Consider the following 69,104-nt stretch of genomic DNA (forward strand, 5'->3'; position numbering starts at 1 on the left):
ATACATGACTCCCCCACGAAGGGGTCATGACCCACAGATTGAGAACCACTGGTCTAGACAAGGGCCTTGTGCTTGCTAGGCAAGCACTCTACCACTGAGCTAAATCCCCAACCCCTAGACCAACTTCTTAAATTTACAGATAGGAATATAAAGTTCATAGAGATAATGAGACATGTCCAAAGCACACAGATGCTCCTACTTCAAAAACAAAAAGCATTTAGCAATGCCACAAGGATCTGGGACAGGCAGAATATATACAAGGTGCTATGCCTGCACCCCAAGATCATATCCAGGTTAAGTCCATTGGTGGTCAGATGACTAAGACCCAACAATTCACTAACCACCTTGGTTTCCAGCACAGGGAACATGCAGCTTTCATTCTCCAGCCCATTACCCATGATGCTCCACTGTGATGCTCATCACAAGCACCTACATTCCCAGCATCTGCCTTCATTTCTACACTTGTCCTCTCTCCGTTTCCAAATCCCTCACATCCCTTAGGACCAAACCTCTGCTCCACACAGCTTTGGAATATTGAGCAGATGCTCGTAAAGGACCGAAGGACAGAGGGTGGAGGGTGAGGTCTCAAGGAAGAAGAGAAGAAAAGGGAGTATAGATAAAACGGATGGTAAATAAAAGAGCAAGTGGATGGATGGGTGCATGGGTGCATGGGTGCATGGGTGCATGGGTGCATGGGTGCATGGGTGCATGGGTGCATGGGTGCATGGATGAATGGATAGATGGATAGATGGATGTTCAAATAGAAGGATGGGGGTGGGCAGATGGATGAATAAGTGAAATGAAACAAAATGGAGGGATGAGATGGGGAATCTAGGGGATTAGCTCAGTAGTAGAATGCTTGCCCAGCATGTGTAAGGCTCTGGTTTGATCAGGGGTGTGGAGGAGGCAGGGAGCACTAGAATAAGTAAATGAATGAAACTAGGATGCATGGGTGGATGCATGGTTGGGTGTGTGGGTAGATGCATGGGTGGATGCATGAGTGGATGCATGGGTGGATGCATAATGGGTGCATAGATGGATGTATGGGAGAATGTGTGGCTGAATATGTAGATGCATGAGTGCATGTGTGGGTGAGTGCATGGATGGATGGACAGACAGACGGACAGCAGATAGGTGGCTTGAGGGTGAGCAAAAGGCAGTGCTGAGAAAGGGCAGTCTGCCTAACCCAGGGCAGGGAGAGTAAGTTTCCTTGCTGATGCTTGAGGACCATCAGGATCCCAAACCAACAGAGAATGTGAAGAATGGCATCCCACTGCTCAGGGAAGCTCCTGAGCAGAGCAAAAGAGACAAGGACCCGGTGGAAACTACCAGCAGCTGAGCCTGGCTGCAGTTCTCAGCTTGGGGCTGCCCTGCCTGATAAAACTGAAAGCAGAGACTGGAGATCAAGAAGGTAGTGAGGCTCTCAGTGTCCAACCTCACAGCACTGGGACTCTCCCTTGGGGTTCAAAAAAGTGGTGCTATTGTGTTGTTGACAAAGGCCACCATGGTGTCCCCACAGAACATGCCTGAAGGGAACAAACAGAAAGGAAAACGCAAAGAAGACTTGCCATTATCCAGATAAGGGATAGTGGTGGCTCAGACCTGTCTTCTCCCAATAGGGCTTAACCTGGTTACCTGAACCCCTCTCCACTGCCCTTATTCTTCCCTTCCCCACTCCACCCCACCCACCCCATGACCTGAGCCCTCCTACAGTTCACCTGGATTCCTTAAAGAGCTGCAGAAGTGCTTTGCCCAGTAGGTACTTAACACGGTAATTCACTGTAATCACTCAGGTCTAATGAGGGAACCCCATTCTTTGCCACTGAAGCACACTGATGGTGGGGAATGAACAAGATTTCTCTGTTCTGCGGACTGAAGGGAGGTCAGAGTTGGGAAGCTGCCAAGTTGAGTAGGTGGCACACAGAAGGCTTCTTGAAAAGAGAATCTTGACTCAGGGTCGGAAAGCAGGAAGAACTCTGGAGGGTGGAGCAGGGAGGGCATTCCCAGCCAGGGGTGGGGCTGTGGGAACTCTAGCACCACAAGGTGAGTTGCTAGAGAGTCAGGGTCAAAATGGCTGTGTCAGGAGTCCTGAGTCACCAGGACTGAAGGACAGGAACGAAGTAGCAGAAGCCACCCCAGTAGTTCTACCTGAATGGGGAAAATTAAAAGAGTGTTTTCCAGCAGTCAGAAGTTTGAGAGCAGGTCAATGTCTCAGATGCACAGTCCATCTGCCCCCCAGGATGAGGGAGGCTGCTTGGAACTCTGAACAGAATAGGGTTTCCACAGTCAGGAAGGCTGGGTTCAAGGCTGGGTACTGAAGGTCAGTTTTGGGGAAACTCAAATCAAGATACCCAAATGTTTGAATATCAATAAAGTCAGTTGTACGTCAGAAAATGTTTAACAACCAGTTACCTAGGAAAGAAATGGAATCTATACCTTGATCATACATTTATTGCAAATTAGATTCATGGAAGAGGTGGATGCTGTCACTTTATTCTGCCCAGCTTATCTATCATACCTTCCCAAACTTGCACAACTTATGACTACAGCTACCAAATGCAGCGCTGACCTGAATGCCAGTGGAAATGTATCATTTGTCAAGAACCTGGGTGAGGAGGCTGGAGAGATGGTTCAGAGATTGAGAGCCATGGCTGCTCTTCCAGAGGACACAGGTTTGATTCCCAGCATCTACGTGGCAGATCACAAGTAGATGTAACTCCTGTCCTGGGGGAACTGGTGCCCTCCCTGGCCTCTGCAAGCCCCATGCACATATGTGGTGCAGATATACATGCAGGCAAACACACATACACATATAAAAAATTTTAAAATACTCTTTTATGCATAATCAGAATTATTTTGAATAATGAAAAATAATTGTTCTGAAGTTTTTATTTTTCACAACTTAATGACAACAGATATGACACTCTTCTAAGATCTGTTTTCAATAAGCCAGGCGTGCTGGCATGACTATACCCCTAGCATTTGGGAGGTAGAAGATAAGGAGTTCAAGGTTATCCTCAGCTACATACTGAGTTCCAGGCTAGCCTGGACTACATGAGACCCTGTCTTAAAAAACAGCAAAACAGAGCAAAAAGCAATAATAATTTTCATTATTACACATTCCCAGCCAATTCTTAAGTCCAGAAAATAAAATAATAACTCAAACCCGTTTGTACTGTTTGTTCTTTTAGCTGTGTTAATTTGGTGTACAGGGAAGAGACGTACAGTAACATCCCATTATATAACACGACAACATGATATTTACAGATAAAATAGTCAGAAGCACAAATATTAGTAAAATAAATTAGAAGTGGTACGTTTAAAGTATTTACTCCCTTTGTTTTAGTATATTTTACTTAGCTTTTGCCTACATAATTTAATTGTTAGCACTGACCATGTTTAGCAGCCAGTTCAAAAAATCCCCAGAGACTTAACCCTGACTCTGAACGGTCAGAATAAGCCAGCTACAGCAGGTCAAGGAGCCTTGAATCTCAGACCACAGAGAGGCTAAGAGGGGAGTGCATCACAAGCAAAGCAACTCTGCCACTAAGTAAAATAAAGGGAAGGTACAGGCGACAGGAGGAAGAAGAGTTGGTGGCCTTAGTGATAAGGTAAGATAGGCTAGGTGAGAGGAAGCAGAAATCACCCAGCCTTCACCAGATACACCAAGCACTGTCTGCCCCCAAGGATCCCCATGGGAGCCAGGGGTGTGTGGGGGGTCCTCCTTGATGCTTTGAAATTAGCCTGTCTTGTTCAAAGGCCTTCTATTAGTTTCCTCCTCCGTCATTATGCACTGGTGATCCCCCTGCTGTCACACCCAGGGTACATCCGTCCTTCAGTTATCCTAGTGTGGGTGAGTCTTGGTGCCCTGAGGCTTTCTTTACATCTTTACTTAGCCCATAAAGAAAATGCACGTGAAAGAACTAGTGATAGTGTTACGGGACATATGGTTGGTACCGGTGATGGTGGTGAAGGTAGTGAGCATGGTGGTGGTGATAGTGGGGATAGTGGTGATAGTGATGGTGGTGGATATGGTGATGGTGGCGGTAGTGGTGGTGATAGTGGTGATGGTGATGGTGGTGGTGATAGTGATGGTGGCAGTAGTGGTGGGGATGGTAGGGATGGGATGTTGCGGATGATGGTGATTTTGGTGCAGGTGACGGTGGTGGTGGTGATGGTGTCAGTGGTAGTACTGGTAATGGTGGTGATGAGGTTGGGCTGAAGGGATCGTGATGGTGATGATAACGGTAATAGAGTCAGACAGGTGGGATTGATGGGGGGATACTGGATAGTGGTAGGAGTAATAGGGAAAGGAGATACCATACTGAAGGTTCAAGCCTTCGGATGGGCAAAGCCAACCCAACCGACACAGCTCCTCTTGGGGCTAGCTTAGAGGAGAAACTTCTTGCTCTCGTGGGATCTCTCTCCCAACACTCAAAAGGCTTCACCATGACTATGTCTCAACATCCTCACCCCTTCTCACTCTCGGAGCCATACCAGGAGGTGGGTGGGAGGAACCGGGAAGCCAGCCCAGGAAGATCAGCTTCACAGGCTTTTGTTCCACCACCAAGAACCAACTAAATTTACAATCTTCTTGTGGCCATCCCCGCAGACGAGGCAGACAGTAGCCACAATTTAGGCCTTTGTGAGCTCCAGTGCCCAGCCCCCACCACTATGCCCAGAGGAGGAGTGGGAGAGAGATGATCCACCAAGGCCAGGCTGTTGAGAAAGAGTTCAGCCGCCGTGGGCACTGCCCACCCCCGCACGCCGGAGGCACCTGAAGCAGGAGGACAAAGAGCACCTTATCTGTGCGTCGCTGTGAGGAAGACTTTCCCTACAGCTAGGGCGGTACCTGATTTATCACTGTAACCCCAATCTACACCTAGCCCAGCGCACCACCTGCTGGGAAGCAGCCTGTAGTGGACTCGATCTGGATTCACGCGGCTGCTTCTAGAGCACAGCTACAACCCTAATCAAGTCAAGCGAAACCAGGGACCAGTTTACCTGAGGTCTTTTCTGTCACCCCCACCTACCAGTCTGGAACTCTAGGCTAAGTTGCTCCGCCTCTTGGAGCCTCAGTTTCCCCCACCTGGAACATGGGACGAATCAGGCTCATGTGAGTTGGCATGGAGACTTGACCGTGCCGACAGGGAAGAGGTGCTTGCTCCAGCTCAGCATTAAATGCCAGCACACAGATGCCTATCTGGAGCCTTGCTGCAAGACTCAAATGAGGCAATAATGGGTGGGAGCATCTGAGAAACCGTCAAGACAGAGAGCGAAGGGGTAAGCAAGGGCTTCCTTTGGCCACCATTGCAGCCTTGAATCCCTAGCCCTAACCCTTTAGGTTTTAATACCAGAAATGTACAGGTAAGAAAACAGACTCCAAGAGGTACAGGATCTGCCATGTTCACACTCAGGGTCCAAGCTCACGATGGCCTCGCTCACCCCGACTGTTCCACACCACCTTCTGCAAGGTCTACATTCCAGCCTCAGCCTTATTTTCTTCCCTGGGTTATCGTTTTTAAGTCGTATGATTATCTTATTTGAGCACAACACAAACTAAAAACTGACTCTATTGACAGGGCCAGGACTGGAGAGATGGCTGAGCAGTTAAGAGTCCTTACTGTTGGGCTGGAGAGATGGCTCGGTGGTTAAGAGCACTGACTGCTCTTCCGGAGGTCCTGAGTTCGATTCCCAGCAACCACATGGTGGCTCACAACCATCTGTAAAGGGATCCGATGCCCTCTTCTGGTCTGAAGACAGCTACAGTGTACTTGTATACATAAAATAAATAAATAAATCTTTAAAAAAAAAAAGTCGGGGTTGGGGATTTAGCTCAGTGGTAGAGCGCTTGCCTAGCAAGCGCGCAAGGTCCTGGGTTCGGTCCCCAGCTCCGAAAAAAAGAAAAAAATAAAGAGGACCCAAGTTCAGTTCAGTTCAAGTTCAGTTCCCAGCATCCACTTGTCAGCTTACAACTCCTTGTAACTAGGGTTCTAAGGAGTTCAACACTCTTCTGTCTTCCACTGGTGCACGCTTACGTACTCAGATACAGACACATTCACACACAGAGATTTTATAATGAATATTTTTAAATTGGGAAACCAGAATATTAGCTCAGGCAAACTGCTTTTGGTTTTGGTTTTGGTTTTGGTTTCGGTTGGTTTTTTTGTTTGTTTGTTTGTTTGGTTGGTTGGTTGGTTGGTTGGTTGGTTGGTTGGTTGGTTGGTTGGATAACTGGTTTGGGTTTGGTGTTTTGTTTTATTTCTGTTCTGAGGTACTAAGGACTGAAGCAAGAGCCTTGTATATGCTAAGCAAATACTGCACTCGGTGTTTGATTGGGTTTTGGAACCAGAGTTTCACTGCGTAGCCCAAACAAGCTAATAAGCTTCATTAATGCACACACACATACACACACACCATAAAAAAGAAAACAGAAAAGAGAAAGAAATTAATTAATTTTTTTTGAAAACTAAAGCATTGGCTAGTGAGGCAGGATGATACACATCTCTAATCTCAAAACTTAAGAGGTAGGTGCAGGAGGCCCAGGAGTTCAAGGTCATTCTCAGCTGGACAAAGTCTGAGGCTAGCCTTGACTCCATGGCACCCTGTCCCCAAAAATACTAAAGACAGAAAAGACATCAGTTTCCTAACTTAAACAGGCTGCAAAGGTGGGGATGGTGGTTCGTGTAATTCCAGCATTTGAGAGGCAGAAGTACGAGAATCTTGAGTTTAAGGCCAGTTTGGGCTACACAGTAAAACCCTGACTAAAAACAAACACACAGGGGGAGGGAAGGGGAGGGGAGGAAAAAACACCAAGCAAATACTGGGTATAGTGTCTGCTCAGCATGCATGAACCTCTCAGTTCAATCCTCAACACCCCTAAACCAAAAATAAAGTAAAAACACCAAACCAACCCAATGAACCAAGCAAACAACTTGGAGTTGGAGTGATCCTCCTGCCTCAACCTCGTGGATAGCTGGGGTGCTGGGGGTACCACAGCTCCTGGCTCATACATTCTTTGGCACTGATGTTTTTCTATTAATTTTTTACAATAATTTATTTAATGTATATGAGGATAAGGTAGCTGTCTTCAGACACCCCAGAAAAGGGCATCAGATCCCATTACAGATGGTTGTGAGCCACCCTGTGGTGGCTGGGAATTGAACTCAGGACCTCTGGGAAAGCAGCCAATTCTCTTAACTGCTGAGCCATCTCTCCAGCCCACCCCACCCTTCTTCATTAATTTAACATTAACGGAAGCGCTTGTGCAATTTGAAAAATCATCTTCCATACATATCATGTATAAGGCAGGTAGAAAATAGCCTAAGGGAATCTAAAACTCTGGGCTTCAAGAGGTAGAGAAGTGTTTTTCTTATATTTTCTATTTTACCACAGAGAAACGAAGGAGAGGAAAGCGTCATCCACTTTATGTGTAACAATTTAATAATAGGAGGAAGAATAAGGACCCTTGTGGCCAGATGTGTCAACGAGAGGTAAAATCAGAAAGGAAGTCTCCAGAAGTGCTGGTATATTTGCCTGTCACCACTTTATCTGCATAAGATCCCCATCAGACACATTCAACTATTGGGAGAAGAGATACATAGCAACACAGATAACACAGTAGAGGAAGGGCCAGGTCAGGAACTCCATCCCCTCCCACCCCAGGGCTCAAAAGAGCATTTGTCTTCTACTGTATCAGCTTCTCCCCGTGGAGGCTGCCCTGTGCCCAAGTAATGAACCTCCCCACCAGAAACTCCTCTGAGACAGTTCCATGGCAGCCTGAGAGGGCAGACTTCTAAACCAAAGCCCTGTGGCTTATCCCCTCCCACGGCCCACGGAGCCCGCCCTTACTTGCTAGATAAAGTCTAAGGTCACTGGTTGGCTAGCAAAACACCAAGCTTCATCTGCTTTCGTCTGTGTTTGTCTTTAGAGAGCGTCAGAGGCTTAAGCCGCACTAGTGGGCGGTCTAGCATAAGAAATTGCTTCTCTCAGACACTGGGAAGAAACACTGAACTTTTTATAGCTTTGGAAACAAAAAGCCCAAAGAAAGTAACCCTCACACGCTAACCACTAATTGATTTGCATCAGCAGGGAAGAGGTGCGGGCTATCATTAACTCTTACGATAGCCATTGTCCTAGCAATTACCTAAAACGGTGTTTCACAAACTTTGACACTAACTCAGGCATAAGGAATCTGAGGGTGTGTTCAAACTGGACAAGTGACAAGGTACGCCGTGAGCCTCTTCATCCTGGCCAGGAAGCTCAAGAGGCAGCCAGGGCTGATTTAGAACTTGGATCAGCAGGTGGAAAGGCAGGTCCCTTGTCTAAAAGAAGCTCCTAGAACCAAGGCACCATTTATGTCTTAATATTGCTGGGTATTTTTTTCTGTGTGTGTCTGTGTGTGGTTTGTTTGCTGAGATGGAGTCTCGTGCACTCCAGACTGACCTCAATCACAAAGCCAAGGTGACCTTGGACTTCTAATCCTCTTGCCTCCGCCTCTTCAACCCTGGTTTGTATGGTATCAGAGAACCGAACCCAGAGCTCTTCACATGCTAGGCAAACACACTACCGACTGAGTTACCTCCCCAGACCAAGCTTGTGTTTGTGTTTGCAAAATGTAGCAATGGACAAGGAAAAGACACTCCTGCTCTTCAGGAGTTTTACTAACTGCCAAACCCCAAGAATATTTCTTCTCCCAGCCCCTCTTGATTATCTTGGGCCTTGCTGTGGCTTGAATACAGTTCATGGCACCTCTCTCCCCCAGGGACTTAGGCAGCTCAACTCCAACAGCTATTTCAATGGTATCAGGAGGGTGGAAACTTAAACTCAAGGACGGTGTTTGGAGGCGGGCATCTTTGCAAAGTGACTCTGTTTAAACAAGGTCATTATTGAATCCTGGTGGCTACAGAAGAGAAAAGAGGAGACAAGATACACAGATAAGCACAGGCACTCCTATGTGACCTATCAAGTGACATCCTATGCCGCTTTGGGATTCTACCTGCCACACCGGCTGAGCTAATAGGACTCTGAGCCTCTAAATCCGTGAGCCAAAATACCTTTATGAAGTTGCATAGCCTCCCATGACTTATTATAATAAAACAAAACTAGCTAATACAGACCTCAGCTTCCTTATCTATGTAGGAACAGTCTTTCTCATGAGCTTCCCAAGGGTCCACTGGTCAGAGGCAAACTGTTTGAGGATAGTGGCACCAACCACTCTTTCCAACAGCTCCCACACCCAGGGAACGTGGAATCCACTCCCTGTGTTCTGAACCACTCCTGAGCATGTGCACCAGGCCAGGAGCTATTCAATAGCCTAGATCTGTGTCTCTGTGTAAGGGTCCCTGAATGATATCATCTCTAAAAGGGATGGGTGCATCACTTCTTTTAGGAAGCTCTCAGAAGACAATGCTCAAAGTTGCTGGCATGTCTCGGAATGGACCCTCCCAGTGCCTGGTAGCAAATATTCAGATTGGCACAATGCCTCTTGAAATTAGTTTGGCAACACAAACCAAGAACCATGAAACATTTCTATCTGTTCCTTTAGTAATTACATCTCCGAGAACAAGCCTAAGGGAATAATCCAAAAACATTTACCCATGAAAAGTGTTAGGTAGAAGGGGTGTTCACCGTTTCCATAGTGACAGCAGCCACAAACGGTGAAAAGAAGATTAAAAGTGGACATTTAATAACACAGGAACGTGTTTTGTCTATAATATCAACAAAAATTGAGGCTGATGATATCAGTGTGTCCTAGACGGCTTGCTTAGAATTCTTGAGGCTCTTAGAGTAGGTACACAGGACCATGGGAAAAGCTGAATGCAAAATGGATTCAGTGTACTGTGACTGTAATTATAATATACATAAGTGTTTTCATATACATGTAAAAATAAGAAACCTGTGAGCAGTAGTTGCTTTGGGGTAATGGAATTTAAGATTCAGTATGAATCATAGGTTTGCCCTATAATTTAGAGGACAGGCTTGGTGACCATAAAGATAAAGAGAGATGTTTGCTGAACAATTCACAAAGATTATTTATTGTAAAATAATGAATCAGGATCAGCAACCTTGAAAGACAAATATGGTTTTACTACGTAAGCGAGGATTTCACATTAAAGTGACAAGCTAAATACATCGTTTAGTTTTACCTTCTAAGTGCCACTAGCATGACTGTCATTGGATCAAATCCATTGAAACAAAGAGCAAGAAGAGGCACAGTGTCAGAATCTGAAAGGCACAGGAAAAACAGGGCTCACCCAAGCAGAGAACAAGAATGAAGCAGACCCCGATCACAACCCCAGACACCTGTGAAAACGAGGTAAGAGTAAGCTGGGGACAGAAGACTAGGAGCCAGCTGTAGTGGTGCATGCTCATAACCCTAGAATCCAGGAGGCTAAGGCAGTTGGATCACAAGTTCAAGGCCACCTTAGACTACATGGTGAGACTCTGTATCGGAGAAATAGAAAGTGGGTTATAGGTTTTAGGCAGAAGTAGGGAAGTCTCTATAGTTTCTCTTTCCTTCTGTTTGCCAAATAGCTATCAACCTCTCTCTCTCTCTCTCTCTCTCTCTCTCTCTCTCTCTCTCTCTCTCTCTCTCTCGATAAAAGAATCAGGAATCTAAAAGAAATATTCTCTAGTGGATCTGAACAACCAGGGCCAGGAAATGGAGTAACACATTGGAACAGACTGTTAAAAAAAAAAATCACAAATTAACAGACTGGGCTTTTTCTATACCCCTAATCCCACACATCTCCCAGAAAGCTGATAGTTTATACATCCCACACGGGAAATTAGAGAGATCCTTTCTGAAGAAGAACCATATCAAGGGAAAGTATCTCCAGGTACCACATCTGGGGCACTTCAGGAGAACAGTACACGCATCACCATATCAATTCATGGTAAGACTTTCCAGAAAACAAACCCCTCTGGTGTACATACATGTACAGACACACGCCCAAATCAGCTCCTTTGTACCTTTCTCTAAAATGTGAATGACTATCAAGGACCAGAAGGAATCTGAGAAAAGTTTCTGGTATAAAAGATGGGATAAAAAAAAAAGGCACCAGAGGAAACTGAAAATAAAAGAAATAGAATTGTCTAAGCTACAACTGACAGGCACAGTGGGATGAAACATTTTAAGCCAAAAACAAATGGCTATTGACAAAATATTAAGGGCTATTGGAATATTGAAAACACCACAGATTTTTTTATTCTAAAAAACATTTTATTGACAAAGTTAATTTTTTTTCAGAAAGTGGAGAAAAGACAAGTTAAATGGAAAACAGTACGGGATGTGCATGAAAAAGAAAAAAAAAGAGTTCCAGACAAAAAGGCAGTGGAGAAAGGAAGCTCTAAAACTGAGGAAATTTTCCAGAATCTAAGAACTGAGTCCCCACACTAAAAGTGTGTACTCATGCTCAGACAATGGGAAAAAACACAACTGCATTAAGGCACCACATGGATACTCCATTCCACTAGGGAGAAAAAATGAAATTTCCAGTAAAGAGAATGAGAATAGAACTAGTCAAAGGATCCACAACCAAAGTGGCATGAGACTTTCAAGAGCAACACAAGGAGCCAGTGAAGACCCTCAGACTCTGAGGAAAAACAATGTTTAACCTAGAATTCTATACCCAGCCAAACTATCTGTCAAGAGTGAGTGAAGACAAAAGATCTTTTCAGACGTGAGAAATTCACTAACAACAAGAAAGCTAACCTATATGAATCATTTGATTCCATAAAATGGTGGAGAGAGAGAACAACAAAGAGTGGGTGACTATTTATGGAGTTTCATCTGGGTGACAAGCCCAGAAAGCATCCATACTACAGACGGAGCAGGAGGACAGAAAACTCCTAAAGAGATATATATCAATCATCAAGATGAAACTGATAGAAAATCCAGGATGTTGACACATTAAGAAGATACATACATACAACAGAAAATTAGGGAACAGATGAGTGACATGTACAGAGAAAATCACAACAAATTGAGGGGAGAAATATTTATTCCAAGGTAATTTGCTACACTATAAAAACATGTTTTGACTATGAATAATATATAGTTACCATAAGTGTTTCTGAAATCAAAACTATAGCTCTATTCAGAAAGTGGTCAATGCATATAAGAGAAATAAATCTATCCTTCAGATGGAGCAGAAAACTAAATGATTTTTAAATGAAATTAAATAATGATAAAAAACAGAAGTAGAGGATTAGTGTTTAAAAATAAGGAAGCGAACAAAAAAAAAGAGCTGACGTTGAAAGTGAAAGATAGAGTGGAGCTAGGGGATGGCTCTTATACATGCAAACAAACACACACACATCATACACACACAACACACAAAGATACAAATACACATTCATAACAACACATACACACATACATACTGATGCACATGCACACATACACTTATAGATACACACACATAGCAATACATATGCACACACATACTCATATAGATGATATGCACATGTACAAACACACACACACACACACACACACCAACACATGTACAAATACCCAACACATACACCACACACACTCATATGGACACACACACACACACACAAATACACACACTATGAAATTATATGTATATACAATTTTTTCCTTTTAAATTCTGGAAGGCATCCAGGAAAAAGGAACACAGGCTGAGAGGTGTGGACCGTGCAATTAGGCAAGAAGAGTTGACTCATGGGAGCAGCACAGGGAAGGCCAAGTGGGAAGAGTAAGGGGAACCATCACAGGCCCACAAGTAACGGGTGCTGAGGTCAAGTTTTCTCACTTTTGCCTTGACTTTGACCATGCTCTTGTGAGAAGGGTCATCTCCTGGAGCTGGGAACAGGAGAGACAGATGTAAAGAGACGTGTGTACACAGTTACAGGGAAGGATAAGACAGGCTCCTGAAATGGTGTCAGCCATGGGGAAGGACGGGGATGAGGAAGAGGGCATGGGTAGCAGATGTCTCTCTGGTACTCATCAGCTTCAGGGGAAGGAATGGATGAGGTGAGGAGGAAGGACAGCCTAGGAGAGAGTTTTATCCTGGCCACAGCCATGATTCCAAACTAAGGCTCTACCTTTCTTCCCTTCAAAGCCAAACTCTGTGTGTGTGAGAGAGAGAGAGAGAGAGAGAGAGAGAGAGAGTGTGTGTGTGTGTGTGTGTGTGTGTGTGTGTGTGTGTGTGTGTGTGTTTCTATGTGTGTGAGTGTCTGTGTGTGGGTCTCTGTGTGTACTCAGGAGTCTTCAGGGAAGAAATATCTGAACACATGGAATAAAGTGGAAATAACAGAAAAGCAGACTGTAGCCACACAGTAGACCTAGGAAGGAGCTTCAAATGTCACGTGCTGTGTTATAAATGGAAGCACAGATACCTCATTGATTCCTAAAACTTCCCAACCCCAAAATGGCCCTAATTTCATCTGCCTTGAAGGGTCCCAGGAAGACAATAGTTGAAGATCCTTTGTAGGATCTAACTCAGTGGTCATACACATACATAAATATCTTCCCTCTTTGGGTACCCCCCATTCACCACTCAACCCCCGCTGGCATGGAGAATTTCCAGAAACCTCTTGCAAGCTCTTCTGAAACACAACATATTCTCTGCACCTCTTTAAGTCTGAGATCCCAAGAGGAGTTCCAGGGAGGTTCCTTCTACTCCTCTCCCATCCGATAAACATGGACATCACACAAATTTGCATCAACCAGAAAGCTTTATTAACCTACCACCATGAGAGGGTAAGGGAGACAGATGGGGACCACATTAAGAAAACAGGGTCCTGCCCCAAGCCCACAGGATGAGAGGCTGGTGAGGGTCAGGAGGCGCTGGGCAGACTAGATTAGTTCCCGGAACTCTGACTTTGGCTCTGGCTGAAGCTGGTTGAGCCTTGATCCTTGAGGATGGACCGGGGCTGCCGGGAGGATGAGGAGAAGACTGAAAAAGAGAAACAAAAGTGTGAGGTGGATTGTGGGAACTAAGCAAGTTGCCAAGGAGGGACCTGGATTCCCAGGACTCTGGGAGGAGGGCCTCAGCCCCGACCCTACAGAGCCAAGCTGTTGTCCCAGGAACCTTACCTTCTCCAGAAGAATAGGACTGCCCAGAGGAGTGCTGTGAGGAGGAGCTGCTGGGATGGGGGTGGGTGAGAAGAAACACAATCATTAGATGTGCAGAAAGCAGCAGAGGAAGAGGTACGGTGAGCAGGGACTAAGGGCCAACTCACTGGACATTCTCGCTATCCAGCAGACGGCGGTAGGTGGCGATCTCCTGCTCCAGCCGAGTCTTCACATCCAACAAGATGTTGTACTCCTGGCTCTGCTGCTCCATCTCGCAGCGCAGCTGAGCCAGCTGCTCCTCCAGGCTGCCGATCAAACCCTGGATCTGGGACAGCTGCACGCAGTATCTGCCTTTGGTCTCTTCTAGGCTGTTCTCCAAGGATGCTTTCTGTGAGTGAAGAAAGTACGGGGGTGATGATCAATAGCGATGGTCACCTCTGTCTCTGCTGGACCCTGGGCAATTTGTTAGATAGGTCCGTGGATCTTGACCCCAACTGGAGTAGTAATTAGAAGAGATTTATTGGAATAATCTTTCCCATACTTTCTGACTTTATTTTCTCTATCTGTATAATGGGTACCACGGTGCCGCCAGTCTCCTGCCCTTGTGACCCCTCAAGGAAGGGGACCACTGGACTGCACTAGGACCAGATTCTTCATACCACGCTGAGCTGGGACTGCAGTTCTATCTCCAGGCCCTGGAACACCCTGCGGAGCTCAGACACCTCGCTGCGGCCGCTCTGTATCAGCTCATGGTTAGAAGCCACCTCTTGGTTCAGCTCCTCGGTCTGAGACAGAAGACAGGAAAAGGGGTGAGACTCTGCACAGCCTCCGTGGCCAGAAGTCACAGAGGAAGCGGGTCCCCACCTTGCTCTGGAACCAGGCCTCCACATCTCTGCGGTTCTTCTCTGCCATCTGCTCATACTGGTCCCTCATCTCGTTCAGGATGCGGCTCAGGTCCACACCAGGAGCTGCGTCCATCTCCACGTTGACGTCCCCACCAGTCTGACCCCTCAAGGCAAGCATCTCCTGCAAAGGTCATGAGGGTTGGTCACTTCTCCTAGGGACCTCACCACACTGCCTTGCATCTCCCAAACCCAGCAGCAGCCCCACCTCCTGGTGATTCCTATTCAGGGCGGCCAGCTCCTCTGTGAGGCTTTGAATCTGCATCTCCAGGTCGGCTCCAATTGAGCCCAGGTCATCTAGCACCTTGGTTATGTTTTGGACGTCTATTTCCACGGACTGACTCAAGAACAGCTCAGACTCATACCTGAGAGGAGAGAGGTCAAAGCAACAGAAAGACAACCCTACTCTTTTGTCCCTACCCTCTGCCTTCTGCCCTCTGCCCTCTGCCCTCTGCCCTCTGCCCTCTGCCCTCTGCCTTCTGCCCTCTGACCTCTGCCCTCTGCCCTCTGTCCTCTGCCCACTGCCCTCTGCCCACTGCCCTCTGCCCTCTGCCCTCTGTCCTCTGTCCTCTGTCCTCAGCCCAGCATGCTGGTTGCTTACTTGGTCCTGAAGTCATTAGCTGCCAGCCTGGCATTGTCGATCTGTAAATTGGTCTGTGCATTCTCCTGTGTGGCTGTCATGATCTAGACGGAAAATTAAATAATAGGAAGACTGATCACCCAGAGAATCTACTACTCAAGGCTACTCAAGGGTAAATGACAGAGGGGAGCAAAAGGAGCCAACCCAAAACCAGTGATCATCTGGCTAGCAGGTCAACGCCTGCAAATTCTGTAAAAAAAAAAAAAAAAAAAAAAAAAAAAAAAAAAAACCTGAGTACCTATTTCTCTGCCTAGCTCAGGATAAATAATTGGGGTGCACTTATGACTACCATAACCCCTATCTTGGGTCCAGAGCAAAGGAACTGAGCATTTAGCAAAAAGCAGTCTCAAGAGGATTAAGAGTCAGGGTTCCAGTTGAAGCTGACACATAGACATTTTAAAAGGAAAGTCAGCAACTTCTCTGGATAGCACTGACCTTTAACCTCAAAAGGTCTTTAGTCTACTTGCTTATGTATTAGACTTTCTACAAGTGTCTTCCTAAAGCCCACAGCACTGCTGTCATCTCATTTGCCAGAACCACCCACCTGGCTCTTCAGGTCCTCGATGGTCCTGAAGTGGGAACGATAGTCTTTAAGCTCAGTGGGACGCTGCCTCTGGTACCAGTCCCGGATCTTCACCTCCAGGTCACTGTTGGCCTTTTCCAGGGCACGCACCTGATCCATGTAGTTGGACAAACGATCATTGAGATTCTGCATGGTCACTTTCTCACTGCCTACCAGGAGCCCATTGCCAAGCCCATCACCAATACCACCACCAAGTCCTCCACCAATACCACCACCAAGACCACCACCAAGTCCTCCACCAATACCACCACCAAGACCACCACCAATACCACCACCAAGTCCTCCGCCAATACCACCACCAAGTCCTCCACCAATACCACCACCAAAACTGCTGCTGCTGAAGCGCCCACCATAGCCACCTCCAATCCCACAGGCTCCCCGAGAGGAGAAACGAGAGGAGGTGACGGACATGCCCCCATAGGTGCTGGGAGCCCGGCAGGATCCTCCAGCCAGGACTGAGGACATGCGGCTAAAGCCACCACCGATGCCACAGGAGCCCTTCCAACAGCTGGAGGAGGTGAACTGACGGTTGCAGGTGGCCATGCTGAGGAACGTGAGGGTGTGGGTAAGTGAGCAGGGAGAAGAGAGAACTGTTCAGTGGAGGGTGCAGAAGCTGGTGATACCGCAGACACCACATTCTTTTATATGCACCGCAGGAAGGTGGGGCCCTCCTTCTGCTGACTCCAGGTTCCACTGTGGATTTCATCAATCAATCCGGTCCAATGCCCCACTCTAGATTATTCGGCACAGGGTGGACTCTCTCTTCCGTGTGCTGGCTCAGACTTCCTGCCCAGCACTGAGGGTTGGGAACAACAGAAAAACACACAGATTCAAACCAGTACTCAGGTTGCGTTGGCAGAAATGGGCTTCTGTTCTTGGAGCCTGAGGGGAGAGCTACGGGAAAGCCTACGTGCAGACGGTCTTGTGGCAGGCCAATCCTCAGGCAGGAGGTCACCCAGTCTCTGCCCAACAATGAGAACATTAAGTGACAAGAGTGTCACTAATACCATCGCAGACTGCTTTGCGATGCTCTCCCATGAGGCCTACTTGCCACAAGGTAGGGCTAGGTTGCTCACCATGGATCCCGAAGCCACTCACCTCCCTTCGCTGTGCCTGCTCTTGCTCCACAGGGACAAGTCTGGGCTATGGAGATGGAGGTCTTCCAGGTTCTAAGAAGTCAGTTGATTTGCTTTACCATGGGATGTAATTGGATTTGAAAGCTGCCTTTGAGACACCAAGGTGTCAGGACTGGTGTGCAAAATAACATGCACCCCTAGCCACCACATGGCCTTGCCTCATCTCACTTCTGCACACTACAGGAGGATTTTGTCATCCTTTAGGGCATCGGTCAGTTCTTTCGGGACACATAAATAAGAGTCACAAGAAGCATGCCTGGAAGACCCTATTACCGTGGTCACCCTATTCATTCTCCCTCTGTAGCCTTGCTGCGTTTCTTACCAACCTCCATAGCCTGACCCCTAACATATGACCCCTATACCTAGAGAGCACCCACCCACAGCTCCTCCATGCAACCTCCTGCACTCACCTACACAGGGTACCCCACTGTGGCCTGTAGTGGACTCAATAGGAGGGACTTCAATCCTGCTTCTAATGCTGCTTGTGAACCCCAAGCCACAAACCACTCTGCCACTCCATGGGCCTCAGGGTGCCCAATGTAGAAACCATGCCCAGGAACTACCCAGGCTAGGCTTGGTGCCTCCATTCATTCCGGGTGCACAGGGCTCTGGACTGGTGAGGATACCTTTCATTCTGGCTACACAGTTCAGAGAAGACCCCCAGTTCGACTTGTTCCCACGACCAATCTACAGGGGACAGAGGCTCAGGAGGCTCTCAGAACATCAGACCCTTCACAATCTGGGAACCGGGAAGGGGAGTAACAATCGAAATGTGAATAAGAAATACTCAAGTTAATAAAGATGGGGAAAAAAAAGTAATACCCAAGTTAATAAACGTGGAAAAAAATCTTTAATGGTCAACTTTTATGCCCTGTCTGATTCTTGACCTTCACATTGAGAAGAGCTCATAAGTGTGTGTGTGTGTGTATGTGTGTGTGTGTGTGTGTGTCTGCGTGTCTGCGTGTCTGTGTGTCTGTGTGTCTGTGAGTGTGTAAGTTGAAACTTGACACACAATTCCTTTATCCTTTCAATCCTATATATTACGAGAAATCATTTCCAAATATTAAACATAAAAAAGGTATAGATCAATTATTGAATTTGGATATGCTTAAGTGATAGATGTGTGTGGTTAACTACCCATGTAATCTTATCAACCAGACTAAGGGAGACACTAGGGGAGGAGGATTTCTGTGAGTTTAAGAAGAGTCTAACTATACTCCACAATGATTTTCAGACGATCCTGGGTTACAAACAAATGAGGCCCTGTCTATTCCATAAAGGAAAAACAAAGACAAACCATTGAGGAGCAAATCTTATAGCCTGAGGCTCCTCTTATTATTCTTCAAAGCATTTCATTTCCCTGAATGTATAGCCTTAGGAGCCATCTGCAAGCACTTTCCATCTCCACTCAATGCCTTTGTGAGTTTTTATTAAATGCTTACCAGATAGGTACAGTTAATGTGCTTAAGGAACGGGACTCTCTGATTTCTTACTATCTTGTCCTCTGAGTGGGGATTTTATGTAGAAGATGACACTACTTATCACACTGCAGGGGACCTACAGCCCGCAAGTCTTTGTGTAAAAATCACAAAAAAAAAAAAGGCTGTCTTTTGCCCTGACTAGATCCGGCACCGTAGCGCCCCAAGATATCCTGTACATATCTTCATCTCAGTCAGCAAAGGCTGTCACACTGGCCCACGTTGTTTTCATCAGTAGTTCCCTCTTGGGGAAACCAAGAACAAGTATCGTCAATGAATATAAAGAATTGAGCAAGATCCTTCTTCCTAACCCGAGTTCTTTGTGCCTTGAGGGACTCCTTGAGACCCTTTAAAACTACGCTGTGTTTACTCAATGCCTGTCCCATAACTGCATTTCTTAATCTTACCTTACAAGGATCGCACTCACAGTGGGAGCCCTTGGCAATCACAATGCAGATCTTCTCTCCCGACCCCTGGGAAGTGTTGATCCTGTGTGAGGGGGACATCCATGGGCAAGAAACGTTCATACAGATCCCCCAACCAAGCCCCACATCTGGACACGAGTTGTCCCATCCTGTGGGGTAGTGGGGGTGCAGCAGAGACCTGGAGAGGGGGCAAAGAATGGGGACCAGAAGGCCCAAGGAAGGAGAGCAAGTCAATTGTCTGATCAAGCTCTCAAACTTTATTTCAGGACAGTGGCTTATAAAGACAGGCAAGCGGGAAGGCCATGACAGGCCCCAGATCAAATCATCACTGTCACCACCATCCCATTACCCATAAACTGTCAATTGAGGGTGTACTGATGAGAACAGACAACTGGGTGGCTTTGCCAGAGTGCAGGCTGTAAAAGTGATAAAAAGAGATGAATGGTTTCCGGGAGACAAAAGGCTGTAAACATGAGCCTGAGAAAATAGCTGAGACAGAGTGTGCTTGGCTCCCGGCAAACACATGCAAACACACTCATAACAAACTTACAACACACACACACTGATACTGATACATGCACATACACACACACACAGACACACAGACACACGCATGCACACACACTCATGCACACACACACATACACACACACACACACATTATGCTACTATATGTTCATAAGTTTGTTTTTTCATTTAAATTCTGAAAAGCATCCAGGAAACAGGAACACAGGCTGAGAGGTGTGGTCGTGCAATTAGGCAAGAAGAGTTGACTAATGGGAGCAGCACAGGGAAGGCCAAGTGGGAAGAGTAAGGGGAACCATCACAGGCCCACAAGTAAGAGGTGCTGAGGTCAAGTTTTCTCACTTTTGCCTTGACTTTGACCGTGCTCTTGTGAGAAGGGTCATCTCCTGGAGCTGGGAACAGGAGAGACAGATGTAAAGAGACGAGTGTACACAGTTACAGGGAAGGATAAGACAGGCTCCTGAAATGGTGTCAGCCATGGGGATGGACGGGGATGAGGAAGAAGGCGTGGGTAGCAGATGTCTCTCTGGTACTCATCAGCTTCAGGGGAAGGAATGGATGAGGTGAGGAGGAAGGACAGCCTAGGAGAGACTTTTATCCTGGCCAGAAACATGATTCTATCCTAAGTCTCTACCTTCCCTGCCTTCAATGCCATAACGGGGGTGGGTGGATAGGTGGGTGAGTTTGTGTGCCTGGATGTGTGTCTGTGTCTGAGTGTTTCTGTGTGTCTGTCTGTCTGGTGTGTATGTGTGTGTGTTTCTGTGTGTGTATGTGTATCTGTGTATAAGTGTATTTATGTGTGTGTCCGTGTGTGTATATGTGATATTGACTTCTCTGTGTGTGTATGTGTGTGTCTGTGTGTATTTGTGTGTGGCACTGTGTGCATTTTTGTGTGTGTTTGTGTGTATGAGTTTGTGTTTGTGTCTCTGTGTATAAGCGTGTATGCTTGTGTGTATGTGCCTGCATATGTATGTGCGATGTTCAGTCTTGTGAGTGTTTATGTGTGTGTGTGTCTGTCTGTCTGTCTTCTGTATGTATGTGTGTAATGTTCACTTGTGTGTAGTTGAGCAATTCCCAAGCACAACTCTGAAGTTCAGGGCTCAAACTTGGGCGTCTCTAGAGGAGAAATACCTGAACACATGGAATAGAGGGCTATGAATGGAAAGGAAAAGGCTCCAGCCACACAGTAGACCTGGGAGGAGCGTCAAGTATTCCCTGCTGTGTCCAAACGGAAAGCTCATATACCCCTGGATTTCTCCAAGTTCTCAACCTGAAAATGATCCTAATAACCTCTGCCTTGCAGGGTCTCTGGAAGACGATAGTGAAAGATCCTTTCTATGATCTCACATAGTGGCCACATACACACATGAATGTCTTCCCTCCTTGGAGACCCCCATTCACAACACTGCTGGCATGGGGAACTTCCAGAAATCTCTGCAAGCTCTTCTGAAACACAGTCTATTACCTGCAACTCTTTAAGTTTGGGGACCCAGGAGGAATTCCTGGGAGGTCCCTGCAACTCCTCTCCCGTCTATAAACATGGACATCACACAAATTTGCATCAACCAGAAAGCTTTATTAGACTATCACCATGAGGGGTAAGGGAGACAGTTGGGGACCACATTAAGAAAACAGGGTCCTGCCCCAAGAGGCCAGGATGAGAGGCTGGTGAGGGTCAGGAGGCGCTGGGCAAACCGGATTAGTACCCGGAACTCTGACTTTGGCTCTGGCTGAAGCTGGTTGAGCCTTGCTCCTTGAGGATGGACCGGGGCTGCCGGGAGGATGAGGAGAAGACTGAAAAAGAGAAACAAAAGTGTGAGGTGGATTGTGGGACATAAGCAAGCTGCCAAGGAGGGAACTGGATTGCCAGGACTCTGGGAGGAGGGCCTCAGCCCCGACCCTACAGAGTCAAGCTGTTGTCCCAGGAACCTTACCTTCTCCAGAAGAATAGGACTGCCCAGAGGAGTGCTGTGAGGAGGAGCTGCTGGGATGGGGGTGGGTGAGAAGAAACACAATCATTAGATGTGCAGAAAGCAGCAGAGGAAGAGGTACGGTGAGCAGGGACTAAGGGCCAACTCACTGGACATTCTCGCCATCCAGCAGACGGCGGTAGGTGGCGATCTCCTGCTCCAGCCGAGTCTTCACATCCAACAAGATGTTGTACTCCTGGCTCTGCTGCTCCATCTCGCAGCGCAGCTGAGCCAGCTGCTCCTCCAGGCTGCCGATCAAACCCTGGATCTGGGACAGCTGCACGCAGTATCTGCCTTTGGTCTCTTCTAGGCTGTTCTCCAAGGATGCTTTCTGTGAGTGAAGAAAGTACGGGGGTGATGATCAATAGCGATGGTGTCCTCTGTCTCTGCTGGCCCCTGGGACATATTTTAGATAGGTCCGTGGATCTTGACCCCAACTGGAGCAGTAATTAGAAAAGATTTATTGGAAAAATATTTCCCATACTTTCTGACTTTATTTTCTCTATCTGTATAATGGGTACCACGGTGCCGCCAGTCTCCTGCCCTGGTGACCCCTGAGGGAAGGGGACTACTGGACTGCACTAGGACCAGATTCTTCATACCATGCTGAGCTGGGACTGCAGTTCGATCTCCAGGCCCTGGAACACCCTGCGGAGCTCAGACACCTCGCTGCGGCCGCTCTGTATCAGCTCATGGTTAGAAGCCACCTCTTGGTTCAGCTCCTCGGTCTGAGACAGAAGACAGGAAAGGGGGTGAGACTCTGCACAGCCTCCGTGGCCAGAAGTCACAGAGGAAGCGGGTCCCCACCTTGCTCTGGAACCAGGCCTCCACATCTCTGCGGTTCTTCTCTGCCATCTGCTCATACTGGTCCCTCATCTCGTTCAGGATGCGGCTCAGGTCCACACCAGGAGCTGCGTCCATCTCCACGTTGACGTCCCCACCAGTCTGACCCCTCAAGGCAAGCATCTCCTGCAAAGGTCATGAGGGTTGGTCACTTCTCCTAGGGACCTCACCACACTGCCTTGCATCTCCCAAACCCAGCAGCAGCCCCACCTCCTCGTGATTCTTCTTCAGGTAGGCCAGCTCCTCCCTGAGACTCTCGATCTGCATCTCCAGGTCTGCCCTGGACATAGTCAGTTCATCCAGCACACGGCGAAGGTTGTTGATGTCACTTTCCACTAACTGACGCAAGGACGTCTCATTATCATACCTGGGAAAGAAAGGTTACAGTGACAGATGGACAACCCTACTCTTTTGTCCTTCCCTCTGCCCTCTGCCCTCTGCCCTCTGCCCTCTGCCCTCTGCCCTCTGCCTACTGCCCTCTGCCCTCTGCCCTCTGCCCTCTGCCCTCTGCCCTCTGCCTACTGCCCTCTGCCCTCTGCCCTCTGCCCTCTGCCCTCTGCCCTCTGCCTTCAGCCCAGCATGCTGGTTGCTCACTTGGTCCTGAAGTCATTAGCTGCCAGCCTGGCATTGTCGATCTGCAAAACGGACTGCGCATTCTCCTGCTTGGCTCTAACGATCTAGAGGGAAAATGAAAAGATTCAAGGCCTGATCACCCAGAAACCCTGCTACTCAAGGGCCAAGGAAGAGGGGAGCAAGAGGAGCCAACCCACGCCTAACAGTTCAGCTACTACAGCTTCTGACAACTGATTGCTTACTTCTACTCCCAGCTCAGGTTATGTAGGGGTGCACTGACATCTATCATCACCTCTATCCTAGGTCCAGAGCTGAGGAGGTGAGCATGTAGCATAAAGTGGCCTCAAAAGGATTAAGTGTCAGAGTCCCAGTTCCAGCTGAGGCATGGATGCTCTTAAAGGACCTTCAGCAATGTCTCTGGATAGCACTGACCTTTAACTTGAAAAGGTCTTCAGTCTACTTGCTTATGTATCTGTACAGGTGTCTTCCCAAAGCCCATGGTTCTGCTGTCGTCTCATCCACCAGAGCCACCCACCTTGCTCTGCAGGTCCTCGATGGTCCTGAAGAAGGGGGTGTAGTCTTTGATCTCAGTGGGACGCTGCCTCTGGTACCAGTCACGGATCTTCACCTCCAGGTCACTGTTGGCCTCTTCCAGGGCACGCACCTTATCCAGGTAGGTGGCCAAGCGGTCATTGAGGTTTTGCATGGTCACTTTCTCACTGCCAACCAGGAGCCCATCGCCAAGACCACCACCAAATCCACCACCAAGTCCTCCACCAAATCCACCACCAAGTCCTCCACCAAATCCACCACCAAAACTGCTGCTGCTGAAGCCCCCACTATAGCCACCTCCAATCCCACAGGCTGCCCCAGAGGAGAAGCGAGAGGAGGTGACCGACATGCCCCCATAAGTGCTGGGAGCCCGGCAGGATCCTCCAGCCAGGACGGAGGACATGCGGCTAGAGCCACCACCGATGCCACAGGAGCTCTTCATGGAGCTGGAGGAGGTGAACTGACGGCTGCAGGTGGCCATGCTGAGGAACGTGAGAGTGTGGGTAAGTGAGCAGGGAGAAGAGAGAACTGCTCAGTGGAGGGTGCAGATGCTGAGAATGCCTCAGACACCAGACTCTTTTATATGCACCGGGAGAAGGTGGGGCCCTCCTTCTGCTGACTCCAGGTTCCACTGTGGATTTTGTCAGTCAGTCCTGTCCAACTACCCACTCTGGATTATTCAGCCCAGGGTGGACTCTCTCTTCCATTTGCTGGCTCAGAGTTCCTGCCTACCTTTTGGGGTGTGGGGCCAATAGAAAAACACACAAATTCGAGTCAGTAGTGACTCAGCTTGTGTGGCCAGAAATGGGCTTCTGTTCCTTGAGCCTGAGGGGACAGCAACAGGGAGGCCTAGGTGCAGGCTGCCTTGTGGCAGGCGTGTCTTCAGGCAGTGAGTCAACCAGTCCCTGCCCCACAGTGAGAACCTTAGGTGGCTGGAGTTTCATGAATGCCATCCCAGACTGCCTTGTGATACTCTCCATTTAAAAGGTCCCTCACCATGGATCCCGAAGCCCTTCATAACTCTTCTCTGTGCCTGCTCTCCCCCTCCAAAGAGACAAGTCCAGGCTGGGTAACTGCAGCCCTTTCTAGTTCTAAAAAAAAATCAAAGATTTCATTTCCCATGTGATGTAATTTGGATTTGGAAGCTGCCTTTGAGACACCAGGATGTCCACAGTGGTGTACACCACAGCATTCTCTCCATATGCTGCCACATGCCTACACTTTCCCTCACCCAGTGAACAATACAGGAGGATCCTGTCACACCTATGGGTCTCAGTTCTTTTTTTTTTTTTTTTTTCGGAGCTGGGGACCGAACCCAGGGCCTTGCACTTCCTAGGCAAGCGCTCTACCACTGAGCTAAATCCCCAACCCCTGGGCCTCAGTTCTTGCGGGACACCTAAGAGTCACAAGAAGCATGCCTGGAGGACCCTACCCCTGTGGACTGTCTGTTCATCCTTCTTCTGCAGCCTTGCTGCCTTTCTTACCAACCTCCATATCCTGACCCCTAACATATGAGCCCTACACTTAGAGAGCACCCACCCGCAGTTCCTCCATGCCACCTCCTGCACTCACCTACACAGAGTAACCCACTGTGCTCTGTAGTGGACTCTATAGGAAGGAATTCCATCCTGCTCCTGATACTGCTTGTGAGCCATCAGCCCTAACCCCACTCTACCCCTCAAGGGCCTTAGAGGTCCCATGTGGAAACCATCTTGCCCAGATTTTCCCTAGCTGGGCTTGGTGCCTCTGTTCATCCAGTGTGCACAGGACTTTAGGATGATTAAGTCCTGCAAGTTAAGGTCAAATAGTAAATTTACGGTAATTTAAGACTCTGATTTAATTATAATAAATGTTTACAAAATTATTCAAATACTAGATTAGCTAATAGTAGTCACAGTTAAGCAGTTAAGATATACTTTATACGGATAGTCTTCAAAAGCATCAGAGATCCACAAAGCATAGCATTTAAATTATTTCATTATTTATTGATCTTTTGACCAGAAGACATGTCTGCTCCCGACGGTTCCCCTTTCACACTTCAAAGAAGATTTTGAGCATCATTACCTCCATATGGAGTTGCTCCAACTGTTACAAGGTAACCACTGGGCTAGAATTTCCCTAATTCATCTACAGACAAAAATTGCTGTTCAGGAATGGACACACAACGGGGGATGGTTGACAGCTTAGCTCTGCCAAGACAGTGTAAACTAATCCTTAACATTTCCTGCTTCACTCAAGGTCTGTTAGACGGTTCTAGGCCAGAAGGCTGAAGCCAGATACTCCAACATTGTTATGAGGAATATGGGGGACTGTCTAGGCAGTCAGCTGGTTCTACAAATTGTTTAAGTTTGGGAAGCTTTGTTTTTATGCTTCCTATATAGCCAGGTCATGTTTAATTCATCCCTGGATCTCTGACAGGGTTGGAGACTAGTTATAGTCTCCTAACTAAACAAGTTGTTTACCATTAAGGAAGATGATCTAGATTTGAAAGGGTTGTTTTCAGAGGGGAGTACAGGTTAAAATCAAGACATAATTCAGGTTTAAACTTGTAAACTCCTTACGTTAGGATAGATGATGGAGTGATTTATCTAGATTGCCAAATTTGATCGACTAGATATTATAAGTGTAAATCATACCTTATCGTTTGTGTAATAGTTATAATTGTGTTCAATACATATCTGAGAGAAAAGAGCCTTTTTTACTGGACAAAAAGACAAAATGTAGTGACTTTGGTCTCATGATGCTTGTATTATGGTAATATGGGTCTCTAAAGTTGCACAAGAATCCACACCCTGCCCCCAGTTGGTTTTGATTGGTAAATAAAGTCACCAGCAGCCAATGGCTGTGTAGGCAGACAGAGGAAGGATTTTTAGAATTCTTGAGCAATGGACTGAAGAAGGAAGAAGAAGGAGATCTGCCATGCTGGGAGAGGAAGAGGAAAGAAAGCCTGAGAAGGTATGGGAGAGGGAGCATAGCCACCATGTAAAAGCCAGGAGATCACGAACCAAGAGGGTTGCCTGACTGGGTCCCGAGCCATTGTGATCGAATATAGATTTTAGTAAGTAAGAACCTGGGAATATCGAAGGGATGTGGATTAGCCATGTGGTGTTTAAGAAGGAGCCCAGCCATTAAGTTGTTTAAGGCTTATCAAAATATAAGGGCTGTGTGTGTGCTTCATTCAGGAACCCAGAATACTGGGGCAGGTAGGGAGAAAAAGCTGCTACTGCTCCTGCTTCTGCCAGGCTCGATTTGAGTAATTAATTGGGTACTGCTACATGGAATCAGTCCGTTGATGTGTGGATAAGCCTGGAATCCATGTCCACCCACAGATTCTTCACCCCTAGGATTGGAAATGGTCATCCTAATCACCAAAGGTCACCAAAACCCAACTACACAAAGTGAAATGTTTGCCCAAGATTTAACAGCATAAAAAGAGACATAGACTCAAACCCAGCTCCAATTTCCAAGCTAAGGTTCATATCAAAACACACACACACACACACACACACACACACACACACACACACACACACATCCATTCTAAAAGAATCTAAAGGCCACACCCAGGCCTAGCGCACAGAAAGTCCCCGAGTCTCAGCCAACACCAAGATAGCACACACACACACACACACACACACACACACACACACACACACACACTGTTCCCAACTCTCAGATGTTAGGGAATAGGAGACAATCAGTCTCTTAACCCTAGAAAGAAACCCAGTCAGGAACATAGGCGCTTTGGTAGTATGAAGTCCTTTGGTGCTTAACTCCCCGACCATATCCACCACAGGAGACACCTGAAGAAGTGTGACTTTCTCTGGGACCCAACTATAAAGGAGAAGGCTGACCCTCTGAAGGATCTTGGCAGGGCAAGGTTGTGTCTGGACTTCAGGTGGTGCAAGAGATCAGAGAGTTGGGGAACACTTCCTGTGTGCCAGCAATGCATCTTTATCCCAAAGTTGTCAGAACCATTAAGCCACAGGGCACAGGCACTGAGACCAGTCAAGCTGGCCTACCTCCAGGCAATAAACTCCTCCCCCATCTCTGCCCTTCTCCCCACCCCTTCTCAGGTATGAAGTCATGTCACATTCGAATTGGCCAGGAAACATCTTTGGCCAATGCCACACCTCAACTCACAGCGGTTCCCAAATCTGACGGGATCATCAGAATCTCTACACAGACTCCGAGCCTGCCCCAACCCCTACTTCAGCATTACCCAGGACAAGCCTGGTCTTGGGGCTCTTTTACAAGCTCCCCAGGGGGTTCCCAGGCAGAAGAAACAGGAGGCAGCTCTGGGAGTTGTGAGATGGGGGAGTGTCCAGGGAGGCCCCTGGTGGACATGTAGTAGTAAGCCATGACAGAGCAGCCTGGAAGCAAGCAGGGGTGAGCTGCTCAATAGCCGGGAACCTTGGGTTTTCTTCTCTAGGTTGTGGGAACAACGCTGCTGTCTCATAGGCACGTGAGAGGAAAGATGAGATAAAGCAAGTGCCTAGTAGACCACTAAGAACCACCGCGGTTCTTCAGTGGCGTCTAGAAAGCACCCACTATGTGCCAGCCAGGCCCTGACTCAAAGAACAAGACGGAGAAGCCCTTCAAATGTACAAGCTAGTGAGAGAATTCGGTAAGGACAATCCCAGAGCTGTGCATTTGGGTCTTGGTAGAAAACAACTAGGTAAGGGAACAGAGCAACATCCTCGGGGGTAAACAAATATCCGTACCTGACCCAGTTCTCCCGGGTCAGAAGGAATCCACATAGATCAGGCCCTTCCTATGCATATACACGATCCTCTCCCTCCTGTGTGTCTGATGTCCCTCACGGAGAGCAAGGCTGCCACAGGCCCTCACACCAGTCACAACAAGGAACCCTTTAGGGAGCCTAAGGCTCTCTCTAGCTGGCATATGGCCTTGCCCTGTGCCTAGACAGAAACACACTGATTCTGATACCTCTGCTCCCCTCACCACCCCAAAAGACCCACACTGCGTGAGGGTTAAGTGTATTGTCAGGCCCACTGCTCATTTGAAGTCCATTGAGTCTTCACAGGCCTCTGTCCAGTCTTCCCCTAGATTCAGGGCTGAGCTGGGCACATGCTGTACTTTACTACAGACAGTGCTGCTCACCATATCCATGGCAGAAACCTACCAGGAGCTAGTGTGGTGGCAGAAGAGTCTCAGGCCCAGCTACTGGTGGCATGGGGCTGTGTCTGTCACAGGAAAGGGGAACCCAGGTCAGTCATATGCCTGTAGCTTCTACCAAACTGATGGGAGTCAGTGGTGTGGGCAGACTGTGTGTAGACGAACAGTGAACCCTCCAGTCTCAACACTCAGTCCCAAGCCAAGGACTCAGATACTGTGTCCTTTGTTCTGAACACTGAAATGACCATGGTGACACTGGTATCCCCAGTATCTAAGATGTCTTGGGATAAAGCCACTAAAGTTCTCTACACAGTCCCCTAGGGAGCTACTCAGTGTGGCCATCTGACCTCATGCCACGGACTCCCCCTTGGGGGTCCCCCACAGAACACACCAAACACATACCACCCACTCACTCAGGAGAGGTCCACGATCCAGGACTGTGGGAGGCACAATCTCCTGTGCCTCCCAACACTAACTCCCCCTAATGGCAGTCAGAGTAAATACCCACAGTCTCCAGGATGGAGAAAGCCCTTCCTGCCTAACTACTAACTGAGAAGAAGTAGGAGGTGAAGCTATGACCTCTTCCCAGAACAGAGTAGGGCTTCACCTGCCCCACCTCCCAGCTGATATGTCAGGCCTTGGGAAATAGCTGAGTCACGGCTTGTCAGAGCCCCAGTGTCCGTATTCACTCACTCAATGGGGCACCTCTCCCCAGATTCTCCCTGCTTCTTAAGACTGTGGTTCAGACAAATGAGCTCATGCCCCAGGGTGAGCCATTCTGGCCCAGGCTGGTTCTTCTGGTTATGGCCTGATGCACATCAGAGACTGGGGGAGCATGTGTCTCTCCTGCCCCCATCCGAGCTGTACCTGCTAGCAAGGAGCTGAGAGGCTCCAGCCTGATGTCACAGAGCCAGTGCAGCTTTAAGTCTTTCGGATGCTGCTGCAGCCCAAGGAGGAACTCACACCCCCACATCAGCACCACTGCTGCTCTCTCTCATTCAGGGCAAACTCTGTCCTCTGAGGTCTAGGAAAAACCTGTGACCCACCCAAAGTCCTCGCACTCCAGAAGCTGGGGCCCATCCCTCTGCCCTGAGCCGGTCCATGGCAGCCTCCCCTGACCTCAAGCTCCTCTGGGGTTCTGACTCCTCCTGTGCCTTTGCACTTAGGTCCCACTCTCACTATCTGGCCTGAGAGAGAGAAGGTATCTCTAGGTGCTGGTTCAAGATCCCCACCCCCTCCGTCAAATCCCTGCAGTGAACTTAGACAAAGAACTCCTTTTTTGTTTTTTTTTTAACTTCTGCCCCCTGCTCCAACCACAGTCCTTGGATAAAACCAAGAAGGCATCTGCCTTGCCCAGTGCTTTCCAGATTTTACTCAAAGAGTCAAGAGTGTCCCCGACACTGTTCTTCACAGCTGCCATCAGAATGAATCTCGCCTGGCATTCAGAGGGCCCTAGGTACAGCTGGGGCAGGAAGTGTGCAGGAATAGAGGAGGCTCTATTTCCTCAGGATTCAGTTTCCCTCTCTCACCTTTCCTGCCGGTGAGGAATCAAGAGTACCAACCATCAGGGAGAAGGTCACTGCTCTCTCTCATGGCCCTACACAGGGCCCCAAAGCATCCCTATCACTGATCACATGGGGAGACACGGAAAGAAAGATTCCATTCTTCCTCCCATCCCTGGTAGGAACCTGTCTTTTCCAAGAAGCACGGGCCTCCCACTCATTGCCAAACTATGACCATGAAAGCCCTTCTTGTGGGTTCACGAGACTCCCATAGGAACCTCAACCCACCCACTCTACCAGCAGGCCCCTCCCCATCCTGGTCCACCTCCTCTCTCAGAGAGGACTCAGAGATTGGATGAGTCACCCCTGAAGAATCAGGATCCTGCACCTGAGATCTTCCCATCCATTTATGGGTGAGAAATGAGATCGTGACTGCCTGAGGTCATGAGACTGAGTACAGGACAAGAGAAGGCTACCTAGGGCCACCCCTGATGCGCCGATTGTACTCCAAAACTGGCTTGGTCTGAACTACCTATCCCATCAGGGGAGAAATGTCTTCAGGGGGTACAAAGCAGCCTAAGCTCTCTTTACCTAAGCTAACCCATTATGTTCATCTACAAGAGTAATGATAGGTTTCTACAGAATACCTCCCCTGTACCCTACACACACACACACACACACACACACACACACACACACACACACACCAGTCCACCCAGTGTCACCACCATGGCCATTTCAGTGTTCAGAACAAAGGACACAGTTCACTTCAGATCAGCAAGCTTTAATGGTGTTGAGCAGGGGGATGCGGGGAAGAGGCTGAAACAGGAGTCTGTTGCTGGAGAGGTTACAGGCTGCCAAGCCGAGAGGGGAGCTGCCTCTCTGCAGCCTCAGGGAACTGGGCAGAAGGAGCTGGGTCCTTAGCGGGTGGTCTGGTGGACCTGCTCCCGGGATGAGATGACCTTGCCATCCTGGACCTCTTCCACAATGGTGCGCACCTGGCGGGTGGTCACAGCTGCAAGAGAAACAGACACTTGGGCTGTGGGCAGGTGAAGAAAGCCACTCTCAGCCCTCAGTCCCCTACATGGAAGCCAGCCTGCCTCCACCCTAGTCCCCTCCTGATGGATGCTATAGACGGAGTCTTCGCTCACCTCTCAATACCACACTGCGCATAAGTCCCTCCCGCCTTCACCTGCCTCCTTTCCACCCAGCATTCTGCTGAGACCCCTGTGTGAGCTGTGGTCCCTGGACAGGTCATTTGGTCCTAACCCACTTTGTCCCTCGAGAGAGTGACTATGTCCACTGAGTGCTGAGTGAAATAAGTCCTATATCCATTCCTTTGCAGACTGCCGTGCTTGGACTATGTTCCTGTCTCCTCTACCACATGGAGATACCCAAGACAGATCCTCATCATCTCTGTCCCACTAGAAACCTCAGAATTAAGACCATGTATTCCCTGGTCCCACAAAGACTGAGATCTGGAGGCCAGGGACCATGACCCTACCTCCCACTAGGCTCAAGTCCCCAGAGACAAAACTGCTTTGACCCATCTATAGGGTACTGGAGCAAAGAGACCACAGATAGGATGAAGTCTACTCCTTTCACCATCATCTCCATGGTAACCAGCCCTCTCTCCATGCCCTCATCAGACCAGTCTTTCTCCTTTGATCTCTCTTCTGAGCATCAATTCTGAGCCCTAACAAGTCCATTCCTCCTATGCCTACATAACATTAGCCACCGTACCCTGAATCTCCTTGGGGACCCTTGCCCAGCAATCTGCTAGTGGCTTTTCTGTCCCATGCATCCCTCCACCCCAGCCCTCAGTTACCAAGATCCTTACGTTCTTTTGGCTTGTACTGAGTCAGGCTGAAAAGGAAAATTGGAGAGGTTAGATAAGGTCTGAGAGTACCTTCCTCGCCCCTAGTGCCCTAGCCCCTTGGACCTCTACTCACTGGGCATCCTCGCCCTCCAGCAGACGGCGGTAGGTGGCGATCTCCTGCTCCAGCCGAGTCTTCACATCCAGCAGGATCTTGTACTCCTGATTCTGCTGCTCCATCTCGCAGCGCAGCTGAGCCAGCTGCTCCTCCACGCTGCCAATCAAACCCTGGATCTGGGACAGCTGCACGCAGTAGCGGTTCTCTGTCTCTGCCAGGCTGCCCTCCAGGGATGCTTTCTGCAGGAGAGCAGGTGGTGGTCAGTGAGAGTGGCCGGGCTGCCTCTCGGGGGCTGGACCCATCCCTGTGTGCATAGCAGCATCCCTACCATGCTGAGCTGGGACTGCAGCTCGATCTCCAGGGCCTGCATGGTGCGCCGGAGCTCAGAGATCTCGCTCTTGCCGCTCTGCACCAGCTCGCTGTTGGTGGCCACCTCGCGGTTTAGCTCCTCAGTCTACAAACAGGACACAGGACGGGAAACATGAGCCTGGAACCCTCCCGAGGTCAGATGCTCCATGATCCCCATGACCCAGAGCTCAGACAGACCTTGGATCTATTCATAGCCTATCCTTTAGCTATAACCACCTTCCTAACCTCCTCTGAGCCTTGATCAGTCTTGTCCCCAAGCTCCCTACTCCCCCAAGCCCTGAAATATACTCATTGGAGTGTTATGGTTAATCTCTACAAGTAGCAGGCACTTTAAGAACAGAAACCTTAAGAACCAGCCTGGACATGTAGCTCAGCCTCTGATGCTGATTCCTGGCTTTGTTAAGAAAGGTGGAAATTCCCAGGGTCTTTACCCGCAGTGTTGATTCCACAAGGCACCTCCCACTCACCCCCTCTGGTGACTGACTACTAGCTAACACTGGCTCTGTTAATGCAGTGAGCAGTCCTGACTCTGTGGAGTCCACAAAGTCTGACAAGATAGGGCATCCCTATGGTGACAGACAGGTTACTGTGAGGGCTCAGGGCCCTGAGGCCTGTCTGGACTACAGTTTCTCTCACCTTGCTGAAGAACCAATCTTCGGCATCCTTGCGGTTCTTCTCAGCCATCTTCTCGTACTGATCCCGCATCTCTGACAGGATGCGGCTCAGGTCCACACCAGGGGCTGCGTCCATCTCCACGTTGATTTCGCCGCCCACCTGGCCTCTCAGAGCATTCATCTCCTGTAAGAAGAGGGAATGAAGGTGTGGTTCTCTAGACCAGCGTTGGTCCCCAGCCCACATTGAAGTCTAACCCCCTTCCTAAAGGCCTTTTGATCTACCCAGCCTCTTCCCTCTGACCCACCTGTGGTTGGTTGGTTTGTTTGTTTGTTTGTTTGTTTGTTTGTTCTGTATGGATTCAATGCCCACTTTCACACGTGCCTCCTTCATTAGACAGAGGATTCTCCAGAGACATCTGATTCTAGGCCTTTGCCCCCCAAAACTTCTCTTCCAATATCCAAATGCCTTTGTGGAGTCCAGGTTTAAGAGTTGGAACTTCAACTAAGCATTTGAGCATCTCCCTCCCCCTCTGACACTGTGAGTGAGGCAGGGGGAAGAGAGAAGGCCTCTCTGAGGCCCGACAGATCCCTAAGATGTAAGGATGTGTGGAATCTCTGGACCACAGGAACGAAGAGTCTACAGAAAAGGCAGCCCTACAGGATGACTAAACTCGACAAGCCCTCTCTCCCACGCTCTCAACCACAGCCCAATCCCAGGGCCCTGCCACCCACTCCTCGTCTTCTTTGACCTACTGACCCTGCCCCCTCACCTCCTCATGGTTCTTCTTCAGGTAGGCCAGCTCCTCCTTGAGATTCTCAATCTGCATCTCCAGGTCAGCTCTGGCCAGGGTCAGCTCATCCAGCACCCGGCGTAGGCCATTGATGTCCGCCTCCACACTCATGCGCAGGGCCTGCTCCGTCTCAAACCTGCAATGCAAACCAGAGACCTTAGGCCAGGATGCCCTAACATGCTGGTCCATGTCCTGGTGTCATCCCCGCCTTCCCTTTGCCAGAAACAGAACAGCTGAGAGAGAATCAGAGGGTGGAATGGAAACAAGTTACAACCTTGAGCCCAGGGACAGCCACAAGGCAAGACCCCCCCATGCCCAGTGGCTTCCTGTCTCCTCCTCTGTTTCCTTTCCCCCAACTACCTTCAGAAGTAGCTGTCTTTGCTCATCCAACTAATGTCCAGCTCATAACTCCCAGGTCCTCTCTCCCCTGTCTTCTAGGAAGTCACAGGGTGAGGAGAGTTTCCCCAGAATCCCCACCCCTACCCCCCCAGCTTGTAACCCTCTGGGACTCACTTGGTACGGAAGTCATCAGCTGCCAAGCGGGCATTGTCAATCTGGAGTAGGATGCTGGCATTATCCACAGTGGCCACGAGGATCTGGAGATGACAAACCAATAGGTCATTGAGTTTAGGGTGGCTCAACCCAGGCCCATGTTCTGAGCCAGGCTTCCTGGCTGGAGGCTGGAATTCACTGCTTTCAGAGAAACGCCCTCTTCCTGCCAGCCATTCCCTACGCAGTGTCGCCCTTGTTGGCAGATGAAACTTAGCGCTGCCTGCTTGTGCAGACCGTCCTCATGCCAGTCTTAGCCTGAGGGCTGAAGAGGCCTCAGGCTGGGAAGGGGAAGGAGTCAGATAATGTTGGAATATCCTTAGAGCCAGAAGAAAAGCCAAGGAAGCCAGAAAAGGAAAATCCCCTAAAACATTCCCATGGGAGTCCGCTGCCCTACCCCTCCCCTGCTTCCTCTCTTAGAACTGCTATGGAGTACACTCTCAGAGCCCCCTCACCCAAACCCCTTCTCACTGGGACAGTCACAAATCCAGCTCCACTCTGTGGAACCAGACCTCTACCTACACCCTCATGGTCTATACATCAATGACACGAGGACAGCTCCAGGAGAAAACAGACACTCAAAGGAGCCTCACAATGCCTGCTTGTTCCTGGCCGGGACAGTTGCCCCCTCAAAGGGAGAAGGGTCGAACTAGAGCCTAGAGACCCCGTGGCAGCCCCACCTGACTCCAGGCCTTGATGAAGGCGGGAGGTGGGTGGTTTACGCCCCTCCCACCAGCAAATCTTACCTTGTTCTTCAGATCCTCAATGGTCTGGTAATAAGCACTGTAGTCGCGGGCTGGCCCTGGGGCCTGCTTCTGGTACCAGTCTCGGATCTTCACCTCCAGCTCGGTGTTGGCCTCTTCCAGGGCACGCACCTTGTCCAGGTAGGAGGCCAGGCGGTCGTTGAGGTTCTGCATGGTGGCCTTCTCCCCTCCAGCCAGCAGCCCATCAACACCCCCAAAGTTGCCTCCATAACCACTGCCAGTACCAAAGCTGTAGCAGCTGGAGTAACTGTTGCCCCCAAGAGCACTGCCCAGGCCACTAGCTGACCCCAGCCTGCAGGAGCCTGCACCCAGGCTGCCAGACAGTCGGCAGGAGGTCCTAGATGAGCCGCCACCCAGGCCAGAGGAGCCCTTGATGGAGCTGGAGGACGTGAACTGGCGGATGGTGGTAGTCATGGTGGCAGCGGGCAACGGATGTGGAGCTGGAAGGCTTAGGAGGAAGAGAGGCGCCAAGGTGCGTGCTGCGCTGGGGCTCGCCTGCTTCCTTTATAGGGCAGCCAGTGGGCGTAGCGATTGCAACAGGCTCCCTGCTCTTTCCATTCCCCTGGGCTTTCATCACCACTGGACACCCGCCAGCTCCCAGGTGGCTATGGGCCCCCTCCCCTCCCACCACCGGGGCTCTGCCTCATTTCACCAAACCCTGCACTGGGTGTCATGATTGAGTGTGTGTGTGTGCATGTGCGTGTGTCTGTCTGTCTCTCTCTCTGGTCTCAAGCCTGTCACCTGTGATTCAGGCAGGCCCTCCAGCTACGCTTTCCCATGACCTAATACGGACAAGAGGAGTTGGTGACGTCACCTCCACCCAGCCCTCCCAGGCAGCTGCCACCCCAGCTTGATGGGAAATGAGGTGGGGAGTTAGGCACCCCACACACCTGAGGTGGCTTTCCTTCTCGTCACACCACTCCCCGCATGTGAATAGCCTGGATCTGGGGACTGGGGAATCAGAAAGACCAAATATACATCCTGACTTGAGATCCAGGTCTAAACCCACCAGGCCCACCAACGCAACACAGAAAGTACCTCAAGCCTCCAATTGCCAACCCCGGCAGGAAATCAGAGCTTAGCAAAGAATGTAATGTCCAAACAGGCCCAGCTCACTCAAGCTGTGGGCTGGCATAGTACGTCCTCACTCGTCACTCGGCTACAACACCCCTCTGAGCAGCCCCAACACCCAGAAAACTCCTGTTTTCTGAAACTGTCCTCATCCCTGAGAAAGCCCAGACTTTCCTTCTAGATGTTTCCCTACTCCTTCCACAAGTGCAGCTTCCAGGGCCAGGTAGGCAGAAAAGAAGTCAGCTAAACTTCAGAGGATGTAAACAGAGCTACATATAGGATGGGTGCCTTGTGAAACGGAGTCTGTGGGGACCGTGAATGGGAGGTCTCCTCTCACATCCCTTACCCTCTCCTGTATCCTGATAGACCTGAAAGGATAGAACTGCTCAGGTCTCAGTCAGGAAAAAATAAAACTAAAAAAAAGATCCCTTCTTAACACTCTTACCCCACCCAGCTCATGCCAGGTTCCCCAAGACAAAGACCACGGCATGGTTCCCCAGGGCGGGCCACAGGTCCCACCTCCCGGCTCCACCTGGCCCCACCCACCATCCTAAACCCAGCCCTAGGTCTCAGGGTCCTGGGAGGCCTGCTGGGCGGAATGTGGTCGTGTTTCAGACTGCCAGTGGGTTCCTCCTCCCAGACAGGTCTAGACAGCCCCCATCAGCAGCTGGGAGAGGTTTCCCCAATAGCCCAGAGCTGCCAAGCCACCAAAGCAAACAGGACGCCCCCCACACTCACAAACACACGGCCGCTCCACCCCACACACACCCCCAGGGAGCCAGGTAGAGCCGGTCTGGCTTCTTGGGCTGAGACTGCCAGGCTGCCACCCCCTCATCCATCAAGGCCCTCGACCACTCCAAGAAAGTGTCTTTCCCAGCCTGACCTCTGCCCCTTTGTTTTAATGCAGGTGTTCTCTAACAGCTGTGGTACCCAGAAAGGCTGCAGGCCCTCCCAGGAGCCAGTCCCAGAGGCAAAGAATGTTCCATGCTTCCACCCTCAATCCTCCCATCTCCTCCCCTCTTGACTTCCAAGACAACCCAAACCTGGATGGAGTGGGCAGAGAAAGTAGGCAGGCGACAAGCGATACCAGACGCTTAGGTGAACCCTCCCCAGCCGCTCAGCCCACACTGCCTGAGACGATGACCAGACAAATGACGAATTCAAGGACCAGATTCCTTCAAAGCTTTATTAGGAATTTCTGGGGTCAACCCAAGGGGCCTCCCCTTACAGGGCAGCACAAGGCATACACAGAAGCCAACAGCTAGCTCACGGGAGTTCAAGCGCAGCAGTAGAAGCACAGAGTTGCAGCCTAAGCCCCTGAGGCTGGCACATCACATGCGGAAAGGGACCTCAGTGGGTGGAGCGGTGCACCTGCTCCCTGGAGGAGACCACCTTGCCATCCTGGACTTCTTCCACAATGGTGCGCACCTGGCGGCTGGTCACCGTGCCTACGGATGGCAGAGAAGGGGTCATAGGGAGGTTCGGACAGGAAGGAGCCCCTACCCAAACTGCCAGCTAGGCTGTAGCACCCCCAATCTTCCCCAATGTCCCATATACAGGACAGGATTAGACTCTTACCTTCTCGGGAGGCCTGCGAAGCCAGGGATGAGGAATATTGAGTAGCCAGGCTGTAGGGAGAGGGGGGACCTGTCAGCCCAGAGGTGTCACAGCAAGGAGACCCTGGGAGCACTTCTGGGAAAGATAAGTAGCTGAGGAGGCCCCAAAAAGAGTAAGCGAGTTCCCACAAATTGGGAAATCACGTCTAGGAGTTCACAGAGAACAGCACAAACGAAGGACCAAATCCCATAGGCTCCTCAAAACAGGGAGAAAAGAAATAGCCAAGGGCATTTGTGGCTAGGCTGTGGGCTACTAAACCAGAATTTACAAGGAGACACTGCACAAGTGGATTTTCCATATCCTGAAGGGCCCAATAAGACTCCTTCCTTTAAAGCAAGAGATACTGGTTGGGCTGTAGACAAAATTCACCATTATTGGAAAGCAAAGTCTAGAACTGTGGCCAAGCATGGAGACCCTAGGATACTCTTGACTTCCCATAGAGATTCCAGGACACTCTTGGCTACCCATGAAAAACTTTTATCAGCATTCCCAACTCCAAATAAAAGTATCACTTAGCCTGCCCTGGCTAATGATGTCACCAGTCACACTAGACCAGTCATCCAAACCAGAAACCAAGGATCACTGTTACCCACTCCTTCACATATCCCTTCAGCGTCTATTGCATATCAACTTTGAGCTATGTGCTCTTCCCCACCACCCCCGTGTGTGTATGTGTGTGTGTGTGTGTGTGTGTGTGTGTGTGCGCGCGCGCCATGCTCTCTCTGTCTCTGTGTCTCTGTCTCTCTCACTATCTGACTCTCTCTCTCTCTCTGTGTGTGTGTGTGTGTGAGAGAGAGAGAGAGCCATGCTCTCTGTCTCTATCTCTGTCTCTGTGTCTCTGTCTCTCTCACTGTCTGTCTGACACTCTCTCTCTCTGTGTGTGTGTGTGAAAGAGAAAGAGAGAGCCATGCTCTCTCTGTCTCTGTGTCTCTGTCTCTCTCACTATCTGTCTGACTCTCTCTCTGTGTGTGTGTGTGTGAGAGAGAGAGAGAGAGAGAGCCATGCTCTCTGTCTCTATCTCTGTCTCTGTGTCTCTGTCTCTCTCACTATCTGTCTGACACTCTGTGTGTGTGTGTGTGTGTGTGTGAAAGAGAGAGAGAGCCATGCTCTCTCTGTCTCTGTGTCTCTGTCTCTCTCACTATCTGTCTGACTCTCTCTCTCTCTCTCTCTCACACACACACACACACACACACACACACACACACACTTTCTCTTCTGTCTGCACAATCGCACCCCTAGCTCTGGAGATTGTCACTCCCTTGCCCATCCACTCCCACTCTGGCCCATGTTTCCCTCTATAGCCAAAGCCAACATTCCCAAAGATGGCCACCATTCTGCTCCATATCACTCCATGTCTCCCTATAGCCCACAAGATCTGGTCTACATGCTTTCAGACGGTACTCAGGAAAATTTTCGCGGTCAGACCCGTGCCTTTTCCGTCCATTTCACCCCTGCACAGCTCCACATTCACGTCAAACTGTTGACACTCCTTGGACAAAGTAGTGTCCAGCCCAGCCTGGTAGGTGCCTAGACCCCCCACTCACTGGGCATCCTCTCCCTCCAGCAGGCGGCGGTAAGTGGCGATCTCCTGCTCCAGCCTGGTCTTCACATCCAGCAGCACCTGGTACTCATGATTCTGCCTTTCCATGTCACAACGCAGCTCACACAGCTGCAGCTCCATGCTGCTAATGAGGCCCTGCAGCTGCGCCAGCTGCGCCCCATAACGTGCCTCTGTCTCTGCCAGGCTGTTCTCCAGCGATGCTTTCTGTGGCCAAAGAGACAGGTTGACAGTGAGACAAGAGCTGGGCCCTTCCCCCAAAGATGACACCCACCTGGGAGTGCGGTCCCTTCTGAGGGACTTATATGTGTTTCCAGAACAGTTGGGCAGTAACTGGGGCAGAGAGGGACCTGTGGGGCAGACTGAACAGGTTGTTTCCGGTCCTCCACATAGGGGTTCTGTTTGGCAGGGCTCAACAGAAGTGACGGGAACAGGCAGGACAGAGACAGTGACCCACCATGCTGAGCTGGGACTGCAGCTCAATCTCCAAGTTCTGCACAGAGCGGCGGAGCTCCGTGATCTCCGTCCGGCTGCTCTGCAGGGCCTCTGTGTTGGTGGCCACTTCTCGGTTCAGCTCCTCTGTCTGGAAGGCAGGGCGAACATGGAGACTAAAGGAGGCTTTCAGAAGGAACAGAGGATGGGGGCTGTCCCTAAGCCCTATCCTTCCAGAACTACCCCTCCCTGACTTCAGAGGAGCTCATAGGCACCTGCTTCCAGAGCCCCTCTGTGTCCACAAGGAATACATGCAATGTATCTAGAACCCACAAGGGATCCTTGCTGAACACCTTAAAGCAGGCCAGAGATTACTGCTGTGCCAGTGACTGCCCCAGACCCCACAAATGTTCATTCAGTAGGTATTTATCCAAGGCACGAGTACATGCAGCGAACAGCTGTGGTGGGTGGAGCCTAAGCCAAGTTGGGTGGCCTGGATCAGTTCCCAAGGCCACAGCCATAACCACAAGGGAAAGGCCTGAGCATCTGAGCTTCCCCAGGCTTCATACTTCTTTAAAGCCTGAGCACTGGTCTGTGTGGTTCCCAATGTGTCTGAGAGTGACTCCAGCCATGCCAGCAGGTAGCACGCACAACCACAGGTGAGCGCACTTGCCATCCACGGCCACCCACCTTGGTGAAGAACCACTCCTCGGCATCCTTGCGGTTCTTCTCTGCCATCTTCTCGTACTGATCCCGCATCTCGTTCAGGATGCGGCTCAGGTCCACACCAGGGGCCGCATCCATCTCCACGTTGACGTCCCCGCCCACCTGGCCACGAAGGGCATTCATCTCCTGGGCAGAGAGGACAGCAGGAAATAACCCAAAGTCGTTCTGGGAAAAGACCCTGGTCCTCAGGGGAAGCAGGCAGACAGCCGCACCAGCAACTCCCACGTAAAGCTACCACAAACGACACAGGCCTCATACTCAGCAGATTCCATCCATCTCCCCCCAGCAAACACCCTGACACAAGTGTGCCTAGCGCCTACGTTCAAATTCGTGTGAAATAAGAGGAAAGTTCTCCAGTGACGGGGAAGGGAAGAAAAGACAACCTCACCCTACTTCCTGACCCCTGGCCTTGTCCATTAGCCATCAACCCTATAGCATGGGGCTAGGCACCTTATGGTGACATCCGTCCAAGCCAGACCATATTAAGTAATACTGGTTTTGCGGGAAGGGGAAGTTATGCACTCAGCCTCAAAGTTAAGGGAAGCACCTTTTGGGTGTCCTACACATGGGAATCAAACTCCCCCAGCCCAGGACAGGCAGTGCTGAGCTGGGAAGGAAGCCACAAAGGCACAGTCCTAAGCGGGGTCTTAGACCTCCATCCTTGGACTGCACTCTGGGGACATAAAACTCAGAAGTCTCTAGAAAAAGGAGTCGGGGTGGGGAGTTGCGGAGAGGTGGAGTCAGACCCTCACGTCAGACAGGCACGAGGTCAAGTCACTGTGCAGCCCTAGGTAGGTCCCTAACCCTCTCTGGGGGTTTCTTTGCTTCCAAAAGAGGAGGGCAAGAGCCTCCTTCTCCCCGCCATGTTGTCAGTATAAGTGGAAGTAACTGTAGTGAGTCAGTTGTCAGGTTGGGCAAATGTGCCTTGTTATAATTAATTAGAATAATTAGCACTGTGTGTTAGCCTGATTCACTCATTAGTAAATTAGCTGTTCCTACACGGTCAGCCAAGCCTGCAGGGATGAGTGGAAGGAAGTCTCTGGAGGAGCACCCCACCACATCCTCCGCCCCCTCCCAACCACCCCACGTAACCCCCCACTTCATCCAAGGTTCACTGAGGGTCAGCACCAGGCCAGGGACCCACTGATGGTACGATCTGGACCTAGTACACAGACCCAGCCTGCAGAAGTTCTGTGGAGCCGATGTCTCCTGTGTCGGCCTCACCTCCTCATGGTTCTTCTTCAGGTAGGCCAACTCCTCCTTGAGGGTCTCGATCTGCATCTCCAGGTCAGCTCTGGCCAGGGTCAGCTCATCCAGCACCCGGCGTAGGCCATTGATGTCCGCCTCCACACTCATGCGCAGATTCAGCTCTGTCTCATACCTGCAGGGTTGGAGGCAGGGGACATGGTCCACACACCGTGTTTGTGCTGCGTGCAGAGTAGGAACCCACCACCAGCTCCCCGGGGCAGCCCATAGGCACAGGCTCACTTGGTGCGGAAGTCATCGGCTGCCAGGCGAGCATTGTCGATCTGCAGCACGATGCTGGCATTGTCGATTGTGGCTGCCAGGATCTGTGGGTGATGGTGAACTCCATGAGCAAGTACCCACCACAGAGCCACAGAAGGTGCTGCTGTACCTTGCTTGCACGCAGCCTTGTGGTTTCAGGAACCACCAAGCACCCCAAGTTACACACAGAGTGGTGGGACATGACACGGTGACGTAGAGACACAGGTATCCATCTGTCATCGTGGGGTCTAAGCTGCCTGGGCCTTATCCCCAGCTAAATTCCCCTCCGGGCTCACCCCTACCTGCCAACTGCCCCACATAGTGCTGCTTCTCCCTGACCCCTCATCTCCCTGCTGTCTCCCTCGTGGCCTATGTCCATTTCTGGGACAATCTTATCTCAGTATCCTCTACATTTTTGGTTAGTTGTGCCCCCACTGGACTCCGAGCAACATGGGACTGGAACGAGGCCATGCCCGTCTGGTTCTCTTTGGTCTCCCCAAGCCTGGGCACAGCGCCTGGCCCACAGTCAGCCCCCAGGGTGTATTTGTCTAATTATATGACTAATTGATTAATGAGGTCATAACCGGCCCCTTCTCAAAACCAAGGCAAAGCCTGAGAAGATACAGGAAGTCCATAATCACTGGAAATACCCAAGGCTGGTCCCAAGCAAAAGCGTTAGTAGGGTTAGGGGGAGAGAGTACTCACCCAGTGGCAGGAGCTAGGTGGAAATGGTCATGGTTTAAGGCTGACCCAGGAGGAAGATGTCCCATTGACACAGCATAGACATAGGAACCATCCTATGTCTAGGGCCACCTCATCCTCTCCAAGACCCTACTCCAGGCCCTAAGTTCCATGCAGCAACCTGGTCAGGCTGAGCCTAAGGGTCAGGTCGCTTCCCTTCTTCTGCCTCACCATCTGTAGCCTGCAGAGACCTGGAAATTTCTGTGTGCCCAGGTATCTGGTATACAATGTGTCCAGGAAGCCTAACCAGAATATTGAAGGCAGGGTATGGAAATCCAGGGAAGGGGGTGGACTTTACTCTGCGGATGATGGCGAAGTGTTGGCTAACCCCAAAATGCAGAGCACTGACTCATCAGGACTCCCCTGGGTTCCCCGCTGCCCCAACAAAGCCTGGTATCTGATCTGGCACAGTCAGGATCTCTGCCTCCAAGGAGATTACAGGGATCCCCTGCCAGGCGGAGGACCCGGGCAGGAGCAGACAAAGCCCCTCACTAGACCGCCGTAGGGCTGGCTCTCTACCCTAGAGCCTAGGTCAGCCTCAAAGGTGCCTGGGCCCAGTCTGCAGCAAGCCTGTTCTCTCAGTGATCCTCAACCTCTTCTTTCCATGGGCTCAGTGCCCAGACCCTCCCAAAGCAGGTTTGTGTTAAGACCTGAGCGACCACATTTACAGACACCAGAGCCATTTTCATAGAGGTCAAGAAAGTGTAAGAAGAGGGCAGAGAGAGGGTCCTCCTTGGTCAGTTTAGCTTCCAGTCTCAGTTGCAAAACAGACCCCAAAAGAGTCATCATGGTGAGGGGGAGACCCACACCTAATGCAGCCTTGAGAACACACAGACTCTGAAGTCAGCCCAAGAAACAGGGCATGGACTGAACATCAAAGGGTTGAAGGAACATCAAGATTCTAGGAGGAAAGACATGCCATCCATCAAGGAGGGTGAGGCTACAGGACAGTAAAAAAAAATGTGGCAATACCTAGCCTAGTGTCGTAGCAGCCATACCAGACATTGTCCACCTCCCAGACCCTTTATGAAGCTATTCTCTATAGTGGCAATGCCTGCAGCTGCCTTCAATATCCTGAAGCTGTCCCATCTTTCCTCTATCACCCACCCCAGATAAGCTCTGTGGGAGGAGACAAGTTCTCCTCCATCTTCTTGGAGAGTTCCCAAAGACCACACAGCCTGGGATACCCCTGCAGGCTCAGTGTTATTCCAGATGTGTGTGTGTGTGTGTGTGTGTGTGTGTGTGTGTGTGTGTGTGTGTGTGTGAGAGAGAGAGGGGGGGGGGGAGGGAGAGGGAGGGAGAGAGGGGAGAGAGAGGGGGGAGGGAGGGAGAGGGAGGGAGGAGGGAGGGAGAGGGAGGGAGAGAGGGGGGAGGGAGGAGAAAGAGAGAGAGGAGAGAGAGAGAGGAGAGAGGGGAGAGAGAGAGAGAGAGAGGGAAAAGAGAGAGGTGTGAATGGCCGAATGGTGGAGGTCTATGGTGGGGAGGAGGTCTTCTGCTCTGGGGATGGACCTTGAGCAGACAGACCAAGGTGGTAAGAGGTTCCCACCTTGTTCCGCAGGTCCTCTATGGTCTTGAAGTAGGGGCTGTAATCACGAGCAGGCCCAGGGCCCTGCTTCTTGTACCACTCACGGATCTTCACCTCCAGGTCAGTGTTGGCCTCCTCCAGGGCGCGCACCCTGTCTAAGTAGGTGGCCAGCCGGTCGTTGAGGTTCTGCATGGTCTCCTTCTCGCTGCCCCCAAGAAGGGCATCCGACACACCAAAACTGGAGCCAAAGCCCCCTCCCAGGCTGCAAGTGTAGCCACCACCGTAGCTGCCTCCTAAGCCCGCTGAGAATCGGGAGGAGGTGACCGACATATTGCTACAGCTGCCACCTCCCAAAAGACTGGGAGCCCGGCAGGCACCCCCAATGCGGACGGAGGACATCCGGGAGAACCCCATGCCAGGAGCGCAAAGGCCCTTAACGGAGCCGGAGGTTGAAAATTGGCGGATGCTGGTAGTGGAAGCCATGTTATCGTCTGGTCAAGTAACGGTGTCTGGACTGGATGGAGACCCTGGGCTACCCTTTATAGCCAGGCTGAAGGGAGACTGAGCCCTTGCTCCTTGAAGTCCAAGCCAAAACCCCAACCTTGTAATTTGTCTCAGTTACAGCCAGCCGCCCGGCCTGAGGCTTGGGCTGGACTTGTGTATTTCATCCCTGTGTCCTGAGGCCCCCTCCTGGGTCTGCCCAGCCTGGGCATGGGTAACCTCTTAGTGGTCCATTGTTCTGTTCCAAAACAAAGGTGGTATTGGGGCTGTACCCCGGGGCAGGGTGAACTTCCATCCTCAACCATAATTAGGCAGATGAGCTCATTCTTGGGGTGGGGGGAGTCTGAAGAATCTAGCCCAGGAGCAGAGGGAAGGGCCTCAAACAAGGCTCCACAGGCCCAGGAACCAGGAAGCAGCAGATCTGGTCCCTACCTGGCATCCAGGGTCTCAGGGAGAAAGATGTGGATATTTGCCCCTGGTACATGATAGTCTTGGTAGGGTCCCTCAGTCTAAGTTGGGGGAGCCCTCGGCTGTCTCAGAACTATCCCAAGCTTTCGAGGTAAGATATAGCCTCAGCCTTGGGGGTCCCTGACTAAGAAAGAAGAAGTGTGGCCACTGGCCAAAGGGAGCTTTAGATCTTCAAGAAGCCAGTGAACGTATCCCTGCTTCTTCAGCTATAAAGGGAAATCGGGGTAGACAAGATGGCCAGCACTTTCTGTAGAAGCTTAACGACTTGAGTCCAGTCCCCAGAACTCACAGTAAAGGCAGGAAGAACTGACTCCTCAAAGTTGTCTTCTGACCTCCACGTACCACAGCATGCTACATGTGCACACACACACACACACACACACACACACACACACACCACACACCACACTAATTAATAATAATAATAATAATAATAATAATAATAAAGGAGAAGCCCACTGATGTCTCTCAAGGTCTTTTGATTCAGGCAAAGCTGTGACGAAATGGAAAGTGGGTGTGGAGAACGGAGACCAAGCCTGAGACCAGAGAAAACGTGTGGCCCCTGCTCACTTGCGCCGCACTGAGGAAAGCCCACCCAGAGGGTTCCCAGAGGTAGCACCAGGGGAGAGGGCAAGCCACGGGAAAAACAGGACTATTACCAGGGTTACCCTGAGTGGGTGTCAGGGCCCAAGGAAGAGCCACATCCCAGTCCTGGGAGTCAGCAGCCACCCCTGCAGGGGCGTGGTGAGATCCCACAGCCTGGCACCCGCTCCACCCAACAGGGAGATTAGCCGCCTAATCTCTGCGGCGCTAATGATTTAGGTGCTGCCAGGACACTGGCGTCTGAGCAGAGCCTGTCTGAATGTGGAGCCTCCAGGGGTGGCCAGGGCCCGGGGCCCAGGCAGGGATGGGAGACACATGGGTGGCCTGGGCTCCTTGCCCACACTCAGGGACAGGGAGGGAGCTGGGTTTCCCATATAACCCAGAACTCCTGGAAAGACACAAGATTGCTGCAAGGACTTCTTGCTTAGAAGTGGTAGCTCTCACGGGAAGATGCCTCTCACCTGAGGCACCAGAGTAAGATCTGTAAGAACTATCTGAGAGAGGATAGGGCACTGGCTTCAACCTGTTTCCACTGTTCCGTGAAGGCTATTGGTAGGGGAAGCTCAGAGCCAATATGAAAGAGAAATGTCCGGTGGCTGCCACAAGGTTAGATATCAAGAAGGACTTCCTGCCAATCTAGACTGTCTTAGTGTTGAAAGGGAACCCGCAGAACCTCCATTAACCTGAGTGGGCCAGAAACAAGTTCTACCCCAGCCACCCTCCCAGGGAAAGCCCTACTATGACACTTCACAAACTGCCAGGGACAAACTCCCAAGAACCCCCTCTCCTCTAGGATTGTCCATCAGACCACTCCTTGCAGCCCCTTCTCTCCCCCAGTCTCCCCACTCCTCTGCTCCCCTCAGCCCTGGGTCAATGGGTAGAAGGTCACCCTATCCCTCTGACTTAGACTCCAGCTCCAAGTCCACCCTGCCTTCAGCTTTCTCAAAGCTTGCCTAAGGTCATCATCTTTCCACATTCCCTCAAAGATCTTGGGAGAAAGGAATGGTCCCCAGTTTCTACCTCTGGTGACCCCAGACCTCAGCTTCCAGGGCCCAGTTGGAAATGCAGAGTCTGCTAAGCCTCTGTTTACCTCCAAAGCCCCAGCCAATGTCTTACCACCACCACCACCACCACCACCACCACCACCACCACACCAACTGCCAACTGGCCCCATGGTGTCCCTTATCTCTGACAGCAAGCTTCAGACCACGATTCTCTAGGCCTCCATGTCTGTTTCTTGGTTTCTGCTCTAACTCCACAGCCCAGAGAGGCCTCACACCATAAAGGACTGGCTAGATAGCTTTTCCTACCCAGCTAAAAGGCAAAGTCTAGACAGCACTAGCCGATGTGAAGCACCAGACTGTGAGAAGCTAAGGCATGAGAGAAACAAATGCATGGCCTGCCCTAGGCTACAGGATGAGCAAGGCCAGTCTGGGCAACTTAGTGAGAGTGTCCCAAAATGAAAAATAAAAAAGCAGGGGCTAGAAAGATGGCTCTGTAGGTAAAGGCATTTACCACCAAGCATAACAGCCTGAGTTCAGTTGCGAGGACCTACAAGGTAGAAGATGACTCCTACTAGTTCTCCTCTGACCTCCTGGCTCTGGGATAGGCTTAAAACACACACACACACACACACACACACACACACACACACACATTCACACACACACATACACACTCACATTCACACATACACACATTCACACACTCACATATACACACAGTCATACAGTCACATTCACACATGTATACACACTCACATATCCATATATTTACACACATAATCACATTCACACATCCACACACAAGCTAATATTCACACATACACACTCACACTCATACACACTCACATATACAAATACTCACACACACACTCACGTACACACACACACTCATACACACTCACATATACACATACATAGTCACATTTACACATGCACACACATTCTCACACTCGTACATACTCACACTCGCATTCACATACACTCACGCTCACACACATTCACACTCACAATCACACTCACACACATATATCCTCACACTCTTACCCACTCACACTCACAAACTCACACACACACACACACACACACACACACGCAGAGTTAGTAAATAAGGTTTTTGTTATTTGGGATGGGTTTTAGATTTTGTTTGTTTCTGTGTGTGGGTTGCTTGTTTTTGTTTGGGGTTTTAGTTTTGTTTTTTGTTGTTGTTATTGTTGTTGCTGTTGTTTCTGTCTTTGTTTTGTTTTGCTTCACTTTATTGGGACAGAGTTTCTCTGTGTAGCCCTGGCTGACCTATAAGTCATTATGTAGACCAGGCTGGCTTCTAACTCACATAGATCCCCCTGCCTCTGCCTCCCAAGTGCTGAACCTAAAGTCTTGTGCAGTGTGTATGTACGTTTGTTTTAAGAAATAAAAGACTGAGAGCTGGAGAGATGGCTCAGTGGTTAAGAGCACTGACTGCTCTTCCAGAGGTCCTGAGTTCAAATCCCAGCAACCACATGGTGGCTCACAACCATCTGTAATGGGATCTGATGCCCTCTTCTGGTGTGTCTGAAGACAGCTGCAGTGTACTCATATATAATAAATAAATAAATAAATAAATAAATAAATAAATAAATAAATAAATAAATCTTTTTTTAAAAAAGAAAAAGAAGGCTGGAGAGATGGCTCAGCAATTCAAAGAACTTGATGCCTTTGCAGAAGACCCAAGTTCAATTCCCAGCACCTACACAATAGCTCAGACCATCAGCAACTCTAGTTCCAGGGTATGCAATCCCTCTCTGGCCTCTGCAGGACACAGTCCCGCCACACACATGATATACAGACAAATAATCAGGGAAAACATACAAACACGTAGCATTTTTAAAAATCTAAAAATTAAAAAATAAAATAAAAACTGGGTGGTGGTGGCACTTGGGGGGTAGGGGGGACAGAGGCAGAAGGATCTCTGTGAGTTCAGGGCCAGCCTGCTCTACAGAGCAAGTTCCAAGACAGCCAAAGCTAGACAAACACTGTCTCAAAAAAGAACCAAAAATAATAAGTAAAAAATAAAGTAAAATTCAATGGGGTTGGGCGTGTGGCTCAGAAGAATGGGCCTGTGCATGTGAGGGCCTATGTCTTATCCACGCAGGGAAACAAAGATACAGCACAGAATGGCTCTGGGTCCCAGGAAGTTCTTTCTCCACAGCCCTCTGCAATGCATTGCCATCCCTGGCCAAGGGTGAGAAGACCTGGACCTTCTTCCTCAGATCCTCACAACACCATGGGGAAACTGAGGTAGCAAAGTGGCTTCGGTCAGGTCAACCTGGCGATAGCATCAGCAGCTCAGCTTTCCCTGCTATGGCAGGAGGCCTGTCCAGGCATCTGAGGGCCTTAGAAGCCCTGTGGCCCAGCCAGTGAGTCTCCTGCCTGGGCCTGCCTTCCACCCCAACAGGGAGAGGCCCCTGCTACCCCCGCAGCTGTCAATAACTGGGCCCACACTGAATCTGGGCAGGAGGGAGGATGAACTCCAAGAGGTTCCTTCACACGAGGACCATGATTGCTGGAGACCAGCAAGCCCAGGTGGAAACAGAGGCAAGAGGGAGTCTTGTAGGGAAATGGGGGGACCTCTGTTCCAGAAGAACCCTGTGAGCTAACTCCAAGCTGGGCTACCCGCCAAGACTCCCAGCCTCATTCCAAAGATTGCTGAAAAGCCAACAGGTTCCAGAGTGAACTGTAGCCAGGCCTGTCTCAGACCTGAGCTGAACAGGAGTCCGGGGAAGGCTGGCTCCTTACAACGGGCCTGTTCACCTTTACTTCATTGGTGGGGGGCTCTGGATAGAGCCAGCATTTAGCACATGCACACTGATGTTGGCAGAGGTCATGCCACATCTGCCCAGATGCTCAGCTCCTATGAGCCCCACGGTTGGTCCTTGGAATGAGGCCTACCTTTTATCAGATGAGTAAGTTGTAGTTAGTGCTTATAGAATTGTTAGGGTGACTGGGGGGCAGAGCACCTCCCTAACCAAGGATAAAGGTTAGAATCGAGTAATTGGATGTAGAAAAGGGTTCTGTCTAGTTTGTCTCCTACTGAAACCTTGACTTCGAAGATGAGAAAAATACCCCAAAAGCTATCACTTTACTCCCAGGCCCTTGTACCGGCACCCCCTGCTCCTCCCAATGCATCCCAGACTCTGAGACCCTGTCACCCGAGGCACCTTGCCAGGGGTCAGATGAGCAGGGCCAGCCAGGCACTGTGCAAGTTCCCCACCCCGGGCCAGGCATCCCTTAGAATACATCCTTCCAGCCTGCCAGCCACACCTGCCAGCCCCGCCCTCAACTGGAATCCTCCTCTTCCTCTGTTCTGTTTCCCCGGCTGAGAACCGAGGCCCAGCCCCACCCAGATCCACCCACTAAATGATTTGTCTCCTGCTCCAGAGGGAGCCGCACCCTCCACCTCCTTAGGGCCCATAACACTCCATGTGCCACGTGTCTCCTCCCAGTTTGGAGTGGCAGGGATGCTGAATGCCTCTGACCTCTCTGAAGACACTGGGGGATCCCTCTGGGGGTAGGGGGGGTGGGGAGCCAACTCTGCCCCACCCCATCACCATCTCCCCCTAACCAGTTTCCAGGTATTACGTTGGGTGGTCCAAATGAACCCAGATAATCCGGGGGGCCATATGTCCTTTTATTTTTCGAGATTATAATATAGTTAATCAATTTCCTTCCTCCAGATTCCCCCATTTACCCTCATTTCTCTCTTTCAAATTCATAGAGTCTACCTTCCATCAGTTGTCGTTACACACATATATGCATGTTTCTGTATATTCCTAAATACATAAATGCAACCTATTTGGTCTGTAAAATGTTGCCTGCATGTATGTTTTTAGGGCTGACCATTTGGTATTAGATAACCAATCGGTACGCTCTTCCAGGGGAAGACTGTATCTCCCACTCTCAACGTTCATCAGTTGCCTGCAACTATAGTTCTTTGTAAAGGACTGAGGCTTCTTGGGCTCCCTCCCCGAGCATCCCTCTGCCCCAGCTCCCCATCCACATCAGCATGTCCATTGTTCGGTTCGGCCATAGGCAGCAATGTTGGCAAGCCTTTCTGGGTGTAGTTTCTGACATTCCCAGGAAACGCAAGCTCACAGCAAGCTCCGTGTTTCCCCAGCTCTTACAGTGCTTCTCTCCCTTCTGCATTGTTCCTGAGCCTTAGATACGCAAGTTACGTTGTAGATGTGTTTATCTACAACGTAGATAAACTATGGGCTGCACCCCATAACTCTGCATTTTAATTGACTGTGGTTTCCGTAATGGTCTTCATCTGTTGCAAAGAGAAGTTTCCTTGAGGAAGGATGAGGTTCTTTGCCCTTGTAGCTCCTTCAGTCTCCCGGTCTGGTTTTGTCCAGGGCTGGTGTGTGGACGCTATCTCAGGGTAGCAGCCGTTGGACCACTGCTGACTCCCCAGCCCAGGGGCGTGGGGGGTGCTGCTGGAATGAGGCAAAAGACCGGGGAAGGGGGTTGGGGATTTGGCTCAGTGGTAGAGCGCTTGCCTAGCAAGTGCAAGGCCCTGGGTTTGGTCCCAGCTCCAGGAAAAAAAAAAAAAAAAAACCGAGGAAGGGCACTAGGGGAAGACCTAGGAATGGAAGACAGAACTGGGGAAGACTGATCAGGAAAACCGCAGGACAGGCAAGTTGTAAGCCTTGGTGGCACTGGTTTGAGGGGCATGGGGATGAATAAGGGAGGAAGTCATCCTGTTTGACTTAGGCTGGTGTGTTCAACAGTGGAGGTCAGCAAGCAGCCATACACCAGAAGCTCTGCTGGTGGTTACCTGGGAATTGAATAGAGACAGTGAGAGCCCAAAGTTAGACCCCAGTCAGCACCCATTCGCTGCATTCATTGTGTGGACAGCTTCAGGGAAAGAGCAAGAAAGCCCAACGTGCCACAGAAAACACACTTAGGCTTTGGTCGGTCTCCAAAAGAAAACATAGGAAAGGGGAAAAAGGAAAAGCTGATTCTTTCTGAGCTGCCTGGCCATGGCCCCCACAAGCCATTGCCTCGATCATTCTTCTAAAGATGGTGATGAAGACAAGACATCCTTTTGCAGGATGTAACATACTGCCTCCCTCACCCCCTCCCCCAAGTCCCGCTCTTCAAGCCTTGAAGCCCAGCTGCCTTCCCCAGTTCTTCAGCTTCAAGCTCAGGGTCACCGGTGTGTCACCGGCATCAGCTTCTGTAACAAGGCTCTAAGGAACAGCAGCTTCCTCATGACCCCAAGACCAGATATCGCCTGACCTATAACCCTGACTGCGTTCTGCATGGAATGGGCTTGGAACCCCAAGTTGGAGAACCTAATATCCAATCTGGGCTCCACGTGGCCTCAAGTTAAGTCGTTCTTTCTACTTTAGTCCCCCTCCTGTGCAGAACAAGAAGTTAGGCTTGTCTGGCCCATCACAAGTGAGGACATGATGAACACGTAAGGTAGGCACACTACAGCGATCAGTTGTCAGTAGCCCCAGAGCAATGAAAGGTAAGCACCTGTGTCTGCGAACCCCAAACATGTACCTGCCCTGACCCCCAGGACCTGGGGATCTACACTCGTAAAGCAAAGGGGGGCTCTGCAAATAGGACTCTAGCATCAGCCTTAGGGTCCTGGAGTTGGGAGGCAGTCAGGCAGCACAAATGCAGAAGCAAACGTCAGTGGTTCCAGGGTCACTTGGGTGAAGGAGCCCAGCAGCATGCTGCAGCTGGAAAAGGCAAGGACCAGATTCTTCCAGGGTCCCCAGAAAAAGATGGCCATCATGACACCTCGATTTGGGCTTCTATCTTCCAGTCATGGCAATCTTTTACAGCCAAAAGATGGTTCCTGGCCCCACCATCCAGCTCAGCGCTCTGCACATGGTAAGCGCTCGGCTGGTGGTGACCTCTCAACCAACTAGATCCAGCCAGTGAGAGCCCAAAGTTAGACTTCAATCAGCACCCATTCACTGTGTGGCAGACACTGGGCTGGGTGCTCAGAACGTAGTCCTGAGTCAGCCCGGCCCTGCCCTTCACGAGAGCCAGCCATGAGCAAAAGACAAACAGGCATTTTATTCGAGCACAATAGCGCTGTGCCCTGACAAAGGTATGTGTGGACAAAGCACCTTGGCAGGGTGAGGAAGGAGCCAGTCACTCATACTGAGGCACTGAGCAGTTTCAGAGGGAGGGGCCGAGAGGCTGGGTTTCAAAGCCAGGGCGGAAGCAATGAGGCAGGCAGAGGTGAGGACTTGCCAGGTGTGTTTGGGGAATACCTGAAGGCCGGAAGCTGGGTCAGCGTCTTGGAATGACGTAACCAGAGTGTTGGGGAAAGGATCCTATTAGGAGATACAGCTTGTCTTCTATTGGATAAGCGCCGGACGCTATCCCTGACACTGGAAATAGGGTGGTGACGTAAGAGCCGGCTTTTCTACCCTAATGGAGCAATCTGTCTGCTGGAAAGGTTGGATGAGATCAACAGATCAGAGAATGAGTACTCCAGGTCTAGGGATGTCCTCATCTACAGCTAAGGGGAACCGAGGAAGGAGCCAGTCATACACAAGGAAGATCTTTCCAAATGTGCAAGCCCTTGGGCCGAGCTTCTCGTCAGAGAGCAGAAAGCCGGCCTACAGTTGAGCGGAGTGAGGCTGAGCCACCGTAGAACAGCAGTTCTCAACCATCCTAACGCTGTGACCCTTTAATACCTCACGTCGTGGTGACCCCCAACCATAAAATTATTTTGTTGCTACTTCACTGTTTTGCTACTGTTACGAATCATAATGTAAATATTAGAGATGCAGGATATCTGATAGGTGACACACACACCCCAAAAAAATGGGAGTCATGACCCACAGGATGCCCTAACGCTTTCAGGGTGGTGCTGATGGGACGTCAAGTCTGAGAACAAGGATCTAAAGTCTCCTGGGCCGGGCAAGGCAGAAGAATCTGCTGACAGCCTCAGCTTGCTTCTTCCACAGAAGTCGACAAGATGAAATGCTTCTAAGGAGAGCTTTGTGGAGAGAGAGAAAGAGCTTCCTGGAACCCCTTTGGGGGATGTCTGGGCTTGCAGAGCATGTGGGAAGTGACTGGAACAAAGGCTGAGAAGAAACCTGCAAGGAAGGGACATTGAAGAGTTTAGACTGTGTTCAGGATTGTGTGCTTGGGCTTGTCCATTCATTTGTTCCCTAATTTGCTTGCTTGCAGTGTTGAGGACCAAAGCCAGGGCCTGGTCCATGCTAAGCATGGATTCCCATACTTAGCCATGTCCCCAACCTTTTCCTAATTTTTGTTTTCTTTTATTGGATATTTTATTTACTTATTTACATTTCAAATATTATCCCCTTTCCTGGTTCCCCTCCCGCTACCCCCTAACCCATCCCCCCTCCCCCTGCTTCCACAAGGGTGCTCCCCCATGCACTCACCCACCCCCTCCCTCTTCCCCACCCTGGCATTCGCCTACACTGGGCCATCGAGCTTTCACAGGACCAAGGGCCTCTCCTCCCATTGATATCCAACAAGACCATCCTCTGCTACATATGTGGCTGGAGCCATGGGTCCATCCATATGTATTCTTTGGTTGGTAGTTTAGTCCCTGGGAGCTCTGGGGGGTTTGGTTGGTTGGTATTGTTGTTCTTCCTATGGGGTTGCAAACCCCTTCAGCTCCTTCAGTCCTTCCTCTAACTCCTCCATTGGGGACCCCGTGCTCAGTTCAGTGGTTGGCTGTGAGCATCCGTCTGTGTATTTGTCATGCTCTGGCAGAGCCTCTCAGGAGACAGTTCTATCGGGATCCTGTCAGCATGCACTTCTTGGCATCCACAATAGTGTCTGGGTTTGGTGACTGTATATGGGATGGATTCCCAGGTAGGGCAGTTTCTGGATGGCCTTTCCTTCAGTCTCTGCTCCACATTTTGTTTCTGTATTTCCTCCTGTGAGTATATTGTTCCCCCTTCTAAGAAGGACTGAAGCATCCACACTTTGGTCTTCCTTCTTCTTGAGCTTCATGTGGTCTATAAATTGTATCTTAGGTATTCTGAACTTTTGGGCTAATATCCACTTACCAGTGAGTGCATACCATGTGTGTTCTTTTGTGATTGGGTTACCTCACTCAGGATGATATTTTCTAGTTCTATCCATTTGCCTAAGAATTTCATGAAGTCGTTGTTTTTAATAGCTGAGTAGTACTCCATTTTGTAGATATACCACATTTTTTTGTATCCATCCCTCCACTGAAGGACATCTGGGTTCTTTCCAGCTTCTGGCTACCTTTTCTTAGTCTTAATATGTCTACATGGATAGATGTTTTAAGAAAGGCAGGTTCTCATATAGCCCAGGCTGGCTTCAAATTTGCTGTGTATAGAAGGACAGCCTTGAACTTCCAATCTCCTGCTGAGATTTCAGGCACTGGCTTACACGGTGCTGGGAATCAAACCCGGAGATCTGTCCATGCCAGACAAGCACTCCACCAAGTGTGATACGTCCCTAGACGTTATAGATTTTAATTCCACAGAAGGAAACAGTATCCATCTCTCAAGGCCTGTCTCCTAGGCAACAGTATCTCTGAAACAGTAGACTCTTTCCATCCACTCCTTCCCTGCCAAACATCTCTGGACTCCAGTGTTTTTTTGTTTACACAAAATGGTGCCATATACATCCCTGAACATATGGTAGTGTGAACTTTCACAGACACAGTCTTAGGGGATATTTTGGTAATGGGATTACTGGGTTGGTGGGTAATGTTTTATTTTTTGATTGAAACAGTGTTCTGCTGTGTTGCCAAGGCTAGCCTTGAACTCCTGGGCTTACATGACCCACCTGCCTCCAAGGAGTATAGACATTCACCTGGCTGATAATTTCCTTTTCTCATCGATGATGATGATGGTGGTGGTGGTGGTGGTGATGGTGATGATGATGATGATGTGGTGGTGGTGGTGGTGGTGGTGATGATGGTGATGTGTGTGTGTGTGAGTGCACACAATACATATGTATGCATGCACAAAGGTGTGTGCATATGCCCACTGAGACCAGAGGTTATCAGATCCTCTAGAACTGGAGCTACGGGTGTGTGTAAGTCACTCAGTCTGGGTGATGAAAACAAACATGAGTTCTCTGCAAGAGCAACAAGTGCTCTTAACCACAGAGCCGTCTCTCCAGCCCTCTAGACTGTTGGTTCTGGTTTTGAGACAGGGTATCCTGTGCAGCCATGGCTGTTCTGGAACTTGGTCTATAGACCAGGGAATCCTGTAACTCACAGAGATCCACCTGCCTCTGCTTCCTTAGTGCAGAGCCACCACACCCAGTGACTTTTTTTTTAAGACAAAGTCTTCTGTAGCCCAGGCTGGCCTCAAACTTCCTGTCTAGTGGCAGATGACTTTGAACTTCTGATCCTCCTGCTTCCACTCCCCCAACCATGAACGAGAATGAGCTTCTCCACTAACTTGTAGGAGCTCTGGAAACCAGTGAGATCTGGCTGTTTCCACTGCTGCGGGTTCCCTGGTTACCTTTCCCAATGTAAAAAGGCTCCCTGGTCACCTCAGTTTTCACTCCTAACTCCTAGAGGACACAAAGTATCCCTCCTGGGTTTGTTTGGGTTTGTGTGGCTGTGATGGAATTACCAGGGCCAAAGCAACCTGGGAGAGAAGCTTACACTTCCACAGAACTGTTCATCAGTGAAGGAAGTCAGGAAAGGAACTCCCAAGGCCAGATCCTGGAGGCAGGAGCTGATGCAGAGGCCATGGAGAAGGGTTATTTAGTGGCTTACTCCTCATGGCTTGCTCAGCCTACTCATATAGAATCCAGGACTACCAGCCCAAGAACAGCACCACCTACAATGGGCTGGGCCCTCCCCCATCAATCACTAGTTAAGGAAATTTCTTACAGCTGGATCTTAGCAAGGCGTTTTCTCAATTGAGGTTCCCTCCTTTCAGACGACTCTAGCAAGTATCAAGGTGACATAAAACTATCCAGGGTCTCTTCTTGGGTTCCTACTGACTCCTGTGAGCTGACCTTTCCTGACCTTTGCCTGTCTGCTCCTAGCCAGCTGGCGAAGCTGCTCACAAGCATGGCTCTGCCTCCACACACGCGCTGTGTGAGTGGTTTCCCCAGGTTGCCTGTGGGTCGTCATTTCCATATGGCCAGTTCCTTCGGTCACATTCATTCACTGTTTCTTTGCTGCCGCCCCACCCCCTCCCAGCTCCCAGAGTTTGAGAAAGAGGCTTTCCACAGTGGGAGGGAATGTAACACCCAGAAGTGGCCAGAACCCACCCGGGTCTGAGGTAACAGCCTGAGAAACAGACATGAAGATAGATCCAGGGCTGGGTGGCCAGCAGGGCACAGGCCAGGGCAGCTGGGAAGCAGGGGGATGACTTTCTGGGTTGAGCAGGTGGGCAGTGAGGATGGTAACTCTATGTTGCAGACGTAATCCAGGAGAAGGGAAGCTGTGGGACACTTCTCACAGCACATCCCCCCTGAGGATCCTCACTTGCTTTCTGATGAGGGGGTCCCTGCCACCTCCACCTCTGTCCTCAGAAATGGACATGTCAAACAGTGCTTGTTGAATAAATGATCAAATGAATGGCCAAGTCACCAGAGTTGGGAAAGCCACTTCCCTGAAGGAGAGGAGGAAAGGATATGATATACAACTGAAGGGCCCTCCTCCAAATCTCCATCCTCCCGACAGACATTGATGAACAGCTCCCAAGCACCAAGAAGACAAGATTATGTCAGCCAGAAAGAGCCAACCAGCCCTGTTTGTGGCAGGAACAAGAACTGTGTCTGGTCCTAAGAACTCCAGCTTATGACAGACAAGGAATCGCTCCTCCTACAGGCCATCCAGGGAATCGAGAGAGTGAGGCGTAGCCCTGGATCACAACACTAAGAAGCTTTCTAAAAAGGCTGGTGACTCTCAACAGGCTCTGGAGTCAGGAGGAAAACCTCCAGGGCAGGCCAGAGGAATCTTCACGTTCCTGGGGTTGTCTCAAAGTCCTGGGAGTTGTTTCAAAGTCGCCAGGAGACACAAGAGAATAGATGCGGAACAGAGAGGTACCTGAGCAGGAAGCTGGGGGACACTGTGGAGCCCCGCCTAACCTGAGTGCGGTCCTCTCCTCCTCTTACCCCAAAACGGAAGCCATTTGGGTTCTAGACTCCAGCTTCTTTCCAAGAATGGAAAGAACTCACTTCAGAGAGCAGCGTCAGCTTCAATCCTGTGGCCAGAGCACCCTCTGCTGGTAACTCTGGGTACTGCACCCGTGCTCACAAAGAGGAGCGCCTAGCTAGCTACCCCTGAAGCGGGAGGAGATATTCAGGAGGATGCTGTATCACCTATCTGCCAACTGCCTCTTCAGACCCCTTCCCTGGAATCTGGGCCAGCTCACCTACTTCAGTATACTACTCCCTAGTACGCCCCCCGCTGTCCCACTGCACCTTAGTTGGGCCACTGTGTCCCACACATCACTCCTTCCTTCCCCTTAGACCCTCTATGAAACTGCTCACTCCAAGGCCAGCTTCTTCCCCTGCTGCGAGTTTGAGGGTCCCTGGGTCAGTCTCTATTCTTCATGAGGAGCACCCGCTTCCTGCGGAGAATTCTTTACCAACGGCAGCTGCTATTAGTGCGCATCGCACACAGGGTATGACCCCTGGCTGGGAACCCAGTACAAACCAATGAAAGAAACGGCTATGTGCACGCCTATATGGATACCCTACATGCAAATCCAAGCATGTTCTGCATGTGTGGGTGAACAGCAAGAAGGTCTACACAGTGAGCCAGATAGGTTCTTTCTTGACCCGGCTGGAGCTGAGAGACCTGAAATCCTAACCCTGCGCCTGCAGAGGGCAGCACTGAGCTGCTCGGGGCTACCTGAACAGACATTTCCAGTTGTTTTGCCCGTGGACCTGAAAATGGCTTCTGCTCTCAGAGTTGCGGTGGCTCCAGGGCTGTGAAAAGCATGGGACGGACACGTGTCAAAAGATTTAGTGTCTAAGGTCCTAGAAAGATGGCTCAGCAGTTAAGAGCATAGTATTTTCCTTCCCGAGGACCCAAGCTCGGTCCTTAACACCCATGCTAGGCATCTCACAACCACGTGAAAGTTCAGCTCCTGGGAATTCGACACGTTTAGCCTCGGTGGGCACTTCACTTGCACATTCCCACACAAAGACAGACAGACAGACAGACAGACAGACATGCACGCACACACACACATTCCTGTGATTTCAAATTAAATTAATTTTTTAAGTTGAGTGCCTAATATCACATAGTAGATTCTATGCCTTTATTGGGGATATGAGACTGTGTGTCTGTGTGTCGTGTGTAAGGTGTGCACATACATTTCAGGATGCATGCTAGTGCAAGGTCATATGGTTCTGTCTTAAATCCTACACACATTTTGTCAGTATTATTTTGACTCTCTTTCATGTTATTTTTTTTAAGAAGAATGAATGAATGAATGAATGAATGGCCCCCCCAAGTCCTCACTAGAATGTGGAAATCCACTGCAGATCCCTGGGACTTCCCAGAATTCATAAAAAGACTATGAGTTTCACTCAAGTGAACTGGGGTCTTCGAGAAGGGGAGGGTCTGAGTCCAAGTTCAGCACTTCCCCAAGGCACGTGGCTAATTCACACATGTGAACACACAACTCAAGTGCACAGAGCTCATACGCATCTGCACACCTACACAGCCCACACACACATATGCACACACTTCCCACGTGGACTCACACATTCGACTTCTTTCAGGTATAATCGCGTGCCCTTGCACTAGCACGCATTCCGAAATGTACTTGCACATCATACACGTGACACACATATCCTCAGACCCACACGCAGCCACACTTAGGAATATGAACTCATACACTCACACTTGACCCTACATGCCTGACACTAACACACGCGGTCGCACTAGTCTCGCGTGCACTGCACACTTGCCTGTGCTCTTGGTCCTATAGCCTCTTCACCTCTCTCATTACACACTTGTTCACACTCACACAAAGCTGTCATTGCGACTATACTCAAAAAACCTTACATTCTCACGGGACTACCCCTGGAGACTTCTGAACCATCCATGATCCCAAGAGAGATTTCTAGAATCTTCCCAGGACACACCAAACCCAAAGTAGAATGATGCCCCCCCCACACATGTCCAGTCTAGGGCAAGCAGAATCAGGACCAGGAGCATTGACAGTGCCAGGCCCTTGGGAACCCTTCAACCTTCAGTTCTCTTTCAGTTAGTTCATCTTTGGACTGTATGAGGCAGGGCTTGACCAGGAGAACTAACAGGAACACATGGGTGCTAATACTATGGGGGAGACACTTGTCCTTATGAGGCCCACCGAAGGCCTGAGCATGTTAATCTATGGGGGCATCTAAGGACCCTCGGCCAGCTAGGAGGCAGGACAGGTATGGAGGCACAGCACAGACCAGAGTCACAGGTAGACACAGGTATGGCTGTCATATGGGAAGGCCAGTGGCACACAAGAACCTCACACTCTCTGGGAAGAGAGAGACAAGCCGGAGGAGGAGAGACAGAGATAGACGCGAGCCTAGAGAGGCGGGTAGGAGGCAAGCCTGCCAGAGACCTGCGTACCACACTAGTAGGGAAAGAGGCCTGGATCCTAAAGGTTATGGGTACAGGACAGAAAGGACATGCTTCCCTCACAGAGGTTGGCAACAGGGACCCAGGAATCTTTAGGACTGACTATAGTCCTCAGCTACCTCCCGGGGAGCCGGGCTGACCTAGAAATCCACCCACTAGTCCTCCCACAGGCCGTGCCCATCCCTAACCCCTCAGAATGAGGTCCTCCGTGGGCGACAAAGGCTGTGCTGTCTGTACAAAGGGCTAATGGTTTCCCAGCGTCAAGACTCTGACAAGCTAGGGGCTCCAGAAAGGTCTCCCCCAAAGCCTTTCCTAGATGGGCCGATTGGTTATAGCCCAACAAAAAGCAAGGGGGTATGGAGTGCCTCTGAGGAGAGAGCAGGAAGGGGGTACTTGGTGGCAGAGCTGGGACAGCTAGAGGAAGGACTGAGCGCTGGCTTTACCAAGAGGACCCAACTCTGAAGGAGGGAGGGTGGAGTGCACCAGGCCTGCACATTCCAGCAGTTGCCACTCCCTTCCAACCTGTCCTCTCCTGTCCCACAATTTCCCAGACTGCCCTGGGCCTGGCTCTCAGGGACAGTTCCCAGAATCCTTTGCAGTCCAGACCTCCACTACAGAGATCACAGTCTACACACACTACAGAATGCAGTAGCCCTCCTGCTCCCACCCTGTCACTGTGCACACACTCACATGCCACTGTGCACACACTCACATGAGTGTACACTCAAGTGTATGTATACACAATCACACAAATGCACACGCGCCCGTGCATGCACACACACACTCAACCAGCTTAAGCATGGGGACATCAGACAGGACACAGAAAGTGAGGCTGTCAGAGAGGTGGCACTCCAGGACAGATGATCTGCCTCCCTCCACCCCAGCTAGGCATAGGACAAGAGCAAGGGGACGAAGCCAGTCCCTAGAGATGTCCCAGGACCAAGGTCACTCTAAAATGCCACTTGAAGTTTGGCCAAAGAAAGTCCAGGGAAGGAATGCTGTCCTCCAAAGTTGCTGAGGGCTCCATGCCCAGTTTGGGCATCTCAGGCTAGTCCTGTTCCCGTGCCCAGCAATGGACTGGGTGGGCGCAGGAATTGTACCTACTCTGCTTCCCCACCCCACCCAGACCCATACAGGCGGCCTACAGTTCTCACAACAGAGGCTGTGCTAGACATCAGAGGCCCAACGTCCAGTGAACCACCCCTCCCTCTCTCCCCACACCATACCCTGCAATCACCTTTCCTGACAGAATTCCTATGCTCGCCCTGGGCCCATAGCCTGCCCTGTCAGTTCCCACCAAGACCTGAGAAGTGTTTTCTGTAGCCCAAGCTGTCCTGGGCCCAACCAGGGCCCACAGGGTTCCCAAGAAACAGCTCGAATGAGTCTAATGGAGGGGATCCAGCACACACCAAACACATTGTGACCCAAACTGCTGAGACCAAAGAAAGAAATGTCAGTGAAGTGAGGCAGGGGGAGGGGTGTCCACAGACTGTAATGTGGGCTCCAGCAAAGGCATCAAAGAAAAACTTGAATACAAGGTAAAGTCCCCAAGTCCCAGACCTGAGGTTTCCTGCATAGTACCACTTGGGAGTACACCCTGACCACTGAGGACAGCAGGAAGGGAAGGTACAGATCATCAGATCCCCAACACACCTTCCACTAAAGATCGCATTCTGGGCTGAGAATGCTGCTCAATATTACACACTTGCCTAGACTACATAGATGGACCCTGGATTCTGTTCGTGGCATCATGGGAAATGGGGAATCGTGGGAATCACATTCTACCCAATGACATTAGCAAGGTAAAGGGCTCCTGTACTCATCCTATAGGAGAGGAAATGAGACCCAGAAAGAAGTGGATTGTGGGACCATCAATGAGAGCCAACCTTGACCTATGCCCTTCACAGACCCACATGGCAATGCAGACAGCCCAGCTGGGACCCGGAAGAGGACCTGGGTGTTGGGTGTTGCTAACAATCCCCAGAACTGGGTGTCTACAAGGGAAAAGGATCCCACTCCAGCCCTCTACCCCAGGACCTCACCTGGCACCCCGAGCTGCCAGCTGATTCAAACAAGGGGTTCCAGATAGCGGGACAGCAAGCATAATGTGCCTCTCTAATGCTTCCTGGCCTCTGCAGGGCCCACCACCACAGCTCATAGGACACCCAGCCTTCAGCCCACCCCATGTGTCAAACACCAGCAAGGGTAAAGCCCCCAGCCACGCTGTGCTGACCCTCAAACTCCAGGCCTCCACTGCAGAGGCAAAAGGGGGGCCAAGGACTGAAATCTTGCCTCTCTCTGACATTGTCCTGGCCACTGTGGGAACCAGGGCTCCAACTTGCTGCCTTCCCTCTGCCTGCACCCCACCCAGCGAGGACATGCAAGGCAAGCAGTTCCCACACCCAGTTCCAGGCAGCTGCCAGGTGAGTCCCTAACAAAGCCTGAACGCTGAGCTGGCTGGAGTGCGGGTGGCAGGCGAGGCTGGGAGAGGCACAACACACCTGGCTCTGCCAAGCCCAGACGCTCCGCTGAGGAGGAATGTAGACTCGCCCAGGCTGGCCCTGGGAAAACTGCTACCCCCCTGGCTCCCGCCAGCGAGCTGACTCAGCCTGGGTGGGGTGGGTCTGTGGAGTTGCAACCTCAGCAGCTCTCTCCCACCACACCCTGCCCCAAGTTTCTCCCTGGCCAGAACCAAGCAGGGGACAGAATCTGAGATTGGGATTGAGGACCCTCGGCACCCACCCAGCCCGTGATCCTGGGGAGACAGATGCAGGGACGGTGTCCAGTGCACCCTTCTACCCTGTGCTGGGCTGTAAACACACTCATACACACACCGAGGTCAGCAGAACTCGACTGGGCCCTTACTCCCCCATCCTGAGCCTTTTCTGAGCCTGAGTCCCCTGCTTTGTGAACAGGGAACCGAGGAACATTTTGTCTTTGGAGTCTTCGTCAGAACTGAGCTGTGAGTTACCTGGGCGGCCGAGACTTAACCCGGAATCGTCTAACAGGCAGCTATGAACTGCTGATGACTTTGAGTGTGTCTGGAAACTTAAAGGAGAGCCTGGGGTCCTGCCCACCGGAAGAAGGAGTTCAGAAAACTGATTCTGAGCCTAGTGCAAACGCTCTCGTCTGTAATCCCAGACTCAGAGGGCTGAGGCAGGAGGATCACCCAAGTTTGAGGCTAGCAGGGGCTACACAGTGAATTCCAGAACACCCAGGGCTTTGAAAAGAAAAAGGAAGGAAGGAAGGAAGGAAGGAAGGAAGGAAGGAAGGAAGGAAGGAAAAGAGGGAGGGAGGGAGAGAGAGAGAGAGAGAGAGAGAGAGAGAGAGAGAGAGAGAGAATAATCACACAAAAAGGGTTCTCTCTCCACCTTTCCTTAAGAACTAAAGTATTATGGTGGCACGTGCCTTTAATCCCAGCACTCAGGAAGCAGAGGCAGACAGATCTCTGTGAGTTCGAGGCCAGCATGGTCTACAAAAGTGAGTCCACAATAGCCAGGGGCTTTTTATGCAGGGAAACCCTTTCTCAAAAAAAAAAAAAAAGCAGACAGGACCCCATGAGACCCTCCTAGGACAGGAGTACTTGAAGCAGCTCAGCCTCACTCCCTCAGCCCAAGACCACCCCGAAAGCCAGGACACTTGTTCTTTTAGAAGAGAGCTAGATCCTCAGGAGGGAATTCCCCATCAGCCTCTCTCCCTCCCCACAACCCCAAGCTCTACTATGTGAAAACCACAGGCCAGCAAAGGCCGAAACCACTACTTCTTATCTGGGCCATCTAAGCCTCCCCTAAGTACCACATTCCTCCACCTTGCCCACTGAGACACTGAGATAACCCACAGTTCCAGGCTAGACCAGTCCTTTCCTCCCTAGGCCCCAGACAGCAGAGCCCTCCAGGGCTGAAGGAGCCGAGTCCTCTTCTGTCCCCTGCCTGGGGAAAGAAAGAGACCATGGCTTCCCCTCCCTGAAGCCCTGCTATGGCTCACTGGCCAAAAAACTTCTCCTGTCTGGCCTCCGTTCTTCTGCTCTGGACACTTGGACTGCCAGTCAGGTTCTTCCCCCGTCAGCTCTACCAGTGATTCAGGGCTGGAGTAGGGGCCAAGTTGCTGAGACCCTGCCAGGCAGGGGACAGAATCTGAGGTTGGGATTGAGGACCTACCCAGCCCATGATCCTGGGGAGACAGACACTGTCCAGGTGCTCTAATCTGAAAAGCATAGTAGGAGGGTGACTTTGGGCCCCTCGACCAGTGCTTCCCTGTCCCACCCTTAGCTAGGCCTCTTCCCCAGCTGACTGAACTGCAGGCCTAGTTTGGTTGGGTGTGGCGTTGGCAGGACAAACAGTCTCCAGTGTTGGGTGTTGTGCCTTGGTTACCAAGGCCAGAGGGTGAGGGCCTGACTCCCTGGCTCCCTGCCATGTTTGGGCCCCAGGCAGAAGTGTGGGTGGGGAGGGAAGGCAGAAAGATTTGGGGTGTGGAGCTCACGTCCTGCTCCCTAAGCCCCAGGGCAGGGAGGGCCAGCTGGGACTGGAAGCTCCCAGGACCGATTCAGACTTGCTCCTAGCTTTGCTTGGCTCTGGGGAGAGAGCCTGACTGGGTCAAGTGCTGGGGGAAGGGCAGCTCTCTGCACCTACGGTGGACTGGAGGGGTCCGAAGAGATCTGGAGGGACTGGGCCTTCGAAATGTACGTCCCCACTCTAGGACTGAATGACGTCACACCTCAGCCTGTTCAGGCTACCCGGTATAGGTGGACCCCAGACACCAGATCTGGACCCGTGACTTTGGGCAAATCACTGTCCCTTAGTCCTCAGTTTCCCCACCTGTGAAGTATCAGGAGCTGGACTACGAAGCTCCTGAGGGAATTTTCTTCCTCCCTTCTCCTGTCGTGAGCTGGACAAGTCTGTGTGAAGGGACGGCAGGATGAAGAGCCAGACACAGAATTGGTTATCTGCCTTTCAGTCCCTGGCAATAAAGGCTAGTTCCCTATCTCTGGGCCCCGCAGGGACGGGGTAGTTATGGGCAAGGAGCCAGGGCTATGGTCAGAAAGACTAATAGGGCATTAGCGAGGAAGGGCCTCCTATTCTGCTCACCCTTTCTCCCCAACCCATCAAGAACCCAGAGTAGCCCACCAGGTCGCTGTCACAGCCTGAGCCATTCTAGGCAAAGCTCAACCTGCAGGGTTGGAGAGATGGCTCAGCCATTAAGAGCACTGACTGTTCTTTCAGAGGTCCTGAGTTCAACTCCCAGCACCCACATGGTGGCTCACAACCATCTGTAGTGGGATCCGATGCCCTCTTCTGGTGTGTCTGAGGACAGCTACGTGTACTCATATACACAAAGTAAATAAATAAATCTTTAGAAAGGCAACATGCAGCAGCACTGGCGCTGAGCCACAGGCAAGCCAGAGGCTGGAGTACTGAGAGGCTCTGTCTAGCATCTGAGAATCCAGTGGCCAGCAGACAGCACAGAACCACCCCCGCACTGATGGGGCAGCGATGGTCTAGCGGGGTGGGGAGAAGCCACGGTTTAAATCAAAGAGGCATTCCAGAGGTAAGATGGAGTCAGTCTCCTGGGCCCTGCAGGCAGCCTGAGACACCATGACCTATGGTCACCACAGCAGGGAGAGCAAGAGAGGTCCCTCCTCCTACTCAAGCATGCACCCCCCTAACCCCATCCCCCACCCCCCCTCACCCCCAGGAAATGCCAAGACCCAATTCTCTGCTTTGAGTAAATACATGAGCTCATTCGAGTCTGATTCAGACCTGCCCTTCCAAAGCCTCCTGTTGGCAAAACAAGAGAGAAAGATGAGAGGCCGGGAATGCACACAAGTGGGCTCAGAGGGCCTTGCCCGGGGCTGATCCTGGGCCCAAGCTCAAGGAGCCAGGAGCCAAGAGTCCCAGATAGGAACAGGGCCTAGGCTGGAGGGAGGCCAGCAAGGACTTACTCCAGTGCCCATGGAGCTGGGCCTGCAGAAGAGAGAGAGGCGTAGAAAATGAAGCCCTGGCCCCTGGCAGCTAGCTGGGACTCCAGAGTTATAGAATGTGTGTGCAAGAGCTAAAATGGTAGACTTGCAGAAGCTGTCCTCTCATACTTAGAAACTGTAGCCAAAAAGCAACACCCATGCTTGCCAAACAGCATCAGGTGTAGACTCTGGCCTCAGCTTATGAGGCAGGAGGACTCTCCTAATCCAGCAGGCCCCTTTACAAAAGTGTGAACTACTCTTGACAGGAGGGTAAACTGAGGCCTGCATCAGGTTAGAAACCAGTTGGCCAAAACTTAGGTTCTAGGCTCTCTGGGGCCCTCCCTAGCACTTCCACCTGCCTCCCAGGGGAACCTGAGGGCAGAGTTTGGAGGACATTACCACCACATGCCTGTCAGCTAAAAGTGACACCCTGCTGGTCCCCAACTAACCATACCTCCCAGACAGTCCCTGAAGTCCCTCATGAGGACACCCCCACCCCAGCCAACTTGTCCAACCTCACAAAAACTGCCTGAATTTTTCTCCTACTTCCACAGAGGCCAGAGAGGCCAGTGCTCCAGAGACGGGAAGCCTCGGGGTCAGAGAGGACCTCTGTGCCTGTTGACTGTCCCTTAACTAGGACATCCAGGAGGCCCTGACCCTCAGGGCAAGCAGTAGCAGGGGAAAGTTGGGCCCAAGCAAACAAGTCCGAAACAGCCAGGCCCCCATCTCCCCCGCCCTGGGTATGAAGACACAGCTTTACTAGGAGTCAGGCTTCTGGGAAACCCACAGGCCACATGAAATACCACCCTCAGTACACATGGCAGGAAGAGAGGCCAGGGAATCAATACAGCAAAGGGCAGCTCTGTGAGGAGATGCCCTGCCCAGGCCCAAGTCAGCCCTCCCTCCTCCTCCCTCCTCCTCCCTCCTCCTCCCCCCTCAGACTCTTTCTGTTGCCCCCTCCTTTAGTCCACTTCTGCCTCCCAAAGCTGGGTTTTGGTTCTGGCCTTCAGAGGACCAGAAAGCGTGTCCTCCTCTAGGTAGGTGAAATACCCCAGAGATGTTAAGGAGTCTCTGTGTTCAGATCCCATGCCAGAGGACACAAGGACAACGCTGCCCTCGGCCACATCACAATCCAGCTGGCAAAGAGAGTAGATACAGAAGAAACTCATAGGAATTCTCACAGTGGTGTAGCCAAGGTAAAGGGTGTGAGGGAGACAGGGAGCTTCTAGAAGGGTCTAGCACACATGAAAAGCCTGCCTGTTGAAGGTTAGAGTCACATGTGCGACCTCTTGGTTGTTGGGTTGGTTTTTTTTAAGACTTTTTTTTTATATGTATGACTGTTTTGCCTCCAAGTATGTATAAACACCACCCACCTGGTGCCTGGACAGCTCAGAAGAGGGCATCAGATCCTCTGGGACTGAAGTCACAGATGGTTGTGAACCACTGTGTGGGTGCTGGAATCTGGGTCCTCTGTAAGATCTGCAAGCACTCTTAGCTGCTGAGCCATCTCTCCAGACCATTCTTATTTTATTTCTAACTATGTGTGTCTGTGTGTCTGCGTATGCCAGATGTGTGTGAATGCCCACAGAAGCCAGAAGAGGACACTGAGTCTCCTGGAGCTCAAGTCAGAGGCTGTTGGTGAGAAATCTCAAGGGTTTTCTGGGAACTGAACTCAGATCATCTGGAAAAGCAGTTCCTAACTGCTGAGCCATCTCTCCAGCCCCAAGGTGATGACTTCTAACAGCCCAGGCTCATGGCTCTTGCTTTTGTGTTTTGGGGAACCAGATTCATACACAGTGGGCTCTCCCATCTTCTAGGTCAACATTTGTCTCATTGTTATAGACATCCTACCACAAGAACAGCTATGTGTGGCACAGTAATGGGGGTACAAGGAAAAGGGGGAGCTCTGAGGAACACACCCTGGCAAGAGGAACCAGCCCAGAGCCAGCCAACCTGCCCCAGCCAGCCCTGGGCTAGAAGAGTCACCTGGAAAGAAAAGTGCTGGTCACCAGTTTAGCTCCCAGGATGGAGAGCTGTGGCCCAGGCGCATGCATTCCCAGTGCCCCAGTCCTTAGCCCTGTCAGTCTTTCCCCAGATCTAGCCTGCTCCTCTGGGTGCCTAGAGAAGAGAAAGGGAGTCTAGAAAGTAAAAGAAAGCACATGCAAATGCATGCATGTGTATGTAGATGTATGTAAATGTATGCAAATGAGCTCGGACCCTTGAGTCCTTTTGGGCAGTGACTGGAGGATTAGACTCCCCAAGTTTAAACCACCGGCCCCTGACCCCTTCTTCCCACGGGCTCCTTTTTCCCTCCCCCGAAAAACTCCAGTCTCCATTACCCTCCCTTTTCCTACGAATCCACCTTTGGCTCCCCCGGGGCAGAAGAATGGAGGCCCTGAAGGAGATACGTGAGACTCAGCGGCCACCTTCCAGAAGCCCTCAGACCATCAGGGAAGGAGAAAGCAAAGCCACCACTCA

At 50.6% G+C, this 69,104-nt stretch overlaps 4 protein-coding genes across 7 annotated transcripts; all 4 read right to left on the reverse strand.

Annotated features, from left to right (window-relative positions):
- Nucleotides 1-13,694: 13,694 nt before the first annotated feature.
- Nucleotides 13,695-16,718, reverse strand: Ka11 (type I keratin KA11). 2 transcript variants are annotated; one of them, NM_001008750.1, is made up of 8 exons: nt 16,137-16,718; nt 15,554-15,636; nt 15,161-15,317; nt 14,915-15,076; nt 14,710-14,835; nt 14,218-14,438; nt 14,072-14,121; nt 13,837-13,931 (listed from the first exon to the last, which is right to left on the reverse strand). In NM_001008750.1, exons 1-8 carry the CDS (start codon nt 16,716-16,718, stop codon nt 13,837-13,839), a joined length of 1,476 nt encoding a protein of 491 aa, NP_001008750.1. The 2 variants fall into 2 exon arrangements, with proteins under 2 accessions (XP_087429659.1, NP_001008750.1); XM_087573533.1 differs by lacking the exons at nt 15,161-15,317; nt 15,554-15,636; nt 16,137-16,718 and having other exon boundaries at nt 13,695-13,931; nt 14,915-15,103.
- A 4,576-nt stretch (nt 16,719-21,294) lies between these two features.
- On the reverse strand, nt 21,295-24,313 carry Krt16 (keratin 16). 2 transcript variants are annotated; one of them, XM_087572217.1, is made up of 8 exons: nt 23,661-24,313; nt 23,147-23,229; nt 22,763-22,919; nt 22,517-22,678; nt 22,312-22,437; nt 21,820-22,040; nt 21,674-21,720; nt 21,295-21,533 (listed from the first exon to the last, which is right to left on the reverse strand). In XM_087572217.1, the coding sequence occupies exons 1-8, from the start codon at nt 24,156-24,158 to the stop codon at nt 21,439-21,441; spliced, it is 1,389 nt and encodes a 462-aa protein (XP_087428343.1). In that variant the 5' UTR covers nt 24,159-24,313; the 3' UTR covers nt 21,295-21,438. The 2 variants fall into 2 exon arrangements, with proteins under 2 accessions (XP_087428343.1, NP_001008752.1); NM_001008752.2 differs by having other exon boundaries at nt 21,674-21,723; nt 23,661-24,230.
- A 6,773-nt stretch (nt 24,314-31,086) lies between these two features.
- Nucleotides 31,087-35,806, reverse strand: Krt17 (keratin 17). Its single transcript, NM_212545.2, has 8 exons — nt 35,322-35,806; nt 34,540-34,622; nt 34,006-34,162; nt 33,258-33,419; nt 32,581-32,706; nt 32,271-32,491; nt 32,159-32,184; nt 31,087-31,333 (listed from the first exon to the last, which is right to left on the reverse strand). The coding sequence occupies exons 1-8, from the start codon at nt 35,751-35,753 to the stop codon at nt 31,239-31,241; spliced, it is 1,302 nt and encodes a 433-aa protein (NP_997710.1). The 5' UTR covers nt 35,754-35,806; the 3' UTR covers nt 31,087-31,238.
- Nucleotides 35,807-37,578: 1,772 nt separating this feature from the next.
- Krt42 (keratin 42) lies at nt 37,579-46,211 on the reverse strand. Of its 2 annotated transcripts, XM_087573535.1 has the most exons (9): nt 46,144-46,211; nt 44,537-44,670; nt 42,232-42,314; nt 41,968-42,124; nt 40,708-40,869; nt 40,043-40,168; nt 39,572-39,792; nt 37,989-38,038; nt 37,579-37,858 (listed from the first exon to the last, which is right to left on the reverse strand). In XM_087573535.1, the coding sequence occupies exons 4-9, from the start codon at nt 42,097-42,099 to the stop codon at nt 37,761-37,763; spliced, it is 789 nt and encodes a 262-aa protein (XP_087429661.1). In that variant the 5' UTR covers nt 42,100-42,124; nt 42,232-42,314; nt 44,537-44,670; nt 46,144-46,211; the 3' UTR covers nt 37,579-37,760.
- Between the last annotated feature and the right edge of the window lie 22,893 nt (nt 46,212-69,104).

The sequence above is a fragment of the Rattus norvegicus genome, chromosome 10, assembly GCF_021556685.1.
Source record: "Rattus norvegicus strain SHRSP/BbbUtx chromosome 10, alternate assembly SHRSP_T2T, whole genome shotgun sequence".
NCBI lineage: Eukaryota > Metazoa > Chordata > Mammalia > Rodentia > Muridae > Rattus > Rattus norvegicus.

What these genes read in the sequence shown, in the direction of transcription:
- Ka11 (NM_001008750.1), bottom strand. Translation starts at nt 16,718, where the DNA reads ATGGCCACCTGCAACCGTCAGTTCACCTCCTCCAGCTGTTGGAAGGGC. An exon ending in AGGCCTGGTTCCAGAGCAAG is followed by an intron (nt 14,836 to 14,914) that starts GTGGGGACCCGC and finishes CTTCTGTCTCAG; the next exon opens with ACCGAGGAGCTGAACCAAGA. An exon ending in TGCAGTCCCAGCTCAGCGTG is followed by an intron (nt 14,439 to 14,709) that starts GTATGAAGAATC and finishes CTTCACTCACAG; the next exon opens with AAAGCATCCTTGGAGAACAG.
- Krt16 (NM_001008752.2), bottom strand. Translation starts at nt 24,158, where the DNA reads ATGGCCACCTGCAGCCGTCAGTTCACCTCCTCCAGCTCCATGAAGAGC. An exon ending in TCGAGGACCTGCAGAGCAAG is followed by an intron (nt 23,230 to 23,660) that starts GTGGGTGGCTCT and finishes TTTTCCCTCTAG; the next exon opens with ATCGTTAGAGCCAAGCAGGA. An exon ending in AGGCCTGGTTCCAGAGCAAG is followed by an intron (nt 22,438 to 22,516) that starts GTGGGGACCCGC and finishes CTTCTGTCTCAG; the next exon opens with ACCGAGGAGCTGAACCAAGA.
- Krt17 (NM_212545.2), bottom strand. Translation starts at nt 35,753, where the DNA reads ATGACTACCACCATCCGCCAGTTCACGTCCTCCAGCTCCATCAAGGGC. An exon ending in CTGGAGGGCGAGGATGCCCA is followed by an intron (nt 32,185 to 32,270) that starts GTGAGTAGAGGT and finishes TTTCCTTTTCAG; the next exon opens with CCTGACTCAGTACAAGCCAA. An exon ending in TCAGTACAAGCCAAAAGAAC is followed by an intron (nt 31,334 to 32,158) that starts GTAAGGATCTTG and finishes TTTCTCTTGCAG; the next exon opens with CTGTGACCACCCGCCAGGTG.
- Krt42 (XM_087573535.1), bottom strand. Translation starts at nt 42,099, where the DNA reads ATGAGTGTGGAGGCGGACATCAATGGCCTACGCCGGGTGCTGGATGAG. An exon ending in TGCAGTCCCAGCTCAGCATG is followed by an intron (nt 39,793 to 40,042) that starts GTGGGTCACTGT and finishes CTTTGGCCACAG; the next exon opens with AAAGCATCGCTGGAGAACAG. An exon ending in TTCGCAGGCCTCCCGAGAAG is followed by an intron (nt 37,859 to 37,988) that starts GTAAGAGTCTAA and finishes TGCCATCCGTAG; the next exon opens with GCACGGTGACCAGCCGCCAG.